This window comes from Bos taurus, chromosome 26 (genome assembly GCF_002263795.3).
Source record: "Bos taurus isolate L1 Dominette 01449 registration number 42190680 breed Hereford chromosome 26, ARS-UCD2.0, whole genome shotgun sequence".
NCBI lineage: Eukaryota > Metazoa > Chordata > Mammalia > Artiodactyla > Bovidae > Bos > Bos taurus.
Window position 1 is genome coordinate 43387704 of NC_037353.1, and position 69896 is coordinate 43457599.

General features: G+C 49.4%; 1 protein-coding gene across 1 annotated transcript; it reads left to right on the forward strand.

Annotated features, from left to right (window-relative positions):
* Positions 1-30908: 30908 nt before the first annotated feature.
* Positions 30909-60588, forward strand: GPR26 (G protein-coupled receptor 26). Its single transcript, XM_024985961.2, has 3 exons — positions 30909-32179; positions 42707-42820; positions 57217-60588. Exons 1-3 carry the CDS (start codon positions 31512-31514, stop codon positions 57446-57448), a joined length of 1014 nt encoding a protein of 337 aa, XP_024841729.1. The 5' UTR covers positions 30909-31511; the 3' UTR covers positions 57449-60588.
* Positions 60589-69896: the final 9308 nt, after the last annotated feature.

The window sequence follows — 69896 nt, forward strand, 5'->3', positions numbered from 1 at the left end:
CAGGCTCGATGGTTTAGCAGAAATGCACTGTCTCGCTAACGCCACTGTTGGCTCCAGCTTCACCATTTATGAGCTCTGTGACCTTATGCATTTACGCCACCTCTCTCCACTGAAGTTTCTCATTGGTAAAAACCTGAACAAATTTATTTTTAAAACATGGGATTCCTATTTTAAAATCAATTTTCCTAAGGTATCATTTACGTACAACAAATGCACCCACTTCAGTATCAAGTTCGATGAGTTTTGACAAATGTGTATTGCCCAGGCAGCCACCACCACAATCAATATAAAGACCATTTTCATCCTCAACATTTTCCTTGTGACCTTCTATCAATGTTATCCCAAACCCCAGCCCTAGCCAACCCCTGCTGTGCTGTCACTACAGTTTCAGTTTTTTTCTAGAGTTTCCTATAAAGAGAATCGGGCTTCCCTGGTGGCTCAGCTGGTAAAGAATCTACCTGCAATGCGGGAGACCTGGGTTTGATCCCTGGGTTGGGGAGATCCCCTGGAGAAGGGAAATCATATACTTGTGCTCTTTGGTTTCTTTTACATTGCATAATGTTTTTGAGATTCACTCATGCTGTGGGATGTCAGGAGTTAATTCCTTTTTATTCCTTTGCAATACTCCAGTAAATGAATATATCACAGAATTCTTGTTGATGAATGTTTGCAATGTTTCTGCTCTGGGGCAATTATGAATAAAGCTACCAAGAGCATTGTATAAAATATCTGTGTGGACGAGGACTTTGAGAGAAAATTCATAAAATTTTATTAATAGTCCTGACAATATTTTTGCACCCAGAACAGTTTTATCTTAATAATAAACACACCCACATTTAAAAGAAATTGTCATAAGATTTAAAAGGACATTTTAGGATTTCCCTGGTGATCCAGTGGTTAAGACTCCATGTAGACTCAGGCTTTGATTTCTTTTGGGTAAAGACTTAACAGTGGAATGGCTGGGTGTTATGATAAATATATTTTTAACTTTTAAAGGAAACTGCTAAATTGTGTCCCAAAGTGGGTGTATCATCTTATATTCTCACTAGCAATAGATAAGAGTTCCACGTGCTCCCCATCCTTATTAATTAACACTTGATATTGGCAGTTTTTTAATTTTTTCCATTCTATAAAGTTTAAAGTGGTATTTCAACATGGTTTAACGTCTGTTTCTTTGATAATCAGTTGACCATTTTTTACGTCATTTATTAGCCATTCATATATCTTTTCTTGTGAAATGTTTTTTTTTTTGTTTGTTTATTTTCATTTACTTATGGCCACACTGAGTGGCATTTGGGCTGTTAGTTCTCTGGCCAGGGATTGAACCCATGCTCCCTGTAGTGGAAACACAGAGTCTTAACCACTGAACCACCAGGGAAGTCCTCAAATGTCCTTTTCAACCTTAGGCCCACTTTTTAAAATGTGGATGTGTTTGTTATTAAGATAAAAGTGTTCTGGATACAAAAATATTGTCAGGAACATTAATACAATTGTATGAATTTTCTCTCAGCATGTGGCTTGCATTTTAAAATTTTTCTTAAAGCTATCTTTAGAAAATGAGTTTTTAATTTTGATGAAGTTCACCTCATCCATTTTTAAAAATGGTTTGTGCTTTTATGTTCTGTTTAAGAAGTGTTGCCTACACCAAAGTAGTGAATATTTTATTTGATGGTTATTTTTTTTTTGTAAAAGGCGTACAGTGTTTGCTTTTAAATCTAGGTCAATGATCTTCAAGTTTAACCTTTGTGCTTGGCATGAGGTAAAAGTCAAAATTCATTTTTCTCCATATGTATATCTGTTTTATTCCCATACAATATATTGAAAAGACCATCCTTTCCCCATTGAACAACCTTGGAAGCCTTGCCAAACTTTAACTGATCACATATGTAGACATATTTCTGAAATCGCCTTTCTAGTTTTCTATATATCTATGCTTGGACCAGTGTAACAGCCTCTTAGTTATTTTATTACTGTGGTTTTATAGCAAGCTTTGGCTTTGAAATCAGATAGTGCAAATTCTCCAATTTTTCCAAAATTGTTTTGGCTATCCTAAATCCTTTATTTTACCAAATAAATTGGAACTCCTTAAATGGTTTAGGAAAATATTAAAAGTATCTAGAGGAAAAATATCTATTACCTTCAAAGAATGAAAAAAATTATAACAATGACCCAGTCCTCAGTGGTGAACAGGAAGCCAGGGGGTCAGGGTTAGGGTCTTTGTCTTTTACAAAAAAGGAAGGTGACTCAACTGATCTAATTTTTGAAAAAATTCTTTTTTTTTCCAAAAAAATCTTAAATCCTCAAAATAATGAGGAATTTGAATCTGTTCGCTAATCCTGCTTCCATGATTCTGAATGTTTATATCATAATATATGGTAGCATAAACAGAATTTATATTTTGTGTTTAATGAATATAAATTTGGAATGTGTAAAAATGCTTAACTTTTTAATCTCATTAGCAAAGTAGAAACAATGCTTTTATTATAGGTACTTATTTATCATTTTATAATTTTTCTTTTTAAATGTTCTATAATCATGGAGTCTTACTGTCCATAGTAGTTAAGGCTTAATTGTTCCCATATTTCTGTTTCTTACTGGGTGCTTTTTTATTTATTTATTTATTTTTTAGAGAATAAACAAACTTTATTTTATAACAGTATTACAGAAAGCAAAATATCATTTAATACAACTTGAAGCTTCTAGAAATCTAATCTGGGTGCTTTTTTAGAATCACCTCCATCTTAGAAAGATGGACTTTTTATTACGCTCCTTTTCCTGAGTACAGAAAAATTACTGTAGGAAACCATTGTGTCACCAAACTGCTTACGTAAGCTAAATGGAAAAAGAATATATAAGATTTTTCCTTCATATCAGTTGAGAGTTGTGTCTGAGTGGAATGATTGAATGGGATATTTTTAACTATTAAGGAATCGTCAATGGGAAATAAAACATAAGGTTACCCCCCAAAAAGTGAACGTAATCGGTTAGGAATACATATATATCAGGGAAATACTCATAAAAAGAGAGCTGGAGTAGCTATATTAGCTTTAAACAAAATTAACTTTAAGGCCAGAAGAAAAGAAAAAAAGCATTAAGGATAAAGAAGATCAATGTGTAATGGTAAAAGAAAGGGTTCCCTGAAAAGAAATAACAATTCTAAATTGGTACCTATCCAGTCATATAGCCTCAAAATGTATAATAATAATAACAAACGGAAAGAGCAAGAAACCATCCATCAATTTGGCAAAAGTTTTCATTTTTTCCCCTATGTGGCGGCTAGCTGAAGGAAATATAAGTTTCAATAACTTTGGAAGCAATTCGGCATCATTTACTACAGCTGATGAAAAGAAGCCCTCCAGCCCTGGGTCTGCTCCTGGGTTCCCTGCCAGAACCATGCCCACTTCTGCACATGAGCAAGAACAAGGGTGTTTATTCACCGAAACCTTGCTTGAAATAAGGGGAAAATGCATACTGCCCACGTGTACCTTGACTGGACAAACTGGGATATTCATATGACCGAATAACATACAGCAGCTTAAAATAAGTGAATGGACTGATCTCAGTAACAAGGTGGATGAATCCCCAAAACATAAAGAACCACAGCAAACAGCCATCATTGTTTATTGGGTTGCTTTCCCTGATGACATTTCCTCTGACTGATGGCACAGGGATGGCTGCCTTCCCAGGGTGGGTGATCAGGGCCTGGGCTTGTGGGCACATCGCAGATGCTACCAGTGTGTCCTCTGGAGACACGCCTCCATCAAGCACCGTGCCCCCTCTCTTTGGAGGGCCCTGAACACAACACAACAGCCTGGGAGTGGGTGCTTCTGGTGGGGATGCCCAGAGTAGGTGCCTAGAGAAACTTCCCCTTGGAGATTCACAGCACTGGGGAATGACTTTTTAAATCATCCGGTGCTCCCACCCACATTCTGCAGGGAGAGAGAAGGCTGGGGGAGGACACCGTCAAGGCCAACAAACGCTGCAGAGTTCCTGTCATCAGGTCTGCGAGCAGCAAGCGTGGCTTCCCATGGTCAGGCCAAGGTGGCCTTCACAGCTTCCCAGGGAGGGATCAGACTTCACATTAACACTTGCCAGGTGAATGTGCTGGGCTGAGTTCTGTGTGTTTGCAGTTCTTCCAGACTGGTTCACCTTCAAAAGACATGCAGAGCAGAGACGGGCCTTGATCAAAACCACCCTGCTTTAATGTTTACGTCGTGTTTTCTTAGCCAGACCCCTTGAGACAAGAGTCTATATCTTATTCCTTGTATCATCTATTGGGAAAGTGAGTGACAGTGTTGGTGCTCCATTCTGTCTGACTCTTTGCCACCCCATGGACTCTAGCCCACCAGGCTCCTCTGTCCATGGGATTCTCCAGGCCAGAATACTGGAGTGGGTTGCCATTCCCTTCTCCAGGGGATCTTCCCAACCCAGGGGTTGAACCAGGGTCTCCTGCATTGCAGTCAGATTATTTACCATCTGAGCCATCAGGGAAGCCCAAGCAGTACCTGGCATGGTTGTTGGTAGCAAAGGGCACTCACCCATCAGTGCCTGGTGGTTCCGCGTAAGCTCACGCACATATTCATGCATTCAATTATTTATTCATGGGTTCAATTAATGATACTGAATACCTGCTCTGGGCCTGGCCCTGAGAATGTAAAAATGAAGAAGACATGACTGAATCCTTGAGGAGCAGAGTTCAGCAGAAGATGCAGATGCAACAGAATTCTGTGGTGCCAGGATGGATGCTGGAGTGTGATGGTCAGTGCAGTGCAGCTCAAGGAAGGAACCTGGGGAAGGAGTATAGGGCTGAGGGGCTGGGTGTGTGATGAAGGCTTGAAAATGAAAGTACATTTGAGCTGGGTCTTTGCAGTTGGCCAACAGAGAGAAAGAGAAGACTTTGGAATCACAGAGAAGTACGTGAGATCACTGGGGCTTCCCATGTGGCGCTAGTGGTAAAGAACCCACCTGCCAATGCAGGAGACATAAGAGACATGTGTTCGATCCCTGGGTCATGAAGATTCCCCAGAGGAAGGCATGGCAACATACTCCAGTATTCTGGCCTAGAGAATCCCATGGACAAAGGAGCCTGGTGGGCTAGAGTCACAAAGAGTCAGAAACAACTTAGCGACTAAAGTCCATGGGGTTCCAAGAGGGCGGACCCAACTGAAGTGACTTAGCTCGGATGCATAAGGGATCATTGAGGCTTCCCTGGTGGCTCAGATGGTAAAGAATCTGCTAACAATGCAGCAGACCTGGGTTTGGTCCCTGGGTTGGGAAGATCTCCTGGAGAAGGAAATGGCTACCCACTGCAGTATTCTTGGTAAGAGAAATCCATGGACAGAGGATCCTGGTGGGCTACAGTCCATACGGTGGCACAGAGTTGGACATGACTGAGTGATGAACATTTTCACTTTTTTTTCACAAGAGATCATTAGTTAGTGAACAAATAATTTCATGTGCCTGGAACATGGGAGGAGAAACTGGGTTGATGGAGGAGAGGCTGGATAGGGAGATGAGGCTGGGCCTTTGGGCTTTTGGGTTGGAGCTGCAGATACTGTGCTGAGGAGGTGGGAATCTACTACACAGACAGCAGCCACAGGCATAAAGATTTGTGGTCACAGAGGAGGGGGACACAATCCGATGATGGTGTGGCCAGTGATCAGGAACAGGAGGGACATCAGGAGACCACTGTATGCATCCAGGCCTGAGATGATGAAGTCCTGAGCAGCGATGCTCAGTTGGAAAAGGGAAAGGCGCTCTGGTTGGCTGAAGGATGCTCCCAGACTCTCAACTTGTCCTTTCTTATGCATTATCCAGGGGAACAGTCCTGCTCCACATCAAGCCGGTGATGTTTCCAGACTCCTCAAATCCCACTTGGACTTCCTTCCTCATTTTAGAAAAGAGTGACACTTAGGGGATGCTGAAATCACCCTGAAGGATGACTCATCTCTTGAACTCCCTTGGCCTCTTCAAGTACAAGCTTAGGCTGGCTCAGCTTGACCCCAGGCTGTATTAACTTAAAAGATGAAAAACTGTAGTCATTTACTTAGACAGAGAGGTAGCTTTGGAAACACATTCTCTCAAATTGTGGGTTGACTTTGCATCAGGTTGGTCCCATAATGGGTGATTAATTGAGTTATTAATAGTTATGCGTGGCTGGAAGTGTTTGAGCAAAAATGATAACTGGCAATTTGAGGAACACTTGAGAGCTTTTCCCACTGGGTGATGCTAAATGGGATCAACTCTAAAGCTTGAAAGTCTGATAATTTTGTGATTCTGTTGTCCAGAGAGGAGGTAGAAAAACCTTGCCCTTGATGGGTTCATGTCCTGAAGGCTTTAACTCATGGCTGCAGGGCAAAGTTGAGTTTCCAATAAAGTTTTATCTGCGTGATATGAAAAGCTTCCAAGTGGAAACCAGGGCTGCTGGTGACTCACGTTATTGAAATATCTTTCTAAGCCACAGGAACTCAAGGATGAGACACACAGTTCACTGCCCAGAAGGAGAATTTAAGCAGGGAGAGTCTGTTGAGAATAGCTCCAGTTTTCCCTGTGCCACCTTTGATATATTCTTGCCTTTTCAGCATCCCCTAAGGGTCACTCTTTTCTAAAATGAGGAAGGAAGTCCAAGTGGGATTTGAGGAGTCTGGAAACATCACCGGCTTGATGTGGAGCAGGACTGTTCCCCTGGATAATGCATAAGAAAGGACAAGTTGAGAGTCTGGGAGCATCACCAGCTTGGTCGTCCCCAGGATAACTTGCCTCTACACATAGGAAAGAGGTTTTGCATCATTTGAGTCAAAAATTCCTTGGAAACCAAGTGGAGAAGAATAAAGATTCTCTCCCCATTGGATGCAAGTTTGGCTTTCCTGGAGTTCCACGTTTTCTGGCCACAACAGCGTGTCCTGGGATAGAGCAAAACAGTCATAATTTCCCCAGATAATTCGCAAAACTCTTATCTTGGCTTTTAGGTCCACATTCAGAGGGTAAATACAAGGACGACCATCCCCCAATTCTTGGGGGCACTGAGGGGGCTTGACATGTGTCCCCATCCTCAGCGGACACTGTCAGGCCAGTGACTGTCATGCTCTGAGAAGAGAGGGCAGGGCCACCCCATGAGCTCAGGGGACCCGCTCTGCTTGCCCCCAACCACGCTCTGCAACTTGCCCCGTCTCCTTTCTGTTACACCCTTCCTAGGACCTGGTGGGACCACTGCTGTTCCACTCACGCCCCGGCACTTTCCCACCCCTGAGACTCAGCCTCCTTGAGAAATTGACAGTCAATTTGAGAAATTGTCAATTTCTCAAAAATCCTGTCACTCGGAACTTGTCTCCTCTTGCCTAAGACTCCACGGCATTCACGTGTTTGTCTTTCTTTACACGGAGCCCTCTGCCCCATCCCCACTGTATACCCTTGAACTCTACCTGCAAAGTGCAGTTGAAATGCTACATTTACCCAGAAGACTGGTCCTAATCCTCAGTTGAAATGAAACTTTTTTGAGGGCTCATATAACCTATTCTACCTTTCATGATGCAGTGAAGCCTCTCTGCCCATATTACAGTGACCCAAATACAGGTCCCGTATCTAAGTCACAAGCTCCTTGGGATCATAAACAGAATCTTCTCTGAACTGATGTCTCTAGCCCCAAGCATGGTGCCAACTATATAGTAGATACCTCAGTAAGGAATATGGCACACCTCTGATCCCTCTGGATACCAGAGTGTTCTATTAAGGACATACGTTACTGTGGACAGGTCCCTCCAAAGCTATGGTGGATTTGCCAATATGGTCATGATCAGACAGCATTCTTTATATACAATCATGGACTTTAAACTTCCTTTTAAAAATCCTATCAAAATGAGTGTCCTTTCAAGTTTATGAAAAATTCATTTTTCCTTTCATGTTATGAAAAATCCATTTAAAGATGATATGCACTCAAGGGAAATAAATACAGCAAAAAGGTCTTTGCAAACACCTCTGGGCTGACATCAGCTTTGCATAAACTCCAGCCCACGTGCTCCAGGCCGTTTGCCTCTAATGACAAAAACAAACAGCCTAATGAAAATAGAAACAGTCTGTCAATTGCATGGTGAGAATTTGCCTAAGTATTTGAAAATATAATTGGGCTATATTTTTACAGGTCTAATCAAATGTTTTCTGTCCCAAGAGCTTTGGCAATTATTGGCCACGAATCAAACACAGGATATCTGAGGAAGCTAAACAGGGCACAAACTTAGTACTTTTCCCTGGCATTAAAAATGGAAAAGGACTGAAAACCAGAAAGCAAAAAGACGCGTTTGCCTGCACTGGGCAAAGAACAGAATCAAGCAGTTTAATCGGCCCCAGAAAAATGGAATATGAGGAATGTTTGCAAAAACTTCCTTATCACCTTTGCCTGCAAATCCCATCTTCTCCCCAGGTTTACTCGCTTCTTCTCAGGCTGGAAGCTCAGGCACTTCTCCAGGAGCTGTGAAAAGTACCCAGCATCTTCCCTGGGGCTGCAGCCAGGTGCTCTGAGGTGGGGCTAGGACTGACACGCGCGGACAGAACTCCAGCTGCTGTTGTTCTTGGTGAAGTGCGAGAGCTCCAGCCCTGCGCCTTCCTCTTGCCACCCAAGCAGACCCAAGGGGGTCTACTGTCACTGGTCAGAGCAGAGGTCAGTGTCCTTGCACAGGGCTTTGGCGCTGCGGTTTGAGCTTCTGTCCCTTTGCCTGCCAGGAGAGAGAGCGAGAGAGACTGACATTTACAGAATCCAAGACGATTCCTCCCTCGTTGCTCCTGACAGGCTCCTTTCAGAAGTGAATGCCGAATCCCTATCTTTTAAAAAGAGATTTGGCCCACGCAAAACTCAGGGATCAAGTTGTTGGATGTTTTTACCCCTAATGAGGGAAGTTCAGCTGCTTTAACAGCCAATTTCTGCACACTGAATTGCCTTGGCCATGCTGTCCATCTAATTTATGCCCTCAGATTGCTGGGCACGCAGGATGGGCCAGCATTTAATATTAGGAGGTTTTCTCTGGATTTCTCTGATCTCTAGTCTGACATGAGGCTCTGTCACCACCTTCCTTAAGTGGGACTGCTGGGTCAGATGACTGCCCACCTGGGGAGAGCTCTCTTGGGGGACCTAGAAGGGCAGCTGAGGTGGCTCCACGTGGCATCCCAAACCTTCAGAAGCAAAGGAAGAAATGGGGGCCTTGCACTTCACCAGCAAACCTCTAAGATACAGAGCCCCGTAAAGACAGCTCTCAGTGTGTGTATAGCTGGGCTCAAGCTCCTGGACACAGGATAGACCCAAGCCATGGAGCTGGCAACATCCTCAACGCCCCCAGATCTTATTGAACAGTTAGCTGTTCTCTTAAAAGAACAGGACAGACTGTCAGCTGTAGATGCTCTACCAGGGTCAAGGCTGAGAGGATTTTATGATCAGTTCCAGTCTGTCTCAAACTCCAAGTAAACTTACAAATAACTCGAATGAACAGACAGACCTCAGGAGTGGGGGTTTCGAGTCCTTTAACCTGAGATGGAATCCTGGCTCCACCCCTCGCTAGAGACAACCCGAAGAGGAGAGTTTCAGTGTTAAGCTGTCCCCCACCCCTTCTGCTCCTGTTCACTCCCCCTTAATAGTTTCTGCAAAGGGCTTCCCCAGTGGTTCAGTGGTAAAGAATCCGCCTGCCAACGCAGGAGACACAGGTTTGATCCCTGGTCTGGGAAGATCCTACGAGCAATGGAACAACTAAGCCCATGAGTCACAACTAGTAAGCCTGTGCTCTGCTGCTGCTGCTGCTAAGTCGCTTCAGTTGTGTCCGACTCTGTGCGACCCCATAGACGGCAGCCCAGAAGGCTAGAATACTGGAGTGGGGTGCCATTGCCTTCTCCGAAGCCTGTGCTCTAGAGCCTGGGAACCGAGACTACTGAGCCCGCGTGCCACAGGTACTGAAGTCCGAGTGCCCTAGAGCCTGTGCCCCGCAGCAAGAGGCAACTAGAGAGCAGCCCCCGCTCGCCGCAACTAGAGAAAAGCATGCACAGCCCAGCATAATCAGTATAGTTTTTAAAAGTCCCTGGAGGATGCCCCTGGGCTTTTCTGCTCCTCCAGTAGAGATTTCCAGCCATTTTCAGGTGAAAAAAAGGAAAATACAGACCCCAAGAACTTCTGGTAGGTGCAGCCCACCGCCTGGTGACCCAGAGGCAGAGTTATTCTGAAGAGCAGCCAGAGGGGCTGACCCAGGGCCAAGGCCACCTCCTTGCTGTCCTTCTACACCTTCTGGGGTTCCTGGGGGTGAAAAGGAGAGAGACCGACTCAGTGACCTGAAGGCCCGGCCACTCATTAACATTCTGGATAAAGAGGACTGAGAAGCCGCTTCTTCTCCTTAGCAACTTGAGTGATGCGTGCTGTCTTCTCTTGTGCCACCAACGTCCCATCCACAGACTCCTCCCAGGCCCTTTCTGAGCCTCCCAGCGAAAACACAAATCCTCTTTGCTAAGTGCGAATTCCCTGCCAACACACACCCAGGGAGCCAGGACGCGCGTGTATTTAGCACATGCGAGACACGTGTTGTGCTTTCAACAGGCAGGTGCTGACAGCAGGCGCTGTCGGATAGGAAACTTGGGGCGGGGTGGGGGCGCTTGGGCTGGGGGTTGGTAAGAGGGGACAGGAAGCAGTGTCCCCTTTCCAGGACACTGCAGTCCCCTCTACAGGACAGGTAGAGTTTTCTGTCCTGCAAGTCAGTTTCCTGCCCCAGGACCTGGGAGGCGATAGGAGTGGGCTAGACTGCCTGAGGCACGAGGGTCCCCCTTCTATCTAACACCTGCTTGTGGGGGCCCCGGGATCCTGGCACCCGGGCACGGCCACTCACCAGCCTGCAAGCAGGCTGACCACCTGCCGTGGCTGCACGGGGAAGAGGGCTCCAGTACGCCCACTCAAGCTGCACTCTGCACCCTACAAGGGGCACGACCACAGCCTCGGGCAAGTGACTGACCTTGGTTTCATTCATCACTTAAGACCACGTTTCCTAATCATGAGACGATGAGGATAAGTAATGACAATCAATGGTCATCACACCTTCTTTTCCCCGCCTCTACACGCCGCCCCCGCCCCCTCCAAGTATTTACGCTGGCCACCTCCTTCTGATCTTGTTCAACTTATCTTTCCACTTCAGGGCAATGTAATAAGAATTCCTGGCTTGTGTGTTTGCATACCCATTACCTCTTTGGATCCTTCAAACTGGGAGTGGATGGTTTATTGTTTCTGTGTGACTGGCGAGGAAACAGACGTGGAGAGACTAGGTCACTTGGCACAGGACGCAGAACGGAGTCCCCATAGTTCAGGTTCATGGATTACAAGTCAGCGTTTGTGCTCTCTGCCTCCCCCTGGTGGAGGTGCAGGGAGAGGCGCTGCCGTCGGGAACTGCACCCCACCCTCCCTTAGCCGCGCGGTCCCTATGTCGCTGTTGAGAATCGGTTACCCAACTCACCACCCACCACCACCGGAATTCGAGTCTCCCAATGTCACGCAGTGTTTTTCAGCAGTAACATCAACATACCTTGTTGTAAAAGAAGCAAAGATACAAGAGCAAGTGGCATTGGAGACCAAACGTCCCTCCTTGGCTCCCGACCTAACACCTCCCCCATCCAGGCTCCTCTGTGAAAGTTCTAGAACCTCCTTCCAGCCCTTTACCTGAGCATCTTCGCGTATGCTCATGTGTAGGTATCAGTTCACTTCAGTTCAGTTCCATCTCTCAGTTGTGTCTGACTCTGTGACCCCGTGGACTGCAGCACGCCAGGCCTCTGTCCATCACCAACTCCCAAAGCCTACTCAAACCCATGTCCATTGAGTCGGTGATGCCATCCAACAATCTCATCCTCTGTCGTCCCCTTCTCCTCCCTCCTTCAATCTTTCCCAGCATCAGGGTCTTTTCAAATGAGTCAGTTCTTCACATCAGGTGGCCAAAGTATTGGAGTTTCAGCTTCAGCATCAGTCCTTCCAAAAAATATTCAGGACTGATCTCGTTTAGGATGGACTGGTTGGATCTCCTTGCAGTCCAAGGGACTCTCAAGAGTCTTCTCCAACACCACAGTTCAAAAGCACCAATTCTTGGCTCTCAGCTTTATGTTGTTGCTGCTGCTGCTAAGTCACTTCAGTCGTGTCCGACTCTGTGCAACCCCATAGACGGCATCCCACGAGGCTCCCCCATCCCTGGGATTCTCCAGGCAAGAACACTGGAGTGGGCTGCCATTTCCTTCTCCAATGCATGAAAGTGAAAAGTGAAAGTGAAGTCACTCAGTCGTGTCCGACTCTTAGTTACCCCATGGACTGCAGCCCACCAGGCCCTCCGTCCATGGGATTTTCCAGGCAAGAGCACTGGAGTGGGTGCCATTGCCTTCTCCGTTATGTTGCTAGACACTATCTATTATTCTGAGAACTGACCTCCATAACGTGTCTTTGGAGCCCTCTAAATCCACTGCCTCATTTTTAAGGCCTCTCGTGAACATGGTTGATCTCTGTCTTCCCAGTTCCCCCATGACAGACATTTAGATTGCTTCTTTTTTTTTTTTTAATTTGAATGTTATAACGATCACTGGGGCTTCCTGGGTGGCTCAGAGGGTAAAGAATCTGCCTGCACTGAAGAAGACCCGGGTTCAATTCCTGGGTAGGGAAGATCCCCTGGAGAAAGGAATGGCTACCCACTCCAGTATTCTTACCTGGAGAATTCCACGGTCAGAGGAACCTGGTGGGTTACAGTCCGTGGGGTTGCAAAGAGTCGGACATGACTGAGTGACTGACAGACACATAATGACCATTCTAGACAGTGGTCTTGATGCCTATGAATGAAAATGTCCATATTACACCCATTTTACAGATGAAGAAAATGAGATGGGATGAGGTGAACAGATTTCCTGGGACCAAAACATGGGTGTCTATAATCTTCCACCAAAGCTCTGTTTTTCAGAGCCCAAAGAAGAGAATTCTGGGACTTTCACAGAACAGGCAGATCTCATTGTCACAGGGCATTCGGACCACGTGTTCTTCCTCCATCCATGGCAGCCAGCCTGAGTCTCTAAAATGCAGCTCCGCTTGTAGCACAGGCTCTTTATTTTGCTCCTGGACACTGCTGTCATCAGTAAGGAGTCCACGGCTCTCAGACGCTCCCAGAAGTCTGTGCGACCCATCACCCCTCCGGGGTTTGACCCAACACTTCATCCCCTTGGGAACAGCCTCGCCATCCTCCCGAGTTTCCCTCGGGCTCTCCCGCGCCACCGCATGGCTGTAGGCCTTGAACTTCCTCTCCTGTGCCGCTGCTCACCTAGTCACCTTCCCTCAGCTCTCAGGTCCCCTTGGCCTGTCACCTCGCCCAGGAACCTCCTAGAGTCCTTCACAGACTTTACCGCCCCAGACTGCAGCTCTATGCTTGCCTGCCTGTCCACACCAGCCTGGGAGCTGCTCGGGAGTAAGGACGCTCCCACCGCGGGTTTACTGGTACATCCCTCGAGGGCTCTCAGCCTGATAATGACTGTGGGTTTGTAGCACTAATGAACACACACTTGCATTCATGCCAGAGTCACACTCTGCTCTCTGCCTGGTACCCTCAGAAGTTGGGTATACTCAAGTGTCACTGACACTCCCACTTCAGTGCCTTGGGACAGTCACATGGACACAGAGTAAGGTCACTTCAGTTGGCTTTCTTTTTGCTGCTAGAGTAGCCAGAGGCTCAGGGTTTCCCTCAACAGAAGGGGGAGAGACAGAAAGGAAGGAGACCAATGAAGAGGGAGAGATGATCGGGAGAGGATGTCTCCACTGAAGATGTCTCCAGACACAGGAACCTCGGTGGCTGTGAATATTGCCTACTTAAAGACAGATGTGTTTGGAGGCCACGAAGCAGGGAATATTGAAATGGGTGGAGGCATTGGTGCAGGACCCCCTCCTAGACCCCAGCATGAAGGGAAACAGAAGCACAAGGAAATGTGGTCTCATGATGAGAACCTCCCTGAAGCCTAGATACTGAGAGGACCAGCACCCCGGAGCAACTCTACCTGCAAAGACCTGGGAGATCTGACCTTCTGATGTCACTGGCCCATCTACCTGATGCTGGTGGTTCTGTAAACATCAGCCCTAACAAGACCCTTTGAGAGCTTGCTACCCACACACATGTCCCAGTATCCTCAGTACCTGTATTCAGCATCATTTCTGCAGCAACATAGTCCTGGAACGTGGTTGTCATCATCCGCTGTGCAGTTGAACAGTGGAAGTTGGAACTTGGAGAGATGAGCCTCACGCCCATAGGCTCAGGAGGTCTCTGTCTCCTGGCATTGCCGCTGGGTCCTCAGAGTCCACGGAGGCTGCAGAGCCACCACGCCATTTCCACTTCCCTTCCCCTCCCCTCTCTCCCATCTTCCTCTCTCCTCTGCTATGTTCTGTGCCAAGTTTCGTCCTCGGAGCAGACTCCGTGGGCAGATGTTCCTAGGAACATACTGTCCCCAGGAGAAGACCCGCTGCCCTTGTGGAAGGGTCCGTGCAGCAAAAGCAGATTGAATGCTCGGGGACTGGGATATTTTTGATTTTGAGGCAGGTGGCTGAGGCAGGATAATCCCTAAATTCAGAGAAATGTGTAAAATGTAGGCTTTAGACTCTTCTTGGGGGAAGACTTCCTGCCTGGGAACCGGGCATCTCTGAGTCCCTCAGCTGGCAGCCCAACTCAGCTTCTCACCAGTGAATTTGCAATGAGTTTCAGGGCAGTGAATGCCCATCCTTCAGGAGTGGTTCAAACATTAGAGTCATGCAAAAGTTCCTCCATATTCCAAGGGGCTGGATGGTAGTGTTCAAACTATAGAGGAAGAAACCAGAAGAAAGAGAAAGGCCAACACATCTGAGAGGGCAGAGGGAAAAAATCAGAGAAGAAATTATCTGTCAAGAAACAACCAAAATTAAAGGGAAAAAATGGGGTTATAAGAAAGCCAGGAGAGAGGAGAATAAATTAATGATGTCATGAGGAAGCAGCTGGAATCTAGATGGTGTGTTTGTCTGCAGGGAGCCTGGCATGGTTTCCTTAAGTCTGCATCACTTAACTGGGACTTTGCTGAGATAACAGAGACCTAGAGACCTAGCAAGATGCCCTGAGTGGTTCTGTAGCAAAGGCTGCTTTGGACAAGTCAGCTCTAGAGAACATCATTGGGGTGATCAGGGAAATCAGAGAAGGGTCTGGGTGGTAGATGGCATACAAACATTCTGAAACCAAGAGCAAAGTGGAGATTGTTTACTGAAAAAAAAAATCAGATTATGAAACATTTTGTGCAGAATGATCTCATTTAGGTGAAGTAAAAAAGGAAGAATATGTACTGAGGTGTTAATGGTGGAAAGCTCTGGGTGGTAGGAATGTAGAAAGTTTCATTTTTACTTTCCCTTGACTATATTTTCCATTTTGTCCAGCACACGGGCAGGGAGATGGACCTAGCCTCTTCAAGCAGTCTGTGTCACTCCACTGAACTAACAGGGACCTAGGAACATAACAATATGCCCTGAGTGGTCCTGCAGAGCTTCTGAAACAATGAAAGATGAATTTAAAAACTAAACAATTTAGGCAACATTACCATGTTAGGTGGCGCTAGTGGTAAATAACCCACCAGCCAATGCAGGAGACTTAAGACATGTGGGTTCAATTCCTGGGTTGGGAAGCTCCCCTGGAGGAAGAAACGGCAACCCATGCCAGTATTCCTGCCTGGAGAATCCCATGGACAGAGGAAGCTGGCAGGCTACAGTCCATGGGGTCACAAAGAGTCAGACATGATTGAAGTGACTTAACATGCACGCACGGGAAAGAAGACAGTACCCTGTGCATCTCCCTGGCTTCTGGAAGCTGCACGCCATCCTGGTGTTAAAACACCCCTGAGCTCATGGCAGCATCACTCAAATCTCTGCTTCTATCTCCACGTCTGTCTTCCAAGGGTCTGTGTCTCTGTTCAAATTCCCTTCTACTTACAAGGACACCGGGTGTCAGATAAAGGTCCACCCTTTATCCATCCATCCACCAGGATGACTTCATTGTAGCTAATAATATCTGCTAAGAACTTATTTCCAAATCAGGTCACATTCTGAAGTTCAGTGTGGACGTGAACTTGGGGGAAAGGGAACATCATTCAACTCCGTACAGGTGAGGAAACTAATCACCTACCTGATTTTGCTGTTTGAGCTTTAAATGAGTTAGTAAAGATAAGGCACTTAGAACCATGCCTGGCATATAGAAAGCAGCATTGAAGTGATGGTGATGAGATTCCTTCAGCTGGAATCTGAATCTGCCTGCTTACCCCGCAGATATGCACAACCAGGAAGATATTCAAAGCCGCAGAACAAATAGTCCAATCATAAACATTCTCCCCATTTTATTGCTATGCCTGTTTTTATTCCTTGTGGATTGCACCCCGCATTCCATGATAGCTTGAGCCCCTACGGCAGGAAGTGGTAAAGTGGGAGGTGGGGAGCGGAATGGGGTGATGATGTCCACCAAGAAGCCTCCTTGGTCCTTGGGCCTGCTGCATTTGGTCACCCTCTCCTCTGCAGGCCATGATGTGGCCTAGCCTCTCTGGCCACACCACTCGGTTCTTACAATGCTGTCAGTTCCTGTTTGCATCCTGTCACTTCCTGTTTGTATCCTGTCACTTCCTGTTGGCATCCTGTCACTTCCTGTTGGCATCCCGTCACTGCCTGTTTGCCGGCACAGGTGTCTCGGGTCCCAGGAAGCTCAACTACACTGAGTCTCCGCAAAAAACAAGGGCCTCCAAAGGGAATTGTAGCTGCCTTCGTCATCCCTGCCACTGCCACACCAGGGCTGTAGGTGATCCTGTTAGAAAAACCACCTCTGACTTTTAGCCAAACTGGAGGCAAATACACTTTACATCTTGGCATTTCCTCTCAGCCCTGTAAGAGCTTCCACTTGAAGTTTTTTATGTGCAAAGCTGATGTAGAGAGAGCAGCAGGGTGAGAGGTAGGAGAGAAGGTGTGATGAGAGCACAGTGGTCCGGATCGGCCTCCAGGTGTCTGTGGGGCACAGTGACTCCCTGACTTGAGGTGACGTGGCACCCATTTCCTGCCAACAGATCTCCCTTTTTGCCAAACTAGTTCAAACTGGGATGCTGCCCATTACAAACAGGATGTCCAGCCTAAAATAATTGGCTATATGCTTGGGACTTGAGGGTAGTCCCTGTCCCCTTGGGATTGATTTTTTTTTTTTTGGAAGAAAGGAGAAAACTGAAAAAATAATTCTAGATGTAACCAGAGTTATGAAAAGGAGATACATGGGGGACAGTGTGGTCTGATGCTTGGGTTTTAATATACTCCCTTGGGCTTCCCTGACTCAGAGGGTAAAGCATCTGCCTGCAATGAGCAAGACCCAGGTTCAATCCCTGGGTCAGGAAGATCCCCTGGAGGAGGAAATGGCAACCCTCTCCAGTATTCTTGCCATGGAAAATTCCATGAACTGAGGAGCCTGGTAGGCTACAGTGCATGGGGTCGCAAAGAGCCAGACACGACTGAGTGACTTTCTTTCTTGTTTCTATAGGAAAGAAAACAAAGAAAGAAGTGTGTGTGTGTGTGTAAGAGAGAGAGAGGGATTAAACACAAAAACAGCATCCTGTCCACCCCAGCTGAATATTCAGAAATAGTCCCCAAATCTTCAAAAACAACAATGTGCTAAGTCACCCAGGGTTTTATTTTTCAGGTGTTGGTGGGTGACAGGTGTTCTCTAAATCCAGCTCTTTTGTCAACTCCTCAGAGTGTTTCTAACACTATTTCACAAAGTAAAAGACTGGTGATGGAGAGTGGAACGTCCCCCGGGCCAGCCAGGGATGGGGAAGGTGGGGGTGCCACTCACTACCTGAAGGGGCTTGTGCCTGGGGGCATGGCCGTGTGTCATGCTGCCCAGGGAGCCTAACTGTGTCCCAGCAGACAGTCTCCAGTTCAACAGGAGCAGAGAGCATCTGTTTGTGCCATTTGTGTGTGGTTAGTGACACCTATCAGCTTAAATCTAAAGCGAGGTTAAAAAGAAAGGAGTGTGGCTCCTTCCCCCTGCAGTGCTGGAGGTTCCTCAAAGGCTTCAGGTGTTCTCACTCTGTGCATTTGCATAAAATAGTCCTTCTGTGGAAGATGCCTTTCCTTGTAGGAAAGTTTCAGGGCTCACCCCAGATGTTATCTGTTCCCTGGGCAGGCGACACATCATTAGCAAGCACCTTGAGTGCCAGGGCTGTGGCATCTTTGCGCTCTCAGTGAGGTCCAGAGGCACTCTGTACTTTATTGAATGAAAGAATGGGAGAATGGATGGATGGGTGGATGGATGGATGGATGGTTGAATGGATGGATGGGTGGTTGGATGGAAGGTTGGATGGATGGATGGTTGAATGGATGGATGGATGAATGGATAGATGGATGGGTGCATGGTTGAATGGATGGATGGATTGGTGAATGGATGCCATGTGGGAAAGTGAATGTGATTGCTTTAAGACAGCTTCTTAGAATTAGCTTAAGGACACAGAACTGATTCCTAAGTCATCAATGAAAACTAGCTGCAAGCTTCTGAAGTGACAGACACTGTTATGGGGCAAGCCTTTCGCAGATTCTCTGGGGTTGATAGCAAAGCCCCATGCCCTGAGGAACCCACTGCAGCCTACATGGGCCTTCCTGTAGGAGCTCTATTTCTTTCATAAGAAAAAAAGCTTCTTGATTCCCATATGGATGTATATAGCGAGCCTCAGCAAAAAAAAGATAAAAACCAGCACAACCCAGAGGAACCAAGAGCCCGGGTCTTGTCTCAGCGTTGTGTGACTGGATGTAAGGGTTGGGGGTTCCAGTAGTTGGAAGTTGCAGGGATGGGGTGGGGCCAGTCTAGGATTTCGGGACCATCAAGTTGAAGTTCATTGGCCCTTTGTCTGTTTTCCTGTTGTGGGCACTGTACCCACTGATGGAGAAGACGTAACATCTGAAACTGCCTTCAAGTCCCATGTAGATGCAACGCAACGAAACCTGGAGAGAGTGAGTGAAAACTCCCGGAAGTGCCTAGAGGAAGCGGTCAGCAGCAGTGAGCCTGCTTTCCCCCGTTCATGTGCTGACCCTTCTGTTCCCTCTTTTAACTGACTGAAGAGATGGCCTGGAGACCGCTCAGGTGGCAAAGAATGTGGGCTTTGGAGCTAAACAGACTGTGGTCCTATCGCTGGACCTATTGATTCTTATTGTATTAATAAACCCTGGGCCAGTTGCTTGATTCCTCCCCAAATCCCTCTGTAAATGGGGATAAAAACGTGCTGTGAAGTGGAAGGATGAAACAGCAGGAAAGACCCTGATGATGCCCCCAGCCCTTGCCACTGTTCTGACTTTATATTGATTAGGGGAAAGGGAGCTGAGAGTGCTTTCCAGAGAGGACCTCGGCTTCCTGAACAAAGCTGAGAAGGGGTCTGAGTGCTGGGGGTGTAGGAGATAGGAAGGCGAGGGATTTTGCAGGAACAGAAGGAGATGGGGGATCCACAGGAAGCCAAGAACTTGTCTCCAGTCTCCTCTACCTGAGCTGCTGTGAGGGGAGCACCCTCAGGAGCTGGTACCGTCTCAGCCAGGATAGCATCACATCCAAAGTGGATATATTTAGTAGATATGTGTTAAGTAATTTCAGTCGTGTCTGACTGTGTGACTCTGTGGACTGTAGCCTGCCTGGCTCCTCTGTCCATGGGCTTCTCCAGGCAAGAATACTGGGGTGGGTTGCCTTGCCCTCTTCCAGGGGATCTTCCAGACCCAGAGATCGAAACCATGTCTCTTAAGTCTCCTGCATTGGCAGGCAGTTTCTTTACCACTAGTGCCACCATTTAGTAGATAAATAAGGAATAAAAAGACAGTCAATATAATTACTCAATACAGAAGTTCAAATTAAAACTACACTGAGATACTTTTGCCCACTATCAGAATGGATATCTTCTAAATCACGGACAGTACCAAGTGCCAGTGACTATGCAGAAAAACTTGAGCTTTTGTACATTTCTGATAGTAATGTGAAAATGTCACAACCGTATTGAAAACCAGGGTGACAGTGTTTTATAAAGGGAACATTTCACAAGCCTTTCTATGAGGCAGCATAAGCCTGATACCAGAACCAGACAAAGCCAGTGGAGGAAAACAAAACCATGGGTTGACATTTCTCAAAACACAGATTCAAAAAAACCTCAAAATCTTAGGAAGAAGAATGGTCCACTAGGAATGCAGAGTTGGTGCAGCATTAAAGAGTTAATGAATGCATTTCCTTAGCCTAACATCATAAAGGAGAGAATACAAAGACTGGCACTTTCCTCAAGTTAATCTATGGCTTTGATGTTATCCAAGTCAAAAGTTCAGCATTTTTTGTTTGTTTGCTTGCTTATTTTGGGTTTTATGAACAGTGTAACTTCAATATAAGAGGCTTCCCAGGTAGCTCAGTGGTAAAGGATCAGCCTGCAACATAGGAGACCAGGCTTCGATCCCTGTGTCGGGAAGATTCCCTGGAGAAGGGAATGGCTACCCACTCCAGTATTCTTACCTGGGGAATCCCTTGGACAGAGGAACCTGGGAGGCAGGGTAAGTTCAATATAAAGAATTATTAACTACAGTTAGGCTACTCGGTTCCACTTTTCACTTTGATGCATCGGAGAAGGAAATGGCAACCCGCTGTAGTGTTCTTGCCTGAAGAATCCCAGGGACGGGGGAGCCTGGTGGGCTGCCGTCTATGAGGTCACACAGAGTCGGACACGACTGAAGCAACTTAGCAGCAGCAGCAGCAGGCTACTAGGAAGTAAAGGGAACTCTAAAGATCAGAGGAAGAGTAGGGTTGGTTTTTTTTGAAACATGATAAAAGATTTAATTTCTTTTTCACTTGTGAAGATACTTTTCCCATTAGAAAGTGAGAAAATAAATTATCCAAATTTATAAACCTGCATAGGAATTTATAATGCCCAGAAAATTGATGTTTCCAAATATCAATTGTTCCCTAATCTCCCTCTATAAGCCAATCCAATAAAATACCCACTTTTCAGCATGTTTTCTAAAAACTAAATTGGCAAGCCAATTATAATGTTTATATGTCATCAAAGGACATCTTTAAGAAAAGGAACAGACAAGCCATGGGATAGGAAAGTAGTGGAAGCACATAAATACAACAAATGTCTCCTGTCCAAAGTATATTTGAAAGCTCCTACAGCCCAATAAGAGAAAGATCAACTGCCTGCTTCAATGTTAGCTGCAAAGTAAAATTGTATAGGTACTTTGGAACTCTGTTTGGCAGTTTCTTGTAAAGTTAAATATAAATGTGGGCATTTACTAAAGGGAACTAAAACATACGTATGCTAAAATAAATTGTACAAAAATGTCCACAGCAGTTTTATTCAGAATATCCCATAAAACAGGTGTCCATTGTCAGAATATGGCTAAACAAAATGTGACATATTCATACAATAGATTTCCGCTCAACAACAGAAAGGAATGAACTAGCAAAATACAGAACAGCATGGATCAACCTGAAAACTAACACGCTGAGTGAAAGAAGCTTGATATAAAAGAGCACACGCCGTATGGCTCCATTCATATGAAATTCTAGAGTTTGCAGAATTAATCAAGAAAATGGCAGAACAGCAGTTAGCTCTGGGGTGGGAGGGGGTGGTGGACTGACTGGAAAGTGGCCTGAAAAAACTTTATAGGCTAAAGAAACATTATGTATCGTAATAAGTGTATGGATAACAGATGATGTATTTATCAAAACTCATCACTGGTATGTGATTTGTGCTTTCACTATGTAAAGCAAACCTCAGTAAGAAAAAAACTCCTTATAATAAAAAAAAAAATTTAAGTGGATCTTCACAGAAAAAAAAAAAAAAAGATGTTTCCAATATTGGAGTCACAGCATACGAACAGAATGACTCAGGAGATCTTATTGGCCACTGAAGTGCCTCACTGTTGGGGAGTAGAGTGAGGGGAGGGCCCAGTCATCCACTCCCGTCTGCCTGGATCAGCCTAGGGGGAGACCCTTTGGTAGGACCCTCAGGCACCAAAGCTATGACATCTGGTTGGGGGAAGAACTTCTGATGCTGACAAGTGGTGTCTGAGAACATGTGGTCAGCCTTGGGTCTGACGGCAGCACCTCCCTTACTATAACAGCCCCACCCGCACCTCTCTGCCATAAACTGATAGTTTGGTTTTCCATAAAGGGCCCCTCAGTGTTCATACAAAGGAAATAATGGATGTTTCTTGCTTTTAAAATCTTGCTCAGCCTCAGAGTTGTCATTTAGCGAAAGAGATTTATGTCTGCCTCAGTTTCCTACGTCCCCAAACCACTTTCCATAAGAAAGCATCACCTTGTGCCAGTCTCCCAAATCTCCCCACCCTCTCCCTCTCCCACAGAGTCCAAAAGACGGTTCTGTACCTCAGTGTCTCTTTTGCTGTCTCGTATACAGGGTTATCGTTACCATCTTTCTAAATTCCATATATATGCGTTAGTATATTGTATTGGTGTTTTTCTTTCTGGCTTACTTCACTCTGTATAATAGGCTCCAGTTTCATCCACCTCATTAGAACTGATTCAAATGTATTCTTTTAAATGGCTGAGTAATACTCCATTGTGTATATGTACCACAGCTTTTTTATACATTCATCTGCTGATGGGCATCTAGGTTGCTTCCATATCCTGGCTATTATAAACAGTGCTGCGATGAACATTGGGGTACACGTGTCTCTTTCAATTCTGGTTTCCTCAGTGTGAATGCCCAGCAGTGGGATTGCTGGATCATAAGGCAGTTCTATTTCCAGTTTTTTAAGCAATCTCCACACTGTCCTCCATAGTGGCTGTACTAGTTTGCATTCCCACCAACAGTGTAAGAGGGTTCCCTTTTCTTCACACCCTCTCCAGCATTTATTGTTTGTAGACTTTTGGATCGCAGCCATTCTGACTGGCGTGAAATGGTACCTCATAGTGGTTTTGATTTGCATTTCTCTGATAATGAGTGATGTTGAGCATCTTTTCATGTGTTTGTTAGCCATCTGTATGTCTTCTCTGGAGAAATGTCTATTTAGTTCTTTGGCCCATTTTTTGATTGGGTCATTTATTTTTCTGGAATTGAGCTGTAGGAGTTGCTTGTATATTTTTGAGATTAGTTGTTTGTTTGTTGCTTCATTTGCTATTATTTTCTCCCATTCTGAAGGCTGTCTTTTCACCTTGCTTATAGTTTCCTTTGTTGTGCAGAAGCTTTTAAGTTTAATTAGATCCCATTTGTTTATTTTTGCTTTTATTTCCAATATTCTGGGAGGTGGGTCGTAGAGGATCCTGCTGTGATGTATGTCAGAGAGTGTTTTGCCTATGTTCTCCTCAAGGAGTTTTATAGTTTCTGGTCTTACATTTAGATCTTTAATCCATTTTGAGTTTATTTTTGTGTATGGTGTTAGAAAGTGCTCTAGTTTCATTCTTTTACAAGTGGTTGACCAGTTTTCCCAGCACCACTTGTTAAAGAGATTGTCTTTCATCCATTGTACATTCTTGCCTCCTTTGTCAAAGATAAGGTGTCCATATGTACGTGGATTTATCTCTGGGCTTTCTATTTTGTTCCATTGATCTATATTTCTGTCTTTGTGCCAGTACCATACTGTCTTGATGACTGTGGCTTTGTAGTAGAGCCTGAAGTCAGGCAGGTTGATTCCTCCAGTTCCATTCTTCTTTCTCAAGATAGCTTGAGAAAGCTATTTGTATGGAAAAACAAAAAAAAAGCTATTTGTATGGAAAAACAAAAACAAAACAAAATCAAAAACAAAACAAAAACAAAAACAAAAAAAAGCTATTTGTATGGAAAAACAAAAAAACCTCGAATAGCCAAGATAGCTTTGGCTATTCGAGGTTTTTTGTTTTTCCATACAAATTGTGAAATTATTTGTTCTAGCTCTGTGAAGAATACCGTTGGTAGCTTGATAGGGATTGCATTGAATCTATAAATTGCTTTGGGTAGTATACTCATTTTCATTATATTGATTCTTCCAATCCATGAACATGGTATATTTTTCCATCTATTCATGTCCTCTTTGATTTCTTTCACCAGTGTTTTATAGTTTTCTATATATAGGTCTTTAGTTTCTTTAGGTAGATATGGGGAGGGAGGAGGGAGGAGGGTTCAGGATTGGGAACACGTGTATACCTGTGGCGGATTCATTTCGATATAGGGCAAAACCAATACAATATTGTAAAGTTAAAAAATAAAATAAAATTAAAAAAAAATAAAGCATCACCTTGATGTCTCTAGCAAATCTTTCTCTCTCTGTCTCTGTCTCTCTCACATGTACACATACATGCACACACACTCACACACACACAAATGCACACACACACTATCTGTGTCCCTGAATGCACACACAGAGCAGGGCTCGCTAAGCACACACAGATCCCTAGGTGTGGTGAGCTGAGCCCTTGATTGTTCTGATCAGGGCACAGAAAAGGAATAGAGAATGCCCACCCCAACACAGACCTCCAAAGCTGGAGTGGCTCATGGGCTGTAGCTGCATGGCAGCAGAAGGCGCTGAATTCCAGCCAAACAGGGAAGGAAGGCCCACGGTGCCTGTCTCTCCCTCCTTTCCCTGCCCCCTCTCCCCTTACCCAGTCCCTGGTGACATCCTCATGCAGCCTAGATTCACATGTGAGATTGCCTCACCTACCCAATTCATTTCAAGGATGGGGAGTCTGAGTTACACATACCAACAGCGAGGGGCAGTGACTAGACCAGAATCCTGAACTCCTGCCTTCCAGGGTGCCGCCTGCTGCATGATGCTGCCAGCCCAAGGTCTCTTTCTCATCAGAGAAGTGGATTAGAAATGCTAACAGGAATTTCTAAAAGGAATGCTTGTTAGATAGCATTGGAAAGTGGTACTCAGATCAAGGGCTCCTCCCATGCTGAGGGTATGATGGGACCATTGCCCCAGTCCTGGGGTGGGGGCACAACTAGGGCAGCTTCAGAATCACCAGGAAAGGGTGTCTCCCTTTCAGACCACTGGGAGCATATACCCACAGAGGGCAAGACCCCAGGAACAGCCTGCAGGAAGCCCAGCAGAAGCCAAGTCAGGCCACGCATAGGTCAGGGAGCATCCCAGCATGAGCTCTGTGCTGTATATGTTATAGGGGCTGCGAGATGGACAGAAGACGTGAAATGGTTTCAAAATATCACACATCTCAAAATCATATGGTGATATCATTCCGTGATCATAAGCATGAGCTTTGGATTCCAACAGACTTGTCTCTAATACAGCAGACTTCTCTCCAAGACTTCCAATACTGCTTCTCAACAGACACAGGGCCATGAGCCTCAGTTTCTGAGTACGCAAAATGGGAGGAAGTGGCCCAGAATCTGCTAAATAAATGAGAGCTGGGCCTGGCTCATTTTTATTTTATTTTACTAATTTATTGGCCGTGGCTGTGTGATTTGTAGGTTCCCAGTTCTCTAATCAGGGATCGAACCCAGGCCCTCATCAGCGAATGCATGGAATGCTAACCACCAGACCACCAGGGAATTCCCTGCCTCATTTTTAAAGACGTGACTTCAGAAGTCAATAGACACAGCACCTGGAGGCCAGCGCTGGGCTCCACAGCCAATGTTTCTTTGAAAATGATCAGAGGACAGGCGAGAGATTGGGAAAAGAGGAGCTGTCCACTGTCTCAGTGCTGAACTTTCTGGACTTCAGTCCTTGGCAGGAGCCTCCTGGCTTCCAACTGCTTAGGTCCCCTGGTCCCAGGAAGTGGTTGCAATGAAGTAGAGACAGGAGTGGGACAAGAAGCTTAAAGAAATAGCTCTTTCTGAACATTCTATTCCTGAGGATACATGACAAGCTCCACTACTCCACTGCACCTCAGAGACAGGAAATGAGCAGAGGCTAGACAGCCTTAGAAGTCAGTCCTAACTCCGAGAAGCCATTGTTCATGGACTGGTTCAGCGCCTCACAGCCTAACACTCAGGAAGATCAATCACACACTTTTGTCCTCCTGGAGCCCATGCAGGTTTCAAATAAAGGAGAGGCTGCCGCCACGGACAGGTTTAATGGATTTTCAAGGCAAAGTGCAAGCCTCCCTGGCTGGCTCTGTGGACAATGGTAAGTTCAGTGGGGGAGGAAAGGCCCCATATCTGGGCTAGGCAGACTCTAGCTGGACTGAAACTCCTTCTGTTTTCCCAGCTGTGGGGGCAGCTGTTGGTGTAGGTGGTAGAGCCCTGAGCTAGGTAAGGTGGGGAGGGAATTGTCATTCCAATCTCAGCCCTGCCACAGGCCATGAGATCTTGGGCAAGCTACTTAGCTGGAAGACTGTCACCCCATCTGCAAGTGGAATGGCAGTTCCCCTCCTATGAACCGTAAGGCCTGGCCCACGGGGAGCTCTCAGACATGGTTACACATATCCATGATCACTTACTGACTTCCTATGCGCCCCCCCAGGTGGCATGCAGCCCAAGGATCCCGTTTAGAAAGGGAGCTTGAGGAGGGGAGAGTGGGAGTGATGGCTGATCAGGCATCACCAGGAGAGGTAGAAGCAGGGGTGTTCAATCTGTGCATCAGAACAGAGTCATGGTGATTACACACATAGGTGCTGAGTCAGACGGGAATCCCTCCATAGTTCTGACACGCTGGGCAGCCACTTAACCTTTTCGACCTCAATTTCCTAAGCCATATGGTGGGGATAACTGCAGTCTCTGATACAGGGCAGCGGTGGAACTTAAATGAGATTATGTAGACAGAGGGTCTGGATGACAACCGACCTCTGACAGTTGACAAGCATTCCATACATCCTGTGTCCCCTCAGACAGAGGTGGCTCAGCTATTCCCAGGAGATCACCAGGAGAGGCTGTCAGGTAGCTGATTTCTTCCTCCCTTCTCTGGGCCCATTTCCTGCTATGCCTGGACTATGGGGGCTGGGACAACCATGGAGACTGAGAAGTGACAAAGGCCCTGCCCAGAAAGCTAGTTCCTCTGATAACCAGCATGTGAGCCAGAGGCTAGACGATCCCATTGGAAAGACTCTGCTCAGTTGATTCTGCTTGCCCAGCTGGAGGGCTGGACCAGGAGGTGTGCAAAAACAACCTGCCTGGGAAGGAACCACGAGTCTGGGAGTGGGCAGCAGCTGGCAGCAGAGAGAGAGAACACTGGACAGTGAGTCATGGCCCTGAGCAAAGGGAGCGTCTCTGGGTCACTCCTTGGCCCCCCGGGGTTCTCTAGGTCACATGAGGTAGCGGGTGTGTAAGTGTTTAGAAAATGCAGACCTGCTGGGAGACTCAGGGACGTGTCCCTATAGCAGTTAGAGGTTTCAGGGCCTGGAAGCTGTCATCTGAAAGGGACTGACATTTCTGTCCTTCAGTCTGGCATTGGGCTGGTGTCTAGGATTCACCGCCACCTGCCTTTTCAGCCTTTCTGCAGGCCTACCTTTGCTCCAGAGCCACAAATACACACCAGGCTTCAGCCTCTGGGCTCACACTTAGGCACCTCCCTCCCCCGGAACACAAATTTCCAGGCTTCCCCTTCACTTGCAGAAATCCAGAATCCTCCATTCCCCAAAGGGATGTGTTCTCTGTAGCTACTTCAGTGAGACCTCTCTTGGGGCATTGGTGACATTTTGGTGACAGTTTGTATAAACCTTTCCTATCTGTCTCAAGATAGCTGTGGAGAGGGCCACTCAGTCTCTAACATCTCACTGTAGTTTATGAGTCATGCGTGTCTGTGTTCAAGCACATGTGTGTGATAAACTGTGTGTGATAAATACAGTGGGGAGAACATGTTTAATGTCCAATAGATGTGGATTCCAATTCACACGATGACTCTACCTTCTTAGTTAGCTTACACTGCCTTATTTATGGGGCTTCCCTGGGGGCCCAGATGGTAAAAAATCCACCTGCAAGGCAGGAGACCCAGGTTCCATCCCTGGGTCTGGAAGATCTCCTGGAGAAAGGAATGGGTATTGATGCCAACTTGGAGTGACCTTGAGCAAATTAAGGACATTTCTGGGTCTCAGCTCCTTTGCCTCATCAAGTTGGGATCATGATATCTGTGTTGAAGGGTTGAGGCAAGGATTCCCAAGGACATGTCTGTGTATCTGCCTCCGTGTGGAACTATAGTAAACCATCAAAGTGGGTGAGACTCAACCCTGCTGAGCCCTCCCTCAGGGCTCAACGACAGCACTTAATGACTCATGTTAACACTGTCATGAATATCCCATCACTTCTCTCCAGCTCAGAGAAGCCTGACATGCAGATCTGGCCACAGTGTAGCCTCCTGACAGGCACACTCCAGGCCCTGAAGATTCATCTCCTGGTTATGTGGGCCCCCTTTCCTGAGGAGCAATAGAAACCTTGTATCAAAGCCTGGACAGGGACAGGCCTCTTGCTTCCTCAGTGAGTGTGACTCATTGCTGGTCTGGAGCTGTCAGACCTGTGCTCAGTGAAGCCCAGCCTGGGAGCTGAGGACCTGGTCCCTAAGGAGACCAGCCCTCCCACAGCATGCCCACCCCCCGCACCTGGCCCCACCCCAGGAGCAGGAAATACTGTTCACAACCAGAAGAAAATGAGCTTCTTTTCTTTAAGAAACTGAGTTAAATGTTCTGAGTGGCTTTCTGCCATTTTAACCTTTCAATATTGCCTTTAAAATCTCAGGAAGCAAATGATTTTCAAAATGATGTATGGTGTGTGTGTGTGTGATCCTTGGTTTATGGCTGCTGCGCCTGGTTACCTGATCACCAAGATCATTTTGATGTTGCAAAGTTGAGATACTTTCTAGTTCCAGACCAAGGACACTCACTTGAGAAAGTGACTGAGGACCTCTGGAATGTGCAGAAGGGGGGCAGCATATGGAGTTAGAGATGATGGCTTCCTCCCTGACCAGTTCTGTCACTTAATCTTTTTGAGTCTCAGTCAAAAATATGGATGAGAAGCTTTTTTTTTTCTTGTCATTGGGCAGGGATGAAATGGAGTGCAATAATGTTTGGACGTGTCTTATAAACTCCACTGTGCTGTAAGAGACTAGTTAACACTTCACTCTGCACTTCCTACACACACTGGTGACCCTCCAGCAGGAACCTCCAGGCCAAAGCATTAGGCCACTGCTGGAGGAAGTACCACGTGATGAGTTGGCATCCAGCGCCCCCACCTGACTGCATCTCCTGGACTTTGCTCCTCAGGGCATGGTCATGGACCACCCTCATCAGTATCACCTGAACAACTCATAAGAATGGTCGGTTTGGGTCGGTCCCAATCCGGCCTCAGATTCGTGACCCAGGAATCTAACTCTTAACCAGCATCCCAAGTTTCCCAGGTGATTCTGATAAACCCTGAAGTATAAGAAGAGTAGACCCAACGGTGCTCAGAGCAGTGTTTAGCTCACGCGTTTATTCCACAAACAGTATGTGGTCACCTGTCTCTTGCTAGGGGCTACTTGTGGGGACAAAGTCTTTGGGAGCAGGGGAGATACGCAACTGACTATCTCACTCTGATGCCAAGTATCTAATGAAGACATATCCAACCCTGAAGTCAGCAGGCCACGTGATGCGCCAAGCAATGAGGAGATGGCTGGCTTCCAGTTCATTTCCTCCTCTGGTGGGCACAGCTCTGCATATACAGTGTCTTAGTTATTTCTTACCAGAACCCTGAGAGGGAAAGAAGGACAATGAGGCTCCTTGAGGTCTGGTAACTTGCCAGGATCCTGTGACATCAGTGGTGTATTGGTAAAGGTTCAGTCACAGGGTAAGATGGGGAGCCCAGATCCACACACCCTCCCCCAAGATCTTTTTTTTTTTAAGATTTATTTATTTTTGCCTGCACTCGGTCTTCATTGCTGCACGCGGGCTTTCTCTAGCTGTGCCAAGTGGGGGCCCTTCTCCAGTTGCCGCGCACCAGCCTCCCGCTGTGGTGGCCTCTCGTTGCAGCCTGCAATCTCCAGAGAGCAGGCTTCGTAGTTATGGTGCACTGGCTCAGCTGCCCCTTGACATGTGCGATCTTCTGGGAGCAGGGCTTGAACCTGCGTCTCCTGCATTGGCAGGCGGATTCTTAGTCACTGGATCACCCTGGAAGCCCTCCACCTGGGGCCCTGACAGAAACAGGAGGGCCACAGTCGGTGCACTCTTTCCCGAGGAGGAGCTGGGAGCCTGCTTGCTCAGAGTTCTCAGGGTCTCCACCAAGCCACACCAGCCACCCTCCTGCCCTTTTTCTGAAGGGTTCCTGCAGGGTGTGGCATTCAGGTCCCTCACAGACTGGAACCAGCTGCCCCACCAGACCCACAGCACATGGTGTGTGGGCTGGCAGAGGGCCACGGGGGAGCCTGGGCTGGGAGTGCTGAGTTATCAGCCACCCCAGGGCTCTGCTGAGACTGGCCTTGGACAAGCAGAACCATCCATCCACCTGTGAGCGCTCAGGGCCAGATAAAGCCCTCTCTGGACTAGGGGATGTCTCAGCATCACCCCAGTAGGCTTGAGGATGCGGCTGAAGCCCAGGCAGAAGGGCGGTGGGAAGACAGCCCCGTGAACCAAGCGCCCCCAGGGGTGTAGCTGCTGCCCCGGGGACAGGCTGGGGAGGCCCTGAGAGACATCAGGGGCCAGGGGCTTGATCACAGAGGTTGGAGAGAGGTGTGTTCCTTCCCATTTCGGCAAACGGAGCCCACCTGAGCTCCCCCCGCTCAGCCCACAGAGGGAGAAACTTCAGCACTGCGAGGCTCCGAGGGACAGGTTGGGCACGTCCACGTCTGGCCAAGCTGGCGCTGGGGCTCGGATGGGTAGCCCTGAGGCATGAAGGTGCCCAGACATCCCTCCCTTTTCTCGGGCAGACTTCCTTGACTCAGCCTGTCTTTGACACACATTCGGGGAGGATTGGGGAGTTGGGGGTGGGAGACAGGAAGCTACCAAGAGCCAATCACCCCGCACCGGAGCCTTCAGGGCTGGTTCTTTCTGAGTGTGTGTGTGCGCGCGCGCTCGCGCGCCTCAGCGGAGAATTTCTGTGATAGAAGCAGCCAGATTCTGGAGTGAGCCAGACGAGAGGAGAGGGAAGAACAAGAGGGGAGGAGAAAACTGGTGAGGGGTGCGAGAGACAGACGGAGAGAACAGCAGTGGGTGAGAAAGCCCAGCAGAGGGGGGAGAGAGAGAAAGTGGAGAGGAAGGCAGAGAGGAAGAGCGAGGAGAGCAAGCAGCGGAGAGACGCGAGGCAGAGAAAGCAAGGTTGCAGGAGGGGCCGCGGAGACCGAGACGGAGCGCGGAGGGATGGGGTGAGAGGCGGCCGCCGGCGCCCGCAGTCCGGGATCCGAGGGCGCGCAAAGCTCCGGGTTCGGCGGCGCAGGGGCGCTTGCCCGGGAGGTGGCGCCGGGCTCCGGGGTGGCCGCGCGCCCTCTCCGGGGGGCGAGGGGCTGGGGGAGCCATGGCGGCGGGGAACGGGGGGCGCGGGGCGGCTGCAGGGCCGCCGAGGGGCTGAGCCGGCGGCGGGCTGCGCCATGGCGGCGCGGGGCGGCGGGCCCTGAGCGCCGGCGGCGGGCGCGCACCATGAACTCGTGGGACGCGGGCCTGGCGGGGCTGCTGGTGGGCACGATGGGCGTCTCGCTGCTGTCCAATGCGCTGGTGCTGCTCTGCCTGCTGCACAGCGCCGACATCCGCCGCCAGGCGCCGGCGCTCTTCACCCTGAACCTCACGTGCGGCAACCTGCTGTGCACCGTGGTCAACATGCCGCTCACTCTGGCCGGCGTCGTGGCGCAGCGGCCGCCGGCTGGGGACCGCCTGTGCCGCCTGGCCGCCTTCCTCGACACCTTTCTGGCCGCCAACTCCATGCTCAGCATGGCCGCGCTCAGCATCGACCGCTGGGTGGCCGTGGTCTTCCCGCTGAGCTACCGCGCCAAGATGCGCCTCCGCGACGCCGCGCTCATGGTGGCCTACACGTGGCTGCACGCGCTCACCTTCCCGGCCGCCGCGCTCGCCCTGTCCTGGCTCGGCTTCCACCAGCTCTACGCGTCCTGCACGCTCTGCAGCCGGCGGCCCGACGAGCGCCTGCGCTTCGCCGTCTTCACGGGCGCCTTCCACGCTCTCAGCTTCCTGCTCTCCTTCATCGTGCTCTGCTGCACATACTGCAAGGTGCTCAAGGTGGCCCGCTTCCACTGCAAGCGCATCGATGTGATCACCATGCAGACGCTGGTGCTGCTGGTGGACATCCACCCCAGGTGAGGACGCGGGGCGGGGGACTCGGTGGAGGCGCGGGGTGGGAAAGGGGGTCCTTGACTCCCCCCACGCTCCATCGTGCAGCTTTGTGCAAGCCCCTTTAACACCGACCCTCCGTGTCCTCTTTGGAAAACTGAGGTAGGGGAAAGGGGCAACGTTGTGAGTCTCAAGACAGGTGCTTAGAGTATCAACCAAGCAGGACCTCCCAAAAGGTGGGTGAGATATGAATGCATACATTCCATGACTCATGGGGATGGAAACCACAGAGAATCGGAACTTTGCTGGGCTTCTTATTTTACATGTGTGGTGTTCACTTTAAGTAACAGCATATATGGGAAGGCAGTGATCTCTGTTCACTGTTGAAGGCCTTTGCATGGCTCTCATCAGGCCCTGAGAGCCTGACCAGGATGCTTGGGGTGCTGCTAAGAGGTCTCAGACAGCAGGGTGATGCTCTGCTGGCTCTTTCCTTTCTCTGGTGCCTGGCACTGCCTCTGTCTCCTGCTCGTGTGTGTCTGTGTGTGTGCGTGCAATAGAGAGAGAGAGGTAGAAGGAGAGGGGGAGAGAGAGAGAGTCCTGGGCGGCCCCTTCCTCTGCGGTCCTTAAAGGAGCCTCTGAAGGGCTCTGGGTCAGGCTGGGGAGGTCCTCCTGTCCCTCCCAGACAACGCCCTCTGGTGTCTTCTGGACTTGGAGTACCTGCAGAGGGAGGGTGTCATCCTGAGATTCCCATGGTGAAACCTGCCCACCCACCTCCATCCTCCCCTGGCTGCTGTTTCTCAGGAAGGCAGCTTGGGGTGGGCAGTGTGGGTTAGGGTGCCTCCCTCTCCCCACCCCTACCCCAGCAAGTCCTACCATCCCCCCACCCCCACCCCCACCCCCGCCCCCCAGCCTCTCAGGGACAGAAGGTGGAAAGACTCAGCTGAGCTGTCCTGAGAGCACCTTGGCTTTCCTTACAAGCAGAGGGAAGTGAGGAGGGAAACTGCTGCTGGGTCTCTGTTCTGTAGACTCTGCTATTTTATGTCCTGATGCTGTGGACCCTTGAAAGGGGGTTTTGGTGTCAAGATGGCATGAAAAGTGAGGCAGGCAGAGAGGACCAGTGCATGGGAGGCCAGGGGCCAGGGAGGGAGCTCCGTCCCCAGGGTGCGAATGCCTCCCGGGCCGGGAAGAAGCAAGCTCCTAGGTGAGGGGAGTCAGTCTGACCAAAGGCTCCTTCAGTTCTGAGTTCTTCTGCGCATGAGCAAAAACAAAGAGAAGACCTTGAGCTTCACGCTGTCTGAACACAGAAGGGCATGTAAGCCTGTGTTCCCTGTTCCCCTCAGGATGGTCCTTCCAGATTACATGCCGGTCCAGAGCTTCTAGTTGCAGAATCTTCCTCCCAGAATCATGTACACTACGTCCCTTGTGAGAGACACCAGGGCGTGTGAACCATGTATGAAAATGTGTGAGCTCCACACACACAGGCTTACGTGCTTGTATGTCAGCTCCCTGTGTAACAGACCACAGGTGTGCACCGACACAAAGACTCGCCCTGCCTCGCAGCACGTGGCCATGCATGGTCAGTGTCACCTAAGGATTGCAGTGCTGTTCCCCTTCCCATCACCCTGGGGTGAGAGGACCTCACTTGAGAAGGTGCGTCTTCCCCAGGACATTCACGGGGAGCGCTCTAGAAGCGGTAGGCAGTGTTGTTGAACTCCTGGCACTTGAATGAGTGAGCCCACTCATTGAGAATCTAACAGTGGAGGAGGGAATCAGCTGGGAAAGGAATCAGTTCTTATTTAGACCAGTACAAACCCCATCGCCACCCTTCCTTCAACTTCCAGAACAGGAGGACGGTGGCTCCTTTTCAGCCCATTTAAGATGCTACTCAGTCTTGTCCATTTCTTTGTGACCCCATGGACTGTAGCCTGCCAGGCTCCTCTGTCCATGAAATTTTCCAGGCAAGAATACTGGAGTGGGTTGCCATTTCCTCCTCCAGGGAAATCTTCCCAACCCAGGGATCAAACCTGCATCTCTTGTGTCTCCTGCATTGGCAGGCAGATTCTTTACTGCTGTGCCACCTAGGTCAGGTCCAATCTTGCAGATGTCTAACGGACTCCAGGTCAGACACCACGGAAAGAGGTCCCGGGGGAGTCAGGAGAAGAGGCAGGTGCTCTGCTGGCCTCCGGGCCTCTCTTCCCTCCTCCGCGCCCTTTCAGGGGGATGCTCACTGCGTCTGAGCCCCAGGAAGCCCTGAGGAAACCCTCTTCCCAGAGCCCTGGGGTCCTGCAGGGCCAAGGAGCAAGAGCAGCCTGCAGTAGGGAGAGGAAGGGCTTCTGGGAGATGGTGGGGATGGATTGCCTTCTGCTGATTCCAACAGGCCCTGCTGGCGGAGGCTGGCCAGAGGTTGCAGAGGAGTGGGCAGGCACGACTGCACTGTCCTTTCAGTGACCACAGCCCGCCTTTTTCTATGGGGTCCACTCCCAGAGGGAGAGCGTGAGCGGTGGCCTCACAGGAGGCACCAGGTCTTGGACAGTGGATCCTCAGGCTTCTTTTTTGAAGGTTCCAAACTCTTCTTCCCCACAAGTGAGAAACGGCAGAGCTAGCTCCGGGGTAGCGGAGGAGGAGGCTGCCCCTAGTCCCCCCATCCTCCGGCACTAAGGCTTCAGGCAGCTTCCAGGGCCAGTTGGTCCTGGGAGCTGGGGGAGTCCAGTCCCGATCAGTAGAAGTCAGGCTTCCTTGTTCAGGGTGGCAGGTTATGGTGATTTTGTTCACCGGAAGATTCACTTCACAGCCACCACCCTGCTGGCCTCCTGGGACTTAATTTTGAGTTTTCCCTGAGGCCCAGGGTGGCATTTGTCAGGAAGCTCCCGAGTGATGCCGGCTCTTCCTGCAGAGCATTTGACAGGGAGGATGACGGGCTGGATTCCTCTGCTTCAGCACCACCTCAAGGTCAGGGACTCTCTGCTCTAAGTTGAATCAGGGACCCTGAGAGACCCCCCCTTCTCCCATCTTTCTGGAGTGGTCTCTTGGGTTACTGCTGTCACAAAGGAATTGGGAATTACTAATAGTTTTTACCCACCTGGTCTCCAACCACTCAGTCTACTGGGTTCAGTTCTCCCAGATCACAACTTGGAACCGATTATAGTCAGATCCTATCTCTGGTGCCCTCAGGGACGCCGATGGGGAGCCCTGATGGGGGGCCCTGCATGGGGGGCCCTGCCTGGGGACCCCTGGTGTTGATGCTGCAGCCCTGCTCTCTGCATGTAGTTGAAGGCACCTGGCTGGCACAGGTTCATGACTTCAGACTGGACCTTGGGTGAAACATAATGCATGCTTGCGATCAAGGGCTATAGGGTGAGAGCTGAGCCAGAGGGTGTCAGAACTGTGCAAAGCTAGATGGAAGGGCCCTCCCTGTGCTGTTGATTTTGTAGATGAAGAAGTTACGACCCCCAGGGAAGAGGGGGCAGTTGCCATGTTTAACAGATCTAGATTGTGGGTCCACCCGGGCCTGCCCCCAAGGTTTATGGATTATGCGGCAATAGTACAAATGGAGTTTCACAAGCCATCTACATGAATATTGAGATTTTCTAAATTCAACTTCAGTTCAGTTCAGCTCAGTTGCTCAGTCATGTCTGACTCTTTGCAACCCCACGGACTGTAGCACCCCAGGCCTCCCTGTCCATCACCAACTCCTGGAGTTTACTCAAATTCATGTCCATTGAGTCGGTGATGCCATCCAACCATCTCATCCTCTGTCATCCCCTTCTCCTCCCACCTTCAGTCTTTCCCAGCATCAGGGTCTTTTCCAATGAGTCAGTTCTTCGCATCAGGTGGCCAAAGTATTGGAGTTTCAGCTTCAGCATCAGTCCTTCCAATGAATATTCAGGACTGATTTTCTTTAGGATGGACTGGTTGAATCTCCTTGCAGTCCAAGGGGCTCTCAAGAGTCTTCTCCAACACCACAGTATAAAAGCATCAATTCTTTGGCACTTACAAACTGTTAAATGAAAGATGTTCTAACCTTCTGCCTTGAGAAGTACACATTTATAACGCTTTGCAAGGCTGGGTTCAAACTGAGGGTTCTCAGGTTCCTCGGACGTGGTGAGGAGAGCAGAACTGGCTTTGTGCACACAGCCCACCTGCCTCGTCTCCCAGCCTGGCTCCCCCAGCTCAGAAAGGGGCCTCTGTTGTACAAGGTGGACACTGCAGGATCTGCATCCACATGTTGCTCACAGATGTCATGTCTCTGGTCTCCAGCTGAGCACAGAGGTGGCACAGTCCACCCTTAGGAGGATGGGGCCAAGGATGATGCCTGCACACCTTCTGGAAGCAGGACCAGGGCATTTGGGCAAAAAATTCCATATTTCTAGAGTTTGGTCAGGTGGCACTGGTGGTAAAGTACCAGCTTGCCAATTCAGGAGACACAAGAGACTCGGGTTCGATCCCTGGGTTGGGAAGATCCCCTGGAGGAGGAGGAGGGCATGGCAACCCTCTCCAGTATTCTTGCCTGGAGCATCTCATGGACAGAGGAGTCTGGTGGGTTACTGTCCACAGAGTTGCAAAGAGTGGGGCATGATTGAAGTGACTTAGCACACACACACACACACACACACACACACACACACACACAGCTTGGTCTAGGATGGAGCATGTGGGTTCTGAGTGTGCCCATCCCCTTAGCTCTGAACTCTTCATTTCCTGGAGAGGCCTGGATCCCTCAGTATCCAGGGCCCAGGACAGGCCCCCAGCTTTCAGGTCTCAGGGCAGGATTGCTCACACCAGTCCTGACCCCAAGCTCGAGGCTTTTCTCCACCATCAGTCAACCTGTTTCCTAGCCTTTTGTTTCATTTTCCAAAAAGCCAGAAGGCAAATCCAGATGTCTCTCTGAGTCCTGGGCCAGCTACTGTCCTCTGGGGGTCAGTCAGGACCCACCCCCCACATGTTTTAGCCACAATCACCTCATGTGCTGACTTTTCAGATATCCCCAGGATAATCCATCCTTCTGCCCCATTCCTGAAGCCTCCTGGGGAACATGTCTTTGACCCCACATGTCACCTGGAGAGCCCATCTCCTTTTGGCTCAAGGGAATACTGTGTCTTGTCATAGCCTTTGGGACCAACTCTGCTCCCCCCGCCCCCCGCCCTACCCAACACACACATACACACACACACACACACACACACTGGCACTGTGCTTGCACTCTGGGCCAATGAACCTGGCCAAGAGAGCTTCGGGCCTCTCACCCTCTGCGCTGCATGGGAGCCCAGACTCAAGCTCAGATCTTACTGGCAACAGTCTGTAGTCGCAGTGTGCTCTCTCATAGATACAGGAAGAGAAAGTTTGCAGTGGGAGGGAGTTTGGGGGTTCAAGGCAGTGCTGGGCCGTAGGCATTGTTTCCTAGATACATACTGAGTGATTAACACTTAGGATCCACACTGAGTGAATGCTGACTCTGAGTCAAGCACTGTCTTAGCTCCTTCCGGGCTGTTCACTTAGATAAACTCAATAGGATCCTGCCACACAGGTACTTACCTTGTCCCCATTTTAGAAATGAAGAGGCTGATGCACAAAGAGCTGTGTGACTTGCCTAAAGCCGCACAACAGGTCAGTACAAGAAGCATAGACTTAAGCCCAGAGGTCTGGCTCTGGCGCTGCTTGTGTGCTGACCACTCAGTATTAACCAGAGAGGACTCTCGGGCATGGAAGGGTTCACAGCTTCACATTCTATTGATAAGCCTTGCTTTGTCTGAAAGGCTCAAGATTCTTAAGTCTCAGCTTTAAAAAAAATCTGTGCTAGAGCAGATTTCTACTATCATCTCTTTTGATAAGGTCACTTTAAAATGACTGAGTATTAATTTTCTTAAGGGTTGTTCATTACTTCAGATGGCATACTCTCGTTACGTTTTTCTGGGTACAAGATGTTGAGCTTTGTAGTGTGGGAACCCAGAAAAGGAATGTGTCTGTGGAGTGCCTGCTGTTTAATCCTTCTCTCCTGTACAAAGCTTTGCAGGAACAGATAAAATGAATTCCCCACAGGCACAGGTTTTTACAATGAAGAGTGACCTTGATCGTGCTAGCCTCTGAAGGGTCTGTTTTATTCCTCGGAGAGTCCCTGAGATGTTTCTGTTTATCTTTCTGAGGACCTTCAAAGCTTTAATGAATGTCTGTCTTTAAATATTCCTCAAGGCTCGGGGGCAGGATTGTCTGCTGTGGTGGGAGGAGGAGATGCTGCTCTTGGGGAGACAGTTGGGTCCTCAGACCCTCAGCAGGAACCCAAGTGCCCCCTCAGGGGTGGGGTTGGGGGGGCAGAGGAAGCTTCTCCCTCCTCCAGAGCTGGGTGGCAGATGAGTCACTTAGTCTCTGCTAAGTGGCTGCTCTAGCCATAGGCCTAACTGTGAAATCCACCTCCGATAAATGAGGAACCAGATTCAGAGAGGTTGAGTGACTTCCCTGAGGCCACACAGCTGTGAGGGCACAGCTGGGACTAGGACACATAGCCAGAGCGTGCTCACTGATCAGGGTTACTCTAAAATGTCTGAGAAAAGGAAAACATGGCTGGGGGTCACACCCCGGAGGAGGGCCAGCTTCCAGTGTCACCACCAGATTCTCTGGTGCCCCTTGATGAGTCATTTATGGTAAATGAAAGTGATCCTCATTTTCAAGGAGATGTCCAGAATCCTGTACTCCTTCCAGTGGGTGAATGTACTGTGATGACTCGGGACTCCTAGCTCAGCCCCCACATCTGCAATTCCTACACTGATCACACTGAGTTTTGAGAGAAGGATTTCATTATTAAAACAAGAGGTCCTGTGTTGTAAAGAATGTACCAGACATGCCACGAGGGTGACTGTTGTTCTGATTTGCCTGGGACTGTGAGGGCTCCCAGGATGTGTGACTTTGAGCCTGAAAATCAAGACCGTCTCAGGCAAACCAAGACGGGCTGGTCACCTCACTGCACCCAGATCTCCAGGGTGGGGACCCGTGCCTTCTCTCCATGCCCACTTATATCTGCACAAGTCACAAGAGCCAGAGGTCTTTGCAAGAAGATGCTACAGACACCCAGGTGTAAATGGAAAGTGAAAAGATTTACGATGACTTTTGCTGTGTGACTTTAGGCAAAATCGCCCTTCTGTTCTCTGCCTTCTTGGTTGTATGCTTCAGATTTTCTGAATGAGATGATGTACACAAATCCTCAGGGAGGTGTAATGACCCCAGTGAGTTGGCAGGTGACACTCAGAGTCAGATGACCTGGGTTCAACTACTGCCATCACTTAGGGAGACCAACCATCCTGGGTTGCCCGAGACGGAGAGTGGTCCTCAGATGTGGGATCCTCGGTCTGAAAACCGAGCAGTCCTGTGTAAACCATCCAGGCTGCAGGACTTTCAGTACTAAACCCGGGACAGTCCTGATTACCTGGGGCAAGTCGGTCACCCCACTGCCGCCCTTCTCCAGATCACTGTGCGATCTTGAGCAAGTTACTCAACTTCTCTGTGCCTCTGTCTCATCTGAAAAAGTGAAGATTACAGTTTATCAGTCCTAATCTCATAGGATTGGGATTCCCTGGTGGCTCAGACGGTAAAGCGTCTGCCCGCAATGCAGGAGACCTGGGTTCAATCCCTAGTTCGGGAAGATCCCCTAGAGAAGGAAATGGCAACCCACTTCAGTACTCTTGCCTAGAAAATTCCATGGATGGAGGAGCCTGGTGGGCTGCAGTCCCTGGGGTCGCAAAGAGTTGGACATAACTGAGTGACTTTACTTACTGTATTATAGAGATGTGAGTATCAAATCAATGAATGCAAATGAACCCCTATCACAGTATCTAAGATAGCATATATATTAAATCAAGAAATCAAGAAATGTGGGTGGCTACTGATATGAGTGATTAGAAATTAATTCATGATGTTAGTCATGAGTAATACATTTCAGCCAGTATGAAATCTGTCTGTACTGGGCCAGACTCCAGTTCTCAACTTTCTAAATTCCTGGAAGGATACAGTCAACGGAGGAAAAAAAATCTGCAGGAATTTTAGGGGAGCAGTCCAAAGTAACATAGAGTTGTCCATCTGTGGCTAGAAATCTGACAAAGAAGAGCCGTGATTAATTAGTAAAATGTTGGTTCTTGTGGAGGGAAGGGGAGGCTGCCTTGGTGTCCATGCTGCTCACGAGCCTGGCTCATGAACATTCTCCCCACTCCTTGCTTTCATTGAACAGACTGACCTATTTTGGTATCAGGTCACTGCAGCCTGGCTTCCCAGGAGGCTCAGTAGTAAAGAATCTTCTTGCCAATGCAGGAGACACAGGTGATGCAAGTTCAGTCTGGAAGGCTTTGCGAGGCTGTGTTCAAACTGAGGGTTCTCAGGCTCCTCAGATGCGGCAGGGAGAGCAGAACTGGCTTTGTGCATACAGCCCGCCTGCCTCGTCTCCCAGCCTGGCTCCCCCAGCACAGAAAGGGGCTTCCATTGTACAAGGTGGACATGGCAGGATCTGCGTCCACATGTTGCTCACAGATGTCATGTCTCTGGTCTCCAGCCGAGCACAGAGGTGGCACAGTCCACCCTTAGGAGGATGGGGCCAAGGATGACGCCTGCACACCTTCTGGAAGCAGGACCAGGGCATTTGGGCAATAAATTCCATGTCCCTAGAGCTTGGTCTGGGCTTGCCAGGTGGCGCTAGTGGTAAAGAACCAGCTTGCCAATGCAGGAGACACAAGAGACTCGGGTTTGATCCCTGGGGTGGGAAGATCCCCTGGAGAAGGAAATGGCACCCCACTCCAGTATTCTTTCCTGGAGTATCCCATGGACAGAGGAGTCTGGTTGCTACAGTCCATGGGGCCGCAGAGTCAGACACGACAGAGACTGAACATGCACTCATGCACACATTGCAGCCCTGGCCTGACTTCTGCCAAGTTACCTTTCCTCCTGATGACTCTGTCCACAGTCTGCTTCCCTGTCCACTTCTGCAATCATGTCATTTATTTTAATGTATGCCTGTGGCCGATTCATACTAATGTATGGCAGAAACCATCACAATATTGTAATTATCCTCCAATTAAAATAAATCAATATATTTTTAATTATAAAAAAATAAGTAAAAAGTAGGAACACATGGCCACATTGGGCCTGTGATCTGGAGGACGTGATGCCTCGCTTGTGGAGATGGACAGCCCGGCTGTTGCTTGTGCATTTTGCTGAGGCTGCAGGAAAGGGGTTGCAAGAACCGCTGCTCCCAGCTGGCCTAAGATGTCAGTTCTCGAAAGGTGGGGAGCAGAGCGGAGTCAGGAACAGGGTGTGGTTAGAGGTGCAGGTGAGCATCCTCAGAGCTGTGTCCCTGATTCTCCAGGGGCTTAATGGTCCTGTAGCTTCACCGAGCTTCATCTCTGAAGGAATCAAGTAACTTCTTCAGTCACCTGATAATGTCATGTCTGTAGCCCTGGGCTTGCTGGGGCTTTGGGGTGGAAGAAATAGGGCTGAAGGTGTGGAGGAAAGGAAGCCCGGGCCACAATGCACACAGAGTCCAGGCTGCCCCAGCTGGAGGGTACCTGCCTCCAGTCACCCAGACACGCATTCAAATTCTGCAACCGCTTACCAGCTGAGCAAATCATTTGGCCTCAGTGAACTCAGGGTCTTCATTATAAGGCAGGGCAAGTAACACTTACCTGGCAGGATCAAAAGATAAAGAATTAGAGATAAGAATTAGATAAGGTAAAGGTAAGAACTAGAGATACTACCTAGGGAGTGTGTTTATTTGCACTTGCTTGGGCACTGTGCTAATTGCTTTGTATGCTTCAGGCATTTAATTCTCAAAGCAGCCTTTTGCAGCACTTTATTTTATGTCATTTTTTTTTTTAATTGGAGAACAATTGCTTTATAATGTTGTGTCAATTTCTGTTGTACAACGAAGTGAATCAGCTATATGCGTACATACAGCCTCTCTCTCTGGCGCCTCCCTCCCACCCCACCCCCATCTCGCCCTCTAGGTCATCACAGAGCACCAAGCTGAGGTACCCCCGTTGTACAGAAGCTTCCCACTAGCTTATCTGTTTAGCACATGGTAGCGTATACATGGACTTCCCTGGTGGCTCAGATGATAAAGCATCTGCCTACGAGGCCGGAGACCTGGGTTCGATCCCTGGGTCAGGAAGATCCCCTGGAGAAGGAAATGGCAACCCACTCCAGTATTCTTGCCTGGAAAATCCCATGGACGGAGGAGCCTGGTAGGCTACAGTCCATGGGATTGCAGAGTCAGACATGACTGAGCCACTTCACTTTCACTTCAGTGTATATATGTCAGTCCTAATCTCCCAGTGGGTCCACCCTCCCCTTGTCGCTGTGTGCAGAGCTTTGTTGTATTACTGTCCGTATTTTACAGATGACGACCCAGTGATGTCAGACAAGTTACCCCAGGTCACGTGCTTAGAGCCTAGTTGAGCTCGTGTCTCTCTGGCTCCATGGCCAAGTTCCCACTCTCACAGCCACCACCTGCACACGTGAAAGTGAGTCCCTGTGCCTGGCCGCCCGCCCCGTGACTCACCTTCTCCCCCTCTTGTGCGCAGTGTGCGGGAACGCTGTCTGGAGGAGCAGAAGAGGCGGCGGCAGCGAGCCACCAAGAAGATCAGCACCTTCATAGGCACCTTCCTCGTGTGCTTTGCGCCCTACGTGATCACCAGGTGAGCTTGGCCGGCGGGCCCAGAGCTTGGGGCGGCTGGGGTTGGGCGCAGGGCTCCAGAGAGCCACGTGGGCCTCGCTTGGCCACGTGTTTTCCAGAGGGTGGATCGGAGGATGAGAATGAACTTGATAGATGAGGGAGAAGGAAGCCATATGCTTTTGCTTTTCAGCCTCAGATTCTTCTGGATTAAACTTAAGACCAAAAGGTAGTGAGACTCCCCACTTGATTGCAAAGCACATCATTCTAACGTTCAGTCCCCAAACCCAGGAAGCTCTAAAGGAGGAGACAAGGGAGAAGAGATAGGGGAGAGCAGCCTGCAGGGTGTGGGTTCTTACTGCCAACCAAGTGCAGGAGAGCCCCGCCTGGAATCCCCGGCCCAGACACCCTGATCAGCAGGTGCCACCTGCCCAGGGCGCAGGGAGCATGCTCTGTGCCCAGCCAGACGGGCCCTCCCATCCACAGCTCCAGGATCTGCCGCTGTGAGTCCAGGCGTCGTGGCTTGTCACGTTCTCTCCCTGTCCCCATCCCCCATGCCAGCCAAGGTTGCAGTATGATGGCCTCAGGGCTGTACATTCCAGAAGCCAACCTCCTCCAACTACAGAATTTTCCTTACATGTTGTAGCCAGAAAAAAAAAAAAAAAAAGGTATTACCCGCTCAGTTTTGCTCACTGGAGAGGAAACACCCCTGCACACACAAATTTGTATCCAAAATGGCTTAACTATTTGGGAAGATGAAAACAGAAAGGATTTTGATGTTCTGTTGGAAAGTGGATGTTGAGCCTGGCAAGTAGGAGCTGTGCAGGGTTTTGTGTGCATGTGTGTGTGTGTGTGTGTGTGTGTGAAAGAGAGAGCATCCCCCAGCATCCCTCAGCCTCCCCTCAGCATCCCCAGAATCCCTCAGTATCCACTGCTGCTGCTAAGTCGCTTCAGTCGTGTCCGACTCTGTGCGACCCCGTAGACGGCAGCCCACCAGGCTGCCCCGTCCCTGGGATTCTCCAGGCAAGAACACTGGAGTGGGTTGCCATTTCCTTCTCCAATGCATCAAAGTGAAAAGTGAAAGTGAAGTCGCTCAGTCGTGTCCGACTCTTCACGACTCCATGGACTGCAGCCTACCAGGTTCCTCCATCCATGGGATTTTCCAGGCAAGAGTACTGGAGTGGGGTGCCATCACTAGCACCCCCATTATCCCTCAGCATCCCCCAGAATCCTCCTGCATCCCCCAGCATCCGTCAGCATTCTCAGTATCCCCAGCATCCCTCAGCACCCCCAGTATCCCTCAGCAGCCCTCACCATCCCCCAGCACCCCCAAGCATCCTCCTGCATCTGCCAGCATCTCTCAGCATCCCCCAGGACCTCACATGACCTCTCAGCATCTCCAGTATCCCCCAATATCCCCCAGCATCCTTCAACATCCCCCAGCATCCCTCAGCATCCCCAGTATCCCCTAGCATCTCTCATCATTCCCTGTATCTCCCAGCATCCCTCAGCACCCTGATTATCCCCCAGCACCTTCCTGCATCCTCAGGTGGCTGGGACCTGGAAAGGATGCCCTGCTTCACCGTCCCCCAGAGAGGGATGGTGCTCCAGGGAGGAGAGGCTCACTGTGCCCAGGTCCCTCTGTCTCTCCCTGTCCTTCCTCACACTGAGCTGAAGCCTGGCTCCCCATAGTTCCACCCACGCTCCCAAACCTGCTTTCTGCAGTCCAGGAGGATGTCTGTCCCGGGGGACCTGCTGATGGGCAGTGAGCCGGGCTCCCCCTCAGCAGCACCTGTCTTCTCTTCTCCAGACAGCACAAGCCCAAAGCATCTCTCACTGTCTTTTCTGTGGTAGCCGCTCCCTCTGGGGGAAGGCTAGTGGGCTTATCTCTCACTTTAAACATAGGACATCAGGCTGTCTGCAGATCTCTGGATGAGTCTGTCCTGAGCAGAGCAGATCCATCAGTTCTACCTTCTAGAACTACCCACGAGACCTCAGCCCTCCTGACAGTCTGTGTTGTGAGTGGGGGTGTCCTGTGCATCGTGAGATGTTGGCAGCCCCTCTGTCATCTACCACTGCCCACCAGCAGCACCTCTTCCCTCCTGCTCCCCACTTTTGACAACTAGAAATGTCTCCAGACACTGACAGATCTAGGCAACCTGGGGACCAGAAACACCCCTGGGTGGGAGCTCCTGGTGTAGGTCTGCCATATCTAGCCAGGATGTCAGAACTTGCAGAGATGTGGGTTTCTGTGGGACACGAAGCCCAGGCAGAAACACAGGAGAGTGGGTTTCAGTTGCTCTCCGAGGGTGGGCTGCAGAGTTTGTCAGCTTGGGCTCTGGAGTTCAAACTCCAGCTCCTCTACTTCCTGCTTGCTGCGTGACCTTGGGCCAGTGATATTGCCTCTCTGAGCTTCCAACCTGTCATCTATAAACCAGAAGTGAGCAGTGCCTGCCCCTTAGGGTTGTTGTAAGCGTTCAAGGGCTTCAAGCCTGGGGAGCGTGTGTGTCACGGGCTTGGTCTGGATGTGTCCACCCTCCCTTCTTTACATACCACACCAGCCACAGTGCCTGGCCTGGGACTGGCTGGCGTGTGAACTAAAGGGGCCTAGATAGAGCAGGGAGAGATGAATCAGGAAGGGAGGGCATGCGGATGCCCCTTCTCTTAGCTCCCACAGTAAAGGGGACTTGTAGGCTAATGAGGTGAACTTGAACCCTCAGAGGACAATAGGTAATTCAGCTCCAAATTTAAGCTATTGGATTTTTCCCTGGCTTAATCGCATTTCCCCACAAAATTTTCCTTTTTTCTGATTATAGCTTGCTTCCCTCTAATGGTGCCCAGAAAAAAAAACCGTTTCAGTGAAATTGACAGTCGGTTCACAACTCAATATGTTCTCTCCAAATGGACATGGTGCATTTGGACTTTAAAAAAACACTCATAAAACTGTTCATCTTTTTGGGGACAGATGGCAACTTACAGGGGAGGAAAAGAGATGCTTAGGAAACCTCTGCGAAACCCTCCCCACCCCCACTGCCACCACCCCATCCGGCCACTGCCTTGACTTTCCTGTGTGCACAAAGGAACCGTCCTAAACCAAGCTCAGAAAACATGCAAGGTCAGCTCAGTTGCGTCCGACTCTGTGACCCCATGGGCTGCAGCACACCAGGCTTCCCTGTGCATCACGAATTCCCAGAGTTTACTCAAACTCATCGAGTCGGTGATGCCATCCCACCATCTCATCCTCTGTCATCCCTTTCTCCTCCTGCCTTCAATCTTTCCCAGCATAAGGGTCTTTTCAAATGAGTCAGTTCTTCACATCAGGTGGAAAGGCTGAAAGTATTGGAGTTTCAGCTTCAGCATCAGTCCTTCCAATGAATATTCAGGACTGATTTCCTTTAGGATGGACTGGTTGGATCTCCTTGCAGTTCAAGGGACTCTCAACAGTCTTCTCCAACACCACAGTTCAAAAGCATCAATTCTTTGGCTCTCAGCTTTCTTTATAGTCCAACTCTCACATCTATACATGACTACTGGAAAAGCCAAAATATGCAAACATCCCGTCATTTCATTTTGCCACGCGTTTCCCCAGCACCTTCTCTGTGCAGAGCCAGAAGGACACCTGCAGGGGAGGCATGGCCTGGTGGGGCTCTGCAGGAGACCTCCTGTGAGCAGGGCACGACCCTGTAGATACGGCGCTCCCACGTGGATGGAGCGCCCTGACGGGGCATCTGATCGGCAAGTGTCTCAGACTTCCGAGGCATGACCGAGTAAAGTGGGCGTGGCTACACAGGGGGCAATCCCAGCAGAAGGGACAGCGGGGGCCAGGTCTAGATCCCCACAGGGGAGCCACCAGCCACGGGTCCCACTGAAATACTTGAATATGACTTGTCCAAATTGAGATGTGCCGTAGGTATGACATGCATGCTGGGTTTCCAAGACTTAGCATGACTACACACACACATACATATTATATATATATATATATATGTACACACACACACACACACACACACACACACACATATATATAAGATTCCTGGTGGCTCAGCAGTCAAGAATCTGTCTGCAATGCAGGATACACAGGTTCTATCCCTGGGTCCGGAAGATCCCCTGGAGAAGGAAATGGCAGCCCACTTCAGTATTCTTGCCTGAAAAATCCCATGGACAGAAGAGCCTGGTGGGCTACAGTCCACAGGGTAGCCAGAGTCAGACACGACCAGCTACTAAACCACCAATATATGTATAGTTAAAACTTTTCATATCAATTCCATGGTGAAATGGTGCTATCTTGGATATATTGAATTACATAAGGTTTGAAGTTAACAGAACTTCACATGTTTCTTTTCACACCTGAGGCTCACCTTCTTCTTCTGTCGGACAGTGCTGGCCTCTAGCCAGAGACTCTGGGGTCCAGGCACACCCGTGTTCTTACTCCCAGCTCCCTCATCCCCTTTACCTCTAGATCGTTCTTTTCTGAGCAGGAACACCTTCGTTCCTGGGATGGTCCTTCTGGCCGAGCTGCCAGAGTGCTCAGAACGCCTCCTGCCCTGTCCAGCGCCCTGCTCAGCGCTGCTCATCTAGATGGGCAAGAATGAGCAGTGGCTGACTCAGTGGCTTCCTCTGAGGGTCAAGTGCATCGAGGCAGGGGTCCTCGAGGGTCTGAATGAGGGGACGTCAAGTCCCAGCACAGAGTAACAGTAGGGACTTTATGGCCAGCAGATCCTTGTGACTAATCCTCTTGAAATGACACCCATCTTGGAACCACCTTCCCCTGCCCACGCCCTACCCCCATGCCCCTTCCATGACTGAAGACAGAAGAGATTCCCACAAGGGGCCTAGCTTTTGTGATAGCAGGGGCCCCGGCGCACCCCAGGGAGAGGGACACGTGTGAACTTGCTCATCACGTGCAGGGGACCTTCTGGGCTCCGGCTGTGTGCTGGGTAAGTCCAGGGTCACACCTGAGCTACCCTTCCTGTGCCGGGGCAGCAGAACTGCTAAAACAGGTGAGGTGGGGTAGACCGGGGGTGGGGCAGAATTTGCTCTGACCCCCACCTCCAAGGAGCTGGACCCAAACTCTCCCATCATACACTGAGTCAGGGCTGAGAACTGCACACTCATTGTGGGGAGAAGTCAGACTCTAGGAAGGAATGCATAAAATACCCATGCACGGCCTTCCTCGTAGTGTACCTCCCACCATCCCCAGCACCGGAATCAGGGCCGCTCATATTTTTGGTGGCAGTTGATTCTTCTGCTGTTCTTCCCAAGCTGGCTTCCGAGTGTGGACATAATCTCCCTGGTCTCAGAAGCGAAGTCAGGCTCTGCTCTGAAATGCAGCTGAGAATTTAACTTCTTGCAGATGATTCCCCGTGGAGAACCTAGAGCCATGGGTTATGGAAATGGTAGTTTCTCTAGCAGCCGCTCATCCAGGGAGAGTGAGCTGGTTTCAGGCCAATTGGGATCCACTGCACATGGCAAGCCAGCACAGTTGTTGAGATGGATTCTGAGGCCAATCCTGTGAGTGACTCAGCCAGGGTTCCTGCCAGGGTCTGCCTGGAGCCAAAGCCCACCCATGGGTCCCCTTGCCCTGCGTGGAGGCTTCTCCTTCCTCCCAGAGGATATAGGAAGACACTTGGTGCCGTGACCCACTCAGAACCACATTGCAGCTTCTGCGATGATTAAGATCAAGTTGCTCGAGTGGTACTTAAACCCCTCATTGAGCCATCAATACAGACACTACTATTTCCGGTAACTCCACAGGGACAACCTCCGTCTAAGCAGCCTGCATTACTACTTCTCCCCCTCCGATCTTATTGGGGGAAGACATGTGCAAGCCTGTGGGTTGATGTTAGATCAGCCGTGGGAAGCGCTGGGAGCTAGCAGAATCAGAACATCAAGAAAGAGAAGGGGCTTGTGCTATGACATCTGCCCCCGATTTGAGCTGATCAGGAAGGTCCAGCTGGCGGGGGGCAGATCCCTTCTCCTTATCCACAGTCTGTTCACATCTGCCTGATAACTGTCTCAGATTGGGAAGCACCATTCTTGGGTTAAGAACCACTCAAGTCTTCAAATAAATTCTCAGACTTCCCTTATTGGAGGATGTGGGGGGTCTCTATAACCATGCATGTGTGCTAAGTCGCTTCAGTTGTGTCTGACTCTTTGTGACACTATAGATTGTAGCCCTCCAGGCTCCTTTGTCCATGGGACTCTCCAGGCAAGAATACTGGAGTGGGTTCCATCTCCTATTCCAGGGGATCTTCTCGATCCAGTTATCGACCCCTCGTCTATTATGTCTCCTGCATTGACAGGCAGTTTCCTTACCATTAACGTCACCTGGGAAGGCCCTTTATAACCATACCTATCACTTATTCATGAGAAATGCTGGGCTGGAAGAAGCACAAGCTGGAATCAAGATTGCCAGGAGAAATATCAATAACCTCAGAAATGCAGATGACACCACCCTTATGGCAGAAAGTGAAGAGGAACTAAAAAGCCTCTTGATGAAAGTGAAAGAGGAGAGTGAAAAAGTTGGCTTAAAGCTCAACATTCAGAAAACGAAGATCATGGCATCTGGTCCCATCACTTAATGGGAAATAGATGGGGAAACAGTGGAAACAGTGTCAAACTTTATTTTTGGGGGCTCCAAAATCACGACAGATGGTGATTGCAGCCATGAAATTAAAAGACGCTTACTCCTTGGAAGGAAAGTTATGACCAACCTAGGTAGCATATTGAAAAGCACAGACATTACGTTGCCAACAAAGGTCTATCTAGTCAAGGCTTTGAGTTTTCCAGTGGTCATATATGGATGTGAGAGTTGGACTGTGAAGAAAGCTGAGTGCCAAAGAATTGATGCTTTTGAACTGTGCTGTTGGAGAAGACTCTTGAGAGTCCCATGGGCCGCAAGGAGATCCAACCAGTCCATTCTAAAGGAGAATAGTCCTGGGTGTTCTTTGGAAGGAATGATGCTAAAGCTGAAACTCCAGTACTTTGGCCACCTCATGTGAGGAGTTGACTCATTGGAAAAGACTCTGATGCTGGGAGGGATTGGGGGCAGGAGGAGAAGGGGACGACAGAGGATGAGATGGCTGGATGGCATCACTGACTTGATGGACATGAGTCTGAGTAAACTCCGAGAGGTGGTGATGGACAGGGAAGCCTGGCATGCTGTAATTCATGGGATCGCAAAGAGTTGGACACGACTGAGTGACTGAACTGAGTTGAACTGACTGATGACTTATTCAACACCTATAATGTAGCCAGGATATACCAATACCTACCCTGTACAGCTCTCCTTCAAGGTGAGTGCTAGAATCTCCATTTACTGAGGATCAACAAGGTGAGATGAGTGGCCCATGGCCATAGCAGTAGCAACTGGCAGATCCAAGGGTTCAAGGCCAGTACCAAGCCTGTTGGCAAAAATTTAGCCCTGTGACCATGTTACATCTCCAAAGCCTGTGGACCAGGTGCTGAAAATATAGAAATGTTTGTCCACAGGCTTTTGATCCAACTTCTAGGCCCAGGCATCTTGGCATGAACCTAAACATCCAGACTCCTGTGGGTAAACGCCAGGCCGGTGAGTGAGTCCTTTCACTAGAAGTGGCAGTGTTTGCATGGAGTCACCTCTGACCTCCCACCAGACTGACAGCAGCTTGTGCGGACCTGGAGTCGGGCCCAGAGGTCATTACTACTGGCAGCTGGAGTCATCAGCAGATTTAGGTGGCCCGGCGCTGACCATGCATCCTTACCTCTCAGATTCCCACATTGCACCAACCAACCAAAAAGCCCCTTGCACCTGGATTTTGGGGCATGTCAGATGACAGAGGAACGCACTGGAAACCTCCACCCTCACTCTTTTTATTTGTTTGGCTGCGTTGGGTCCTAGTTGTGGCACACGGGATCTTCCGTTGCAGTGTATGGACTCTAGTTGCAATATGTAGGCTCAGTAGTTGGAGCACGCGGGCTTAGTTGCCCTGGCGTGGCATGGGATCTTAAGGCGTGGTGTGTGGGATCTTAGTTCCCTGGCCAGGGATCAAACCCATGTCCCCTGCATTGGAAGGCAGATTCTTAACCACTGGACCACCAGGGAGGTCCCCCCCACCCTCACTCTTAATAAGGGTCACTGCCTTCTATTCACACACTTACACCAAAAGCCCCAGTGGGCCAAGTCTGGCTTTTTGCAGAGTGTGTGAGCAGGGTGTGAGGATCTGCAACAGATTCTCATCCAGAAACTCGAATTACACTTTTCGGAATTAAAATGCACTTTTTAGAAGCATTTGTAAGGCTATTGTCTCCCCAGCGACATATGCTTACAAGTAATTATGATTATCTCAGATCATCGGAGTGGGGCCTCGAGGCCGTTGTGGATCCGACAGCAGCATTATCGTGGCTTTTCAGAGTCATGGAATTATGACAGCAGAGGGCTTTAATATGCCCAGTGTTAATATTCTATTAATCAAAGGCCTTTTCCCTGCTAGTGGCTCATGAACATTTAAAGCTCAGCTTGTTGTTTAGTTGTGTCCGGCTCTTTTGCGACCCCATAGAACATACCCCATCAGGCTGGCTCCTCTGTTCATGGGATTTCCCAGTTAAGAGTACTGGAGTGGGTTGCCATTTCCTTCTCCAGGGGATCTTCCCGACCCAGGGATTGGATCTCCTGGATTGCAGGCAGATTCGTTACCAGCTGAGCCACCAGGGAAGCCCAGCCTGTTACTTATGTATCTTCAAATACACAGACCAGATTCTCCAGAAGTCTTGAGAAGACACCAGGCTTGCTTCCCAAAGGATGTTCTGTGGCCCGTGTTGCACTTGGTGCACAGCATGTGTGTGTGTGTGTGCATGTGTGAATGTGTGTGTGAGTGCGTGTGTGAGTGTGTGCGTGTGTGAGTGTGTGTGTGAGTGGGGGAGAGATGATATCATGGAAGTGTGAAGAGGGGGCACCAATTTACCACTTTAAATTCAAGGGTTGAAAGTGAAGGCCTTTTCTAACCTAGAACTGACTCAAGGAGCTGGGAGGTGCCGCCTGGCACCCACAGTCCAGGTTCAAATCCACCCCCCACGCCCAGGCCACGTGGCCTCAGCCTGTCACTCTGCCTCAGGTCCTGCCCTGTCGTGTGAAGGGCAAGGGACGCTGCCAGGGGGACTTGAGATCCTGTTTGTGAAAGTGGCTGTCAAAGCCCCGAGCCTCTGAGGACCCAGAAGAGAAGCTGGGTCTGGGATTACTGGTGTTACCGGTCTTCTCTCCCCCAGAATTTAGTTACTTTGCAGATTCCCATCATCGAGCAGAGCTGAGACACTGGTTTCTCCAGGAGGAGGGAGGTTGGAGACTGCCCAGGAGTCCTGGCAAGGGTATCTCCATTCTCCTCCCGGGACCAGGGTGGCCAGGCTGCCAGGTGGGGTCTGAGAGCCCTGTGGGTGAAGGCCGAGGGGGCGGCTTCCCAACTGTCAGCCCTCTGCTGTGACAGCCAGCACAGAGACCTCCCTGGGACCCAGACCAGAGGGCCTTGTGCCCAGAGAGGGGAGATGCTCCCTGGAGGGGTCCCCCGGAACAAATACAGAGCAAAGAGGATCCAGAGGTGGGGACAGGCAGGTAGGTCAGGGCCACAGGTGTCTGCTCTGGGTCACCTTGAGTCAGGTAAACACCCATCTCCACACTCAGCTTCCGACTTGGCAGCAGCAACATCCTGCAGCATCTCACACCTCCCACCCCAGCCAGGCTGTGCCCCAGGACCCCCAGGGGCTCACTGCCATCTCTGAGCCACCTGAGATGCTCAGGAAAGCGGACTCCTGACCTCCCCTCCCCCTTAGTCCCCAGCCTGACCAGCCGCCCAGCTGTTGCGCTCTCGGCCCAGGGGCTCCTCGGGGGAGCTGTGTCAAGGTTGTCCAGGACAGGCTGGACATTCTAAGCACAGAAGTGTAAATGTTTCCCCGGCACACTGCCCGATGGCAGAGGTTTCTTGGGCACATGCCTCAGGCGGGACCTGGAAAGTCACCTTGGTGCTTACTGGACAGTGGGGGCAGGGGGCAGGGAGCCCTGCTTTGTAGGGAAAACACCCTTCTCCCTGGAGGGGAAGGGCCAGTGCCCTGCTCCGGGGGCTGTTGACCTCTGCTGACCCCAATGTCGACCCTCGGTGCCCACGGGCTCCAGGAGCTCCAAAGGGTTTGGTGCCATGTTGGTGTTATGACCAGGGGCCCATGAACAACCAGATCCTGCCTAACACCCTCTGCACAGCCACAGGCTCCTCAGTGACGTGGGTCTGTTTCCCAGCCCTGCCGCTGTAGCTAGCTGCCACTCACTGAGCGACTTCAACAGTAGAACTGTGCAGCTTCAGTTAGAGGCCGGAAGTTCAGGATCAAGATGTCAACCGGGTGGGTCCTTCTGAAGCTGCCAGGGTGCTCTTCCAGGCCTCCCCACTGCCCCCCTAGAGTTTCTGATGATTTACGTGCCATCTTTAGTGTCGCTTGGCTTCATAAGCATCACCCCATCTCTGCCTTCATCTTGCAGCATTCTCTCTGCGTGCATCTGTGCCCAGACTCCCCACTTTTGTAAGGACACGGTCATCACATGGGCTTAGGGGCCCACCTTCTCCAGCAACTGATTACACCTGCAACAGGCCTGGTTCCAAATAAGGTTCCACTCTGAGGTGTTGATTGGAGAAGGAAATGGCAACCCACCCCAGTATTCTTGCCTAGAGAATCCTGTGGATAGAGAAGCCTGGTGGGCTGCCCTCTATGGGATCACACAGAGTCGGATGCAACTGAAGTGACTTAGCATGCATTGGAGAAGGAAATGGGAACCCACTCCAGTGTTCTTGCCTGGAGAATCCCAGGGACGGAGGAGCCTGGTGGGCTGCCGTCTATGGGGTCGCACAGAATCGGACATGACTGAAGCAACTTAGCAGCAGCAGCAGCAGCTGAGGTGTTGAGAGTTAGGACTTCAGCCTATGAATTTGGGGAGACATAGTTCAACCTACAACAGGGGGCTAGGGCGAAAGGAAACCAAGTCCCCCTTAATTAACTAACACCTGAGCCAATAACCCCTAAACTCAGGGCTCTTGGGCCAGACCTGCGGGCAGGGGCAGGAGAGCGGAGCTCAGTAATCCATCATGTGCAGTAGCAGAGAGGAGAGGCAGAGCGTAGCAGGCCACATTGAGCACACGGTGACCCTGCTCACGAGGAAACTGTGACTGATCAGAATAATAATGTCCCTTTCCTGGAGGGGAGGGTGTTCGGAGGAGGTGGCTGGACCTGGCATGAGAAGATGGGCTGGAGCGTTCCCTTGCCCAAAGGTCATCTGGGGACCACGTGGCCATCCCCTGCCCAGATGTGAAATTAGAAAGAAGCAATTGTAGCAACACAGAAACCCCTGCCCATTCCCCTAAAGCAGTGGGGACTTGGAACTGTCAGAGCTGGAACAGAACAAAGCCAGCCACGGTGGGCACATGGCAGGGGGGGTCCCCATGCACAGGAAAACCAGAAAGCAGGTCAGCCAGCACATCTGGTCACGGAAGGTCCTAGGTTCACCTTGCCCGGGGGCCCTGTGGGAGCAGTGCCCAGGCCCAGGCTGATCTGAAGCATCTCTTTGCCTGGAGGCCTTGGGAAGGCCAGATGCTGGCTTTTCGGAATAGAAGTCCTGTGCACTGTGGACCGGGGGTGACCGAAGTGCTGGGTGGCACATAGCAACTTCACAGAAAGGGAGTTCTCAGGGCCGGGAGGGACCCCAGGATTCACCCTGTCCAATCGGCGATGTGGAGATTTGAATCCCAGCGTGGCACCCAAGCAAGACGTGGGTCGCAGTTAGATGCAACTGGGCTTCCCATTGAGGAGATGCTGGCTTGCTGCACAGTCCCTCTGAGCCTTGATTTCCTCATCTGTAAAGTGGGATGAATGACACCCATTCTGCAGAGGGTAACCGTAAGGTTAGAGAGTGTGCACATCTCATATTTGGCCCAAAGGAGATACGCAACTGGGAGTTGTTATTACTGAGCCAGGCATGTTCAGACTGGACATAAAATCTCTGAGAAGCAAATGCAATAGATTTTACCTCTTAATTATCTAAATGGTGAAATTTTAAATTGTCCTCAATAACTTTATTCTGTGAAATCTACAGAACCTGCAAATAATGATTTTGATCTTGCTGGATGGTTTGATGCTATTTGGCTCTTAATAAGTTCTCCTACTGCTGCTACTGCTAAGTCGCTTCAGTCATGTCCGACTCTGTGCGAACCCATAGACATCAGCTCACCAGGCTGCCCTGTCCCTGGGATTCTCCAGGCAAGAACACTGGAGTGGGTTGCCATTTCCTTCTCCAATGCATGAAGGTGAAAAGTGAAAGTGAAGTCGCTCAGTCCTGTCTGACTCTGAGCAACCCCATGGACTTCAGCCTACCGGGCTCCTCCATCCATAGGATTTTCCAGGCAAGAGTACTGGAGTGGGGTGCCATCGCCTTCTCCGAATAAGTTCTCCTAGGAGAGCTCAAATGCTCAGACTGAATTTATCTATATGGAGAAAACTAGACATTTTGGAAAAGCAACCGGGCATTGCATAGCAACAATACGTTGGCATTCAGCTATTTCATTGTTATTATTAGGTGTGAATTCTAGACTCAGGGGTTTTGGTTCCCTTATGCTCATCACTTCCCAACATAGATTTCTTAAAAGTACAGATTTCCCAAATGCCAACAGCTCCATTTTTCCCCATTCAGGCTTCCAAGGAGAAGAGCAGATCATTGGCCACATTTCCCCTCAGGATGGGAGGGCAAGGGCAGAAACAGGATGCCAGATAGAAGGGCCTTAGAATGGAGACATCAAGGATCTGTTCAAAAAGGGAATCATTGCAACAGGGAATCTCACCCCATCAGCATCCTTCCTCCTCCTTCCCTTCTTGAGCTTGTCCTCATGACCTAAACCCAAAGAAGCCTTCAGGAAAATCACTCAAGTTGGCAACACAGGGTCAGCCCAAGCTCGGTGATTTCGGTACCTGGGTTCTCACCTGGGCAGCCCTCCATGCTGAAAGCCACCCTGCCTTCCATCCTGCCGACCCCTCCCTCACCCCACCTCCCAGGAAGGATACAGATGCCAGATTCCAGTCTGAGCACAGTTAGTGGATCCTCCTCCATCACGGACTTGCTGTGTGATGCTGGGCAAACTCTTTCCCTCTCTGGGCCTTGATTTCTCATTTGACAGTGGGTGGGGAGAGGGTAATTATTTCCAAGCTCCCTCCCAGTTCTGTGGCCTTTCGTACCTTCTATTAATGCTGGTTAATGTCCAAATATGGCCAAAGGTTCTGGACACATTTGAAAGAGAAGAATTAATGTCCTGATTCGGAGGGAATTCCCTGGTGGCTCAGACAGTAAAGAACCTGCCTGAAATGTAGGAGACTTGAGTTTGACCCCTGGGTCTGGAAGACCCCCTGGAGAAGGGAATGGTTACCCCACTCCAGTATTCTTGCTTGGAGAATCCCATGAACAGACTCTGCAGGGCAGGCTACAGTCCATAAGGTCGAAAAGAGTCGGACACGACTGAGCAACTGACAATTTTACTTTCTTTCCATTTGCATAGAGGAAGGCTGTCACTCCCTCACAGCATGACCTTAGCACTGTTGAATGGAGTTGTCGGATGGGTTTCAGAACCGAGCCCCTTTGACACAGAAGCCGCCTCTTCCCTCACCTCCTCCTAAAGAATGAGGTCACGTTAGGGCATCCCCTACTGCTGCTATTGCCAGGGGCCCCCAGATCCCAGCCCTGGGAAGAAGCCTTTCTCACCAGCAGATTCTTCCCTGCTGTGAGACATACTTTGAGCTTTGCCGAATATTTGGGAAATTGTTCTCAGCCCTTCCTCCCAGGCAACCTCCCTTGGAAGGCAGAGCTAGGATTTGGAGCAAAGAATCCCATCTCTTCTGGCTGCAGTGATCATAGAGATGATCTTATCCGACTTCTCACTTTTCATGTAAAACATCCAGGCCCCAGGAAGGGAAATGACTTGCCCAGGGTCACAGAGCAAGTCAGCAGCAGAGTCAGCGCCAGTGGCCAGGATGCAATGAAACCGAGTGCGTTTCTCAGATCACCTTGGGTTCCCGAATCAGACACACCTGAGTTCAAATCCTGCCTTTGCAGTTTACTGGCAAAGTCCCTAACGTCCTTGGATGTCGATTTCCTCACCTGTAAAATGGAGCTGTCTAAACTTCCAGGGTTCCATGACTCACGTGTAATATGTGTCACTAGCACAGTACCTGGCCTAAAGGAAGTGCCTGGTGGGCGGCCACCGCGTTAATGGTTGTTACTGCTGTTGTCATTGTCACTGGAGGAGGCAGCCTCAGAGACTCTGAAGCTCCGACAGGAAGCCGGGGTCAGGGGCTCAGACGGGAGCGCAGGCATCGCCCCGCTGTGCTCTCATAACCCGACATCCTCCCGGTCTCTGTCCACAGGCTGGTGGAGCTGTCCTCTGCAGTACCCATCAGCTCCCACTGGGGGGTGCTGTCCAAGTGCTTGGCCTACAGCAAGGCCGCGTCCGACCCCTTCGTGTACTCCTTACTGCGACACCAGTACCGCAAGAGCTGCAAAGAGATCCTGAACCGGGTCCTCCACCGGCGATCGCTCCGCTCCTCCGGCCTCACCGGGGACTCCCACAGCCAGAACATTCTGCCGGTCTCCGAGTGAAGGACGTTGCTCCGCTGGAGAGCTTGGAAGGAGGCGGCTGGTGAGAAGAAGGGGAGGGCGGGATCGGGGCGCCTGGGTGGACACCGCCAGCCACCACCACCTCCAAGCCTAGGGATGCTGGACCCCCGGCTCGGGGCGGCGTTGAAGCCTGGTTCCTGGTGCCTGCAGGGCAGACATTGAACTGCCCCTGTTTATCACCAAAGGATGACCAAGGCACGTGCTGTGTGCTCTGGCTTTTCTTTCTGAGAAGCTCCTTTGAGCTCTGAGACTCAGCAGAGACTCCCCAGGAGTCACTCCCAGTGCGGTCATGATCAAGGACTCATAATGCTGGTGGCAGGTGGGGAAGCATGGTGTCCACCGGCTTATGCACCCCAGGACCATTGGGCTCCATGCTGAAAAGAAGCGGCGACCTCTGTGGGCCATCGGTCACCCCGGGAGCGAGGTTGGCAGTGGCCATTTGGGCCCAGGTCTGACATGGCCACATGCTGTGGTGGCTGCTGTAATCCAAATATCCTTCCGCTGGTACTAACTCGGTTGTGCTCAGCTGGGACCTCGGGCCCCCAAGCCCAAGGGGAAAATGTCTAACAGCTAGTGTTACCCAGCTGTGGCTGACAAGTTACATTAGACATAGTTCTACTGGATTCACCTTTTCTCTCTCTCTCCCCTCCCCCTTCCCCAAAGCTAACATGTGTGTGCGTGTGTAGACAACATTAGCATGAAAATGGTTTTCAATAGGCAGGTACTACATGCAATGATGTTCTTTGAAGTCTGACCCAAAGTCACCTTCTTCTGATTCACATGTCATAACTATTGGAGCCAAGGAGAGGGCAGAGGAACGTGCCTGGCAGGTCCCCAAACCTCAGTCTGTGACTTGAACTCGCAGGAAGCGTTTCACCTTGTCTCACGTGTCTTGTCGGGCATGTTCTTTGAGGTGATTGGAGAAAAACAGACCTGAGCAGGTTTTTAGCCTGATTTTAAAGCACCTGGTTCCATCATCCCTAGGGTTCAATATCTTAGTTTCTGTAAGTCATGAACAGACAGTAGAGGCTTCCCAAGGTGATCCAGAAAGTGCTCTGGGCCCATGATGGGACAGTGAATTTTTACCGAAAACCATAACTCAGAAAACTATGCCAATCCACTAGCAGCCGCCATCTTGTTCTCATCAAAACAAGGCGAGTGGGCCAGGCTCTGCCTGTTTGCCTTTTTACCATTTCGAGTGACGTGTGCATGCTGAGAGCAGTTATTTTTCCATCCTTCACTCTAACAAGTGACTCCTCCAGGGTGGAAAGATGGGAGCAAAAGGCTCAGAGGGCTCATTCTCCCCTTCCTTTTCTGGGCACAGCCTGACTTTGGAGATGTAGAAGGGAGGACCCTGTTCCACAGGGACCAGCCAGGAGGAACCTGATGCTTTTCACTGCTGAGTGGCCCCAGTATCAAAAAATAGCCAAGTGTGTGCATGTTTGAAAAGATGGTGTCTTACTAACCGTAGCTCCTCATTTAGAAAACAAGTCACTGAGCCTGGCCTACTCTTGTCTCGATTCTAAGTTTCCATGGAGACCGATGTAGCCTTGGAAGCCTTGACGCCTCCCCGTCGCAGCTGGAGGTATGCTCACACCTGCTTAGAGGAGCCAGTGGCACACAGTCCTTCCCAATTCCGTGTTCTGGGACATCACCTTGGTAGCTTGAAATCAGCCACAATGGGCATATTTATACCGTGAAAGTCAGCAAAGGCTACAAACCAGGCCCTTTTCTCCACTGAAAACTCATTGCTAAGCATCTCCCAGCACATCACTGCCCATACGGGACTTTGTGTGCTCCCGAAACAAAATTGCTCTGGTTCAGAGCACTTTTGGCCCCTCAGGTTTCAATCACAACAGGTATTCACTTTTGTTGCGCTTTCCTAGCATCAAGCAGCTGTTCCCCCTTCGCTGTCCCAACCCCCAAAGCACCAGTGAGGTTGAAGACAGGCAAAGAGCCAGGAAAATGTGCATCATTGAATCCGACCGTCTCTCTTTCACACAAATGCTCTTTGGGCAGCGAAGGAGTGGTGACCCGGTGGCTGAGGTCAATAGTCAGATTCAAACAGTCAAATAAGTTTTCATCAACATCAGGTTGGAGGAATAACTGTCAACTCCTCTTCCTGCTTGCTCTGTGCAGGCAACAAATTATACTCCCAGAAGCAACTTGATCCCTTCCACCTCTTCTTTAGCTAAAAAACAAGATCTGTCACCTATAATGCCACACATGTTGAGAAGAGGCATTTCGTAATTTATACTAAACCGTAGGACTGCCAACAAACCAACAGAACCAGTTGTATTAGCATCATGGTGACAGTCCCCCAAAGATGCCAGCTGATTGGGTACTTCCATTATTATTAGGACACAGGTATCAAAACCCAAGGAGAAGTGAGAAGAAGATCACTTCATTAGTGATCAATATCCACCAACTCTGCTAGGATTACCTTGAGATAAATGTTTATATTCATCTGTATACAGTCTATAAAATTTCCCCAGCTTCATTATTCCCAAGAGAATTATCTACCTCGTTTGGTAATTTATCAAGTGTCACATGGATTTCTCAGGTAAAACTTAGGAAGGTCCAGATCAGCATCTCTGTGAAGGGCCTGGGATGACTTCCTTGACAGCAGCCCAGCGGAAGGCTTGATGTTGAAGGCCTGAGCTCTGGTGGACAGCTGGGCTGAGTGTGAAAGCGTTTCAAGAAGCTGGAGAACAGAGCCTAGAATGGAGAGGATCTCAAATCCTAAACCCACATACAGGGCTCAGTTCCTAGCCCAGCGTGCTCTGAACTTATAGGTTTAAACTCCGCCACAATGTCTTTCTCAGTCACTCTGCAACTCCAACTTTTCTTTGTGCTGCTTCTTGAAGGAGGGGATTTCCAAGCCCTGGGACCCACGGTGGGTGAGGGTCATGGCTTTTGGGGTTTGTGTGTCTCATGGTCAGCTGACCTCCCAAAGATGTTTCCCTGACAGCCTGCCTGTTTTTCCAGAGAAGTCACGGCAGCAGGGGAGGAGGGGAAGTTGCCTTGACTCTTCTCACACCGACTGTACCTTCCTTCTAGGACTCAGCTCAGCCTTCTGTCACCGTGAGCAATAAACCTCTGTCCTCATGTTTGTGAAATTAGTTTCCTTTCTCATGATGCCTTTCTTTCTGAGAGAGGATGGAAAGATCAGGCCACGTCCAGGTCCTGGTTGCGCTCCTTTTACATACTTCTGTGCCCATGGATGATGTCTTTGCAGGACTGTACTGTGACCCTGTGGGGGTGGAGTGGACCATGGGCTGTGCATATTTAGAATTTACTCCAATTCAGCATCCACTCATTTACCTATGATTTTAATGAAGATATTTTTTCAGGTGCCAAAAATTCTTGCATGCGCTCGTGTCCTTTGGACCACAGGCACCAGGGGGAGGAGAGAGGTCCTGGATGTATTGGGGGCTCCTGCTACTTTCCTAAAAGATCCACAGCATCTGTAATGAAGTCCTCAATGAGCTAGCCTTACCTCTGGCCAGCTGCCTTTGCCCTGCTGGTGGAAGGAAGAGATGTAGGGACCTCAGTCTCGCTCCTGCCTCTCCAGTTGAGATGCAGCCACAAAGTCAAAGCCCTCCTTCCGCCTCCTTCCACACATACAGGTCAAAGGAGCAGGCCCTGGGCATTTCTGGGAACCAGCTATCTAGGAAAGAGGAATCCCCATGAGTGGAACTGCCTGCCTTCCCAGGTAATTGCATCAGGAGGGGAAAGTGGCTAGGACGTGAGGCCCCGCTCAGCCTGACCTGGACTGATCACTGTTCAAAAGCAGTGGCCTGCGAAGGTCCAGGGAAACCGAGTTCTGGAGAGGTTGGAGAGCGGCCCACAGCAGCCACGGATTCCAGCCCAGCACTGTAGGAATGCCCGCCTCTCACTCTGACATTTACAGAGCACCCTCTGTGTGTCCAGCCCTGGGCTGGGTCAGGCTCTGGGGAGACCGGGATTACTCTAGAGAATGGAGGCTGAGGCTGCGCTCGTGGGTTGTGCACAGGGCTAGGGGCACAGTGGGAGGGCTGTCACACTGGACAGTGGGGAAGGAGGGTTTGGGAAGGTTTCCCAGAGGTGGTGACACTGGCCTGAACCTGCACTGGGGAAGGTCATGTGACAGGACACGAAGGAGGCGTGAACACATCTGGTGTGGAGTTTGGTGGGATGAGAGCTAGACGTGTGTCCAGGAATGAGATCACGTGTGTGCTGAGGAGGTGACGTGCCTCCTGAGACAGAGTGCACGTGATCTGTGACCCAGGGGAGAGTGTCGAGGTCTTGAACTTGGGAGTTCCAAAATTAGAGCTCTTTTAGAAAGAAGACATGGGGGGAAATCCATATAATTTAGCTAGTGAAAAAGAGAAGGAAGAAAGAGAAGAAAGGAAGGAAGGAAGGGTGGGTGGGAGGGTGGGAGGTGCTGAATTCATTGCATTTCTTTTGTGGAGCATCCACGTTATACAGTGAATTGGGAGCCAAGCAAGATTCATTCTTAGGAAGCCAACCTCGTTGACCAGGCGCATCCGCTGATAATACACCTGAGAGGGTATGAGGCTATGTCTTCAGAAGGGTGTGTACACATTCCTTAATGACACAGGGTCCACGTGGGCAGGGCCCATAACCCCTGGGGACAACTGGAGGAATCCACAGCAGAAACAACCAGATTTGCAAAAGTTACCCTTGTGCCAAGTAAGTTTGGCCACCCTTCCACCCTTCACACTCACACCCGTCACACTCACACCCGTCTCTGGGGGCGGAGCGAGGGGGTGTTCAATTTGCTCATGTGGTGTGTCATGTAAATATGCATTTAGCACTGACATTCCAACATTAGGCATCTACTCAGTCTTAGCAGTGTGATGTTGTTCAGTCGCTCAGTTGTGTCCGACTTTGCCACCCCACGGACTGCGGCACGCCAGGCTCCCCTGTCCTTCACCATCTCCTGGAGTTTGCTCAGAACTCATGTCCGTTGAGTCGGTGATGCCATCCAACCCTCTCATCCTCTGTTGCCCCTTTCTCCTCCTGCCTTCAGTCTTTCCCAGCCGTGTGAGTTTATCACATATACCCACATGTAAGGGACTTTTGAAATAATGTAAGTTTTTGACTCAAAAGACTGTTTTTGTGCCTTTTGGAGCACATGCGCTCTTAGGAACACTGACTTGGGGGCATTTCCTGTATCCTTTCTCTTGGAGGCCCAGTGACTATAGTCAGTATCATACTCCTTGGTGTGGAACAGTGGTTGCACATGTGTGTTTTTAATACGTTTATTAATTTACATATTTAATACTCATTTATTTATTTTTGGCTGCGCTGGGTCTTCATTGCTTTGAGGGCCTTTTTTCTCCGGGTGTGGTGAGAGGGGCTTCTGTCCTTTTGTGGTGTGAGGGCTTCTCATGGCAATGGCTTCCCTTGTGGAGCACGGACTCCAGGCACACAGGCTGCAGTACTTGCAGCACATGGGCTCCGTGGTTGTGGCTCCCAGGCTCTAGAGCACAGGCTCAGTAGTTGTGGTGCGTAGGCTTAGTTGCTCCACAGCTTGTGGGATCTTCCCAGATCGGGGATGGAACCCATGTATCCTGCCTTGACAGGTGGATTCTTTACCACTGAGCCACCAGGGCAGCCTGGTTGCACGTGTTTAATAGAACCTGAAGTTCACATTTTGAAGAGTCTAAAATCTGTTATTTGGAGACAGGAATCCCACACTGATCATTAGAGTCAGATTAGAGTCATCAAGGCCTCTGAAATACCCCAGATGACTCATAGGGGCTGTATTTAGGGAGTATCAGATGCTACCACAATGGTGCACAATCGACTGATTGACCTGGGCCAGTCAAATTCCCAATGGCCAGATCAGAGAGATGGCTCCCACCTGCCTAAAATACCAAACAACCAGCCCCCACAGGCTCAGTCCATCATGGCCCAGCATTCAAGCCATGTATGCCAAATCTTTGCTTGGATTATCAGTAACCAAAGCTCATGCTGTATTCGAATGCCAAGTTCCCTTGCAAGTTGAAATCGTTCCAAACCTCAATGACCCTGTTTTACAGGTGTGTAAACACACTTCGTCAAGTATGGAACATTTGAGGGACATTTAAGGAGTTTGGTGTCTCGCCAACCCCACCAGGATTTCTTCAGGGGAAACCTTGCAAGTCCAGGGACAAATAAAAGAGCTGCCTTGCCATACCCTCATTACCAACCGGGGCATTTTTATAAACACTGGGATAGGCCAGTCTGTTTTCTTAGGCTAGTTTGCAAGAAGGAATTCAGATCTTTGCTGTTTGGATGCTCATTGTCTATTGTGCTGAGGCAGCTCCTTGGAGGTCATAAACCTGTCCCTCTGCTGTGGTGTCCTGTGGAGCGGATGCCAGTGGACAGTTTCAGCCACCCTATTCCCCGGTTGCTCCGCCTGCAATGCAGGAGACCCAGGTTTGATCCCCAGGTGGGAAAGATCCCCTTGAGAAGAAAATAGCAACCCACTCCAGTATTCTTGCCTGGAAAATCCCAGAGACAGAGGAGCCTGGTGGTCTACAGTCCATGGGGTTGCAAAGAGCTGCACATGATTTAGTGACTAAAAACCACTGCCCTGTCTGAACATCCATCCTCCCTAATGCAGCACGGCCATCTCCCACACACAGGTTCATCCTGCCCCTGTCCAAATGGGAACCACCCACCTTCCTGCAGTAGGCTGGTTAGATGCTACCCTGGGAACCCTGGTAGCTCCAAGTTATGAGTGCACCCAAGTTGAATTCTTTGCTTTCCTTCACTTTTCATGTGTGCGTTAGTCACTCAATCGTGTCCGACTCTGCAACCCCAGGGACTGTAACCCGCCAGGCTCCTCTGTCCATGAAATTCTCCAGGCAAGAACACTGGAGTGGGTAGCCATTTCCTTCTCCAGGGGATCTTCTCCACCCTGGGATCGAACCTGGGTCTCCTGCATTGTAGGCGGATGCTTTACCATCTGAGCTACTAGACTTCTTTATTTGGGAGGAGGCGGGGGTTGTGCAAAGTGAGGTGGGAGGACTTACACTATCCCTAGCTTGCGGGGGGGAGGGGGGGTTGTCCAGAGAACAGAAGGGAGCCTGCACTCAGGAAGCCTAAGGTAGGTGCCAGCTAGTTCAGCATTCCACATGGAAATGTACTTTATCTTTAGATGCTTCAAAATACTTTTGGAAACTGGGATTTAGAAAAACTGAAGATATTTTATTTTAAGGGGACAGAGGGAGCTGCAAATGCCTGGCTCCTGTACGATGTTCTGTCTCTGAAGTTAAACCTATAGGAAGAGGGGTAGACATCTGCATGCTCATGCTGGACCAAACATGCCCATCACCGTGTGCCCCTGCGACTCTGCTTCCCTGCAGGCGTGCATATGGGCAACTGTTCACCAACAGCTGCAACCCGAGCATAAAACAAGCGAAGCAAAATGTTACCGTCCTCTATAGTGTTTGTCTCCATCAGAGTTTTAGCTTTATTTTCTCCTTTTATTAAACAGAAGCACAGCTCCATTAAAAATAATTACCAGACGCCCTCCCCATGTGGCACTGTTAACCTTTCCTGCGATACACTTGCCAACAGCTGCTTTCTGCTGCAGTGGGACTCAGGATTGGAGAATCCAAGGCCGGTGTTGCCTGCTGTGTTTACAACGGCTTGTGTTTAGTGCATACATATCAAACTCTGTAATAAATTTTTATGAGAGAATTGAGAGTTCCTACAGGGGAAAATATGTATTGAGATTCTGTCCAATAAAGCCTCCTGTTATAAAATCTCATCCACACTTTGTTGACCTGGTATGAATGTAGTTTTTATTACACACAAGTAAATTGTCAGAAATGGCAATTTCATAATTTCGTGGTGGGAGATGTTTATATTTCTTTGTATTTACCTTTCTGTCTTCTATTCTGCATCCTCTTTTCTCTCCCACTGTCACCACCTCAGATGCCCCTCGCCCTCACACAGCCTCCCAGGGATAGCACTCATCCTTTGGGACCGTTTCGTACCTGTCCAAGCCCCCAGCAGCTACCCCTCCCGTACACACCTGCCCACACCTGCCCAGGGACTGACTGCCTAACCCTGGGAGACCTGGCCCCACCCCCCAAAATATTCAATACCAGGCAACCTTGGCCACTTTTGACCCAGTTACTTAGGCTTTGCTCGATAACTCGTTGCTGCTCAGACTCCAGAAGGAGAGCAGGAAGGACCTCCGAAGGGAAGAAGCCCCCATCTGATGATCGCCTGCAGTGTGCTGGGCCCTGTGCCAGGCACCTACCACATGCTGAATGTGTGTTCCCCCAGAATTCATGGGGTGCTTCCATGGTAGCCCAGATGGCAAAGAATCTGCCTACAATGCAAGAGTACCCGAGTTCAATCCCTGGGTCGGGAAGATCCCCAGAGAAGGGAATGGGTACCCACTCCAGTAGAGTATCCATTCTTGCCTGGAGAGTTCCATGGACACACAGAGCAGAGGGGCCAGAAGTCATATGTTGACCCTAATCCACGGTGTGATGTCACGAGCAGGTAATGAGGGTGTAACCCTCATGAATGGGACTGATACCTTTACAAATAAGACCCCAGGGAGCTCTCTTGACCCTCAGCCACTGGGGGACACTAATGTGAACTCGAAGACACTATCTGTGAACTGGAAAAGCAAGCTGTCACCAGACTCTGAATCTGTTGGTGCCTTGATCTTGGAATTCCTAGCCTCCAGAACTATCAGAAATAAATTTGCACTGACTTACTGTGTGACCTAGGGTGGCTTAATTCTTACCCCTATATTTCAGTTGAGGAACTGTGATGGTTAGTTTAATGTATCAACTTGGCTGGATCATATCCAGATATTTGGCTAAACATTATTTTCTGGTAAAGAAACTCCCTACAATGCAGGAGACCTGGCCTCAATTTCTGGATCAGGAAGACCCCCTGGAGGAGGAACTGGCAACCCACTCCAGTATTCTTGCCTGGAAAATCCCATGGACAGAGGAGCCTGGTGGGCCACAGAATGGCAAAGAGTTGGACACGACTGAGCGACTACGTGATGTGATGTGGTTATTTTCTGGGTGAGTCTGAGAGTGTTTCTGGATGAAAGTAACATTTGACTAGGTGGGCTCAGGCAATTGGTTTACCCTCTCCAGTGTGGGTGGGCATCATTCAATCCACCGAAGGCCTGTGCTGTGCTATGCTTAATCGTTCAGTCGTATTAGACTCTGCAACCCCCATGGACTGTATGTAGCCCACCAGGCTCCTCTGTCCATGGGGATTCTCCAGACAAAAATACTGGAGTGGGTTTCCATGCCCTCCTCCAGGGGATCTTCTCAACCCAGGGATCGAACCCAGGTCTCCCACATTGCAGGTGGATTCTTTACCATCTGAGCCACGAGGAAAGCCCACTGAGGGCCTAAATAGGTCAAAAAGGAAGAAAGAGAAATTTACTCCTTCCTGCCTGATTGCTTGAGCTGAGACATGGCTCTTCTCCTGCCCTTGGCACCCCCCTGGTTCTCAGGACTCTGGACTTGAACTGAATGACACCACCATCCTCCCTGCTTGCAGATAGCACACTGTGGGGCCTTTCCAGCCTCCATAATTGTATGAGCCAATTCCTTATAATAAGTTTCCTTTCGTACATACAAAGATACGTGCATGTGATTCTATTTCTCTGGAGAATCCAGACCGACACAGGAACCTACAGGGGTGGATCAGCTTGTGCGAGGTCACAGGGCTGCTCCATGAAAAGCCAGCTCCACCTCTCCCAGTCCCAGCAGAGTCCCCCAGCATCAGTATCCTGCTACTCTTCACTGTGTCCCTTTTTGCTGACTCCCAACAGGAGTTAAAAATGAGTATTTAGCAGATAACGAACAGAGGAACCTGGTGGGCTACAGTGTGTAGGGTTGCAGAGTCGGATGCGACTGGGGCCACTGAGCACGGGTAGCACGACTTTTTCTCACGATGGTTGGTGGCTGCCACTGTGGGCAGTGCTGATATTGCCAATGGAAAGGAAAACTTGAATAAAAATGAAGATTTACACAAGCCACATTCCATCTTGACCTCTGGCTTATTTGATTCGACCTTGTACAAGGCTTTTTCCTCTCTCAGCTCTAAATTCCCAGGAGGCGCAAGTGGTAAAGACTCCCCCTGCCAATGCAGGAGACGTAAGAGATTGGAGTTCGATCCCAGTGTTGGACACAACTGAAGCGACTTAGCACGCACGCACACGTGGTATAAGGTTAGACGTATGTCAGTGGAAAGCATTGAGAGTCCAGAGATAGACCCCACGTATATGGTCCACTGACTTCAAAAAAGACGCTAAGAGAGCTCAACAGGGAAAGGAGAGTCTTTTCATCAAATGGTGCTCAAAGATCTGAACATTCATGTGCCAAAAGAAATAATAAACTTTTGTTCCATACTCCATCCTGTGCACTGTGCATGCATGCAAAATCATGTCCAACTCTTTGTGACCCCATGGACTGTAGCCCGCCAGGCTCCTCTGTCCGTGGGATTCTCCAGGCAAGAATATTGGAGTTGGTTCCCATGCCCTCCTCCAGGGGATCTTCCTGAAATAGAGACTGAACCCTCATCTCTTGTCTCCTACATTGGCAGGCAAATTCTTTACCTCTGGCTCCACCTGGGAAGCCCTGAAACACGTTATCGACCCAAACATAAAATTTACAAATATAAAACTTCCAGAAGAAAATGTAGGAGAAAATCTTTTTAACTTTGGGGCAAAGATGTCTTTGATAGAATACAAAAGGCATGACCATAAAATAAAAATCTGATGAATGGTCTGCATCAGAACACCATTAAGAACATGAAAACAAGCTACAGAATGGGGAAAATATTTGCAATACATGTGTCTAGCAAAAAAAAAAAAAAGGTATCCAGACTGTATAAGACAGCCCAATAAGAAAGGGCAAAAGAGTTAGACTCCTCCAAAGAAGTCTCTCATGGCTCACAGACACAAAAAGACAGTCAGCGTTATTAGCCGTCAGGACAGTGAAAACTAAAACCACGATGAGAGGCCAGCACACAGGGAATGGCTGAAATTAGAGACCGAGAGTACCCAGTATTGGGAAGAAGAGAAACCACTGGGGCTCCCATACATGATTGCTGGGAACGAAGAATGATGCAAGCTCTTAGGAAAACAGTTTGGTCATTTCCTATAAAGGTAAACATACACTTATCACATAACCCAGTGACTCCACACCTGGATTCTTTCCTAGGATAAATGAAAACACGTGTCTACAGAAAGACATGCCAGTAGTGTTCATAGTAAATTTGTGATAATCCAAAACTTGACACAACCCACACATTCATCAACAGGCGGACAAGCAGTTGGGGTATATTTTGTAGGATTCCATGTTTATGAAATGGTTGACTCAAAAAAGACAGAACTAGTCTATAGTGGGAGAAGGCAATGGCAACCCACTCCAGTGTTCTTGCCTGGAGAATCCCAGGGACGGGGGAGCCTGGTGGGCTGCCATCCATGGGGTCGCACAGAGTCAGACACGACTGAAGCAACTCAGCAGCAGCAGCAGCAGTCTATCTAGTGACAAAAAGTAAATCGACATTTACTTATGTTTGGGGTAGTGGACGCAATAAAGAGGCACAAAAAAACATTTTGGGAGTGATAGAAATACTGTGTATTTAATTGTAGTGGTGGTTCTCAGGTATATTGTCTTAACTAATCAGACTGCATGCTTCTAATTGGTGCATTTTACATAACAACGTGAGTATGTTTAACCCAGCTGAACTGTACACTTGAAAATGGTTAACATGGTAATGCTTATGTTATTTGTTTTTTTGCCACAATTTTTAAATAGTGAGCATATGGTAAAAAAAAAAAAGATGCATTTTATTTCATATAAATTAAAGCTGAATAATGTCAATTTAACAAGTGAAGTTATATATCACTAGAATCTATTCTAGCTCCTGGAAATATTGACAAATACTCAGAATTTTTTTTTTTACCATTATTGACAACTCTTCACTTTTCCACAATACCCCATTTCAGAGTCATCTTAAGATGACTTCAGAAGTGGAATCCTTAAAGTTTAATGTACGGCGGACTTGTTGGCAACCTGCGAACCCTGTGGGCTCATCCAAATAACATTTTTTAAAACGAATGAATACACAATATTTTGAAAGAAAACAATCATATTAAAATTTTGCCAAAATATTTTCATATATGTTTGCAGTATAGTGATATATGTGCTTTGCTATTAACACATTAATAACAAGGAATAGTGACAATCTCAGAATTTACTATCATTTCAAAAGATGAGCCCAAACAAGATTTGGAATATCTGTGTTGCGGTTTTTCAGTTGCTCAGTTGTGTCCGACTCTTTGCAACCCCATGGACTGCAGCACGCCAGGCTCCCCTGTCCTTCATTGTCTCCCAGAGTTTGCTCAAACTCATGTCCATCGAGTCGGTGATGCCAT

What these genes read in the sequence shown, in the direction of transcription:
- GPR26 (XM_024985961.2), top strand. Translation starts at nt 31,512, where the DNA reads ATGAACTCGTGGGACGCGGGCCTGGCGGGGCTGCTGGTGGGCACGATG. An exon ending in CTGGTGGACATCCACCCCAG is followed by an intron (nt 32,180 to 42,706) that starts GTGAGGACGCGG and finishes TCTTGTGCGCAG; the next exon opens with TGTGCGGGAACGCTGTCTGG. An exon ending in GCGCCCTACGTGATCACCAG is followed by an intron (nt 42,821 to 57,216) that starts GTGAGCTTGGCC and finishes CTCTGTCCACAG; the next exon opens with GCTGGTGGAGCTGTCCTCTG.